The sequence below is a fragment of the Lissotriton vulgaris genome, chromosome 3_1 (assembly GCF_964263255.1).
Source record: "Lissotriton vulgaris chromosome 3_1, aLisVul1.2, whole genome shotgun sequence".
NCBI lineage: Eukaryota > Metazoa > Chordata > Amphibia > Caudata > Salamandridae > Lissotriton > Lissotriton vulgaris.
The window spans coordinates 147910015-147982103 of record NC_141689.1 but is presented as its reverse complement, the minus strand read 5'-3'; the positions used below and the strand labels follow the sequence as shown (position 1 = coordinate 147982103).

The following is a 72089-nucleotide window of genomic DNA, read 5'->3' as shown; positions in this document are numbered from 1 at the left end:
CTCTCTAACCATGGGTCCCACACTGCAACTCTGGGCAATAGCTTGCTTAATCTCCACAACGGCCCCCTTGCTGCCGGGGATGTCTGGCTTCACCTTGGGGATGCCCAATAGGGACCATCTCACAGGGAAAGACAGGGCGGGTTCCGCAGGGGTACACAGCGCCAAGAAACCCCAGGGTGAATGTGCGCTCTACAAATTCATACTAACATAACATAACATAACAGAGGACCCTGATTCCGGATCAGATGTAGTTATGAAACAAGCGTTCCGCACCATCTACCAGAGCCTATCCAAAATCGACAGCAAAATTGATGCGCTGTTGTTTCGAATGGATAGGATGACCGAAAAACTGGACAAGCATGGAGGCAGACTTGATGCGGCAGAACAGCGCATATCGGATGTGGAGGATGTCGCCAGAGCAGATGCGGAGACTGATAAGGAGAGACACAAGATCATGCATACCCTGCAAGTGAAGACTGAAAATCTCGAAGTAAGATCTCGACATAATAACATCCGTATTTTGGGGGGTACCAGAGTCATCCAATGTTGGCAACATGACGCAATACATAGAAAATCTTCTTGGGTCAACACACCTTCTCTGAGATACTAGTGGTAGAGCGTGTGCATCGATCCCTGTCGCCTAAGCCGGTGCCAGGCCCAGGTCCCCGGCCTATCATAGCAAGACTTCTAAATTATAGGGACTGCGATGCAGCCTTGGGTGGCCCGAGAACTGGGTGCTCTTCGGCATGAGGATATGGAAATAACTTTGTTCCCCGACTTCACGATGCTGGTACAGGATGCACAACGACTCTTCCTCCCAGAGAAAATGAAACTTCGAGATCTTAACTTGGAGTTCAGTATGCTGTGTCCTGCTAAGGTTCAAAATTGAGGGCAAAGTGCACTTTTTCACTGATCCTAAGGTAGTCCTACGATTCATTAAAGAGAAAGCACAGCGTCTGAGACGTCAGGGTTCCCCAAGCTCCTCTTCTTTGCAATCGGAGAGCTCTTCAAATGTGTGGGAAGATCAAGACACAGAAGAGCGACCAGCCGAGCAGTTCCAAGAATAGACGACGTATGGTAACTTTGAGAGGCCATAGAGAATGTACTGTGCATATTACAATACATGTCAAGTGGATACCAGCTGTAGCTTTCGAAGTGCCAGAGTACAGACTGAACATGTATAAGAAGTCTTGTTGGTGCCCAGAGGTGTCCTGACCGAGTCAATTGCGGGCACATAAGGTGCATTGATTGTATCTTGTTCTACCTCGGAGAGACAGTTGTTTAAGAGACTCATGCTGTTATGAGTACTATCAGAGTGGTGGTGGGAGTTTGACAAGATGGCAACATCTGCCACCCAGTGTATCACAGTATCACAACTTTCATTCTGTTTGTTTTGAGGTCGGTATTTGTTATTCAAGATTGGGGAGGGGAGGAGGGAGATCAGATAGCCATGAAAGTTGGGGATTTTCACGGTGTGGGAGGGAATGGTTGTTTTACTAAGCTATATGAGTGCATTGTATTAAATATGCAGCTGAGGTCACATATAGCATATATCATTGGCAAGGGACATGGTCCAAGGCATAAATCATCTAAGCCGAATGGCTACGGCGGGTAGGAGCACACAGATCCTTCAGCTCATGACCTGGAATGTCCGTGGTGTCAATGACAACAGAAAGATCAGAATGGTGTGCGCCTATCTAACATGGCATTCTGTGGGTATTCCTATTTTACAAAAGACACATCTTGCTCTGGAGCGTAGTGAGGCAGTGCATCGCAAACTAAAGGGGGTATGCTACTCTGCAGATTTTACCCACATGCTAGAGGGGTCCTGTTCTGGGTAGATAAAAATGCGGGGGTAGAAACGACGGGCATAGTAAAGGATCCACAAGGTAGATTTGTTGTAGCCATATGCAAACAAGGGGACTTGAAATTTCTCCTAGTAGGTATCTACGGCCCCAACTATGACAATCCACATATTTATACTTCCTTAGCAACCAAATTGGTAGAATGGAAAGGGATTCCACAGGTGTGAGGGGAAGGGGGGTTTTTAATTGTATATTAAATCCAAGTATTTTTTTTCTTAAATAACTTTTTTATTGGCATTTATATATAGAACAAGATTATAGTCAACACAATTACAGAACCATATTAAGAGTGCCATACAGCTTATTATATTCATCCGGTTGTTATCTGTGTGTGGGACACAAATCCTCAGTGTCCGCTTTGTGTCCTGTCCATAACAAATTGTCTCCAGGATGATTCCTCCTTCCGGATACAATGCAACAATAAGATAATCTCTCAATATGGTATTATAGTCAATAGGGAGAGATCAGGCCAAGTATCAACATTGTACTTATTGTCAAGAAGCATATTTTTGCCATGTAATAGATTATTCAGTAATTGCATAGAAGAAAGTAATAGCCAAATAAAGAAGAAGTAAAACACAACAAGAGAACATACTCCGTGTCATTGTAAAACGAACATACAACTACAACTAGTGATAAACTACCAGGGGTCCTAAGTCTGTACAAGCATCTGCGACCTAATAATCAACACTACTTTGAGGTCGGGGTTACGGGGGGGGGGGGGGTGGCAGTGGAAAGAAAGAGCCAAGAAAGCCCCAGTTAACAGGTGCAACGCCCAGTGCCTAACCCGTTCTAGCTTACATAGTGGTTGTGGCCCCCACCAGAGAACCAACCCCCCTCCACTCCTCAGGAGCTCTAATGTTCCTGCCCATTCCGCAACAGCCAGTCATCTCTAAAAGTGTGAGCGCTTGTGTCTCTCACAATTCTTCAGAGTCGGTCGAATTTGTATGTGTGGACTGTTCAGGTGTATGTCTTGTATCTCATGCCCTCGCTATGTCTGCCCACAGCTCTGCTAGTGTCTTACGCCGCTTTGTGATTTTATCTTCTTTAATCAAAGCCTTTTCCTCTGCTCTAGCCCAGTGGGAGACATTGTCTTCCCAGTTGATCACTAAAGGAGTCTGCTTCGCCTTCCACCTGAGAGCTATTCTCCTCTCAGGGGCGGCCTTAGGCATGTGCAAGCTGTGCACCTGCACAGGGCCACCAAACCCCAGGGGCCACCACGCCAATATATATCCTTAATATATTTATCCTCTGAGGATGGATACACATTTGTGTGGCGGCCCCTGGCAGGGATTTGGCGGCCTCCGGCTCAGTTCCACTTCTAAACACTCTGACACCCCCCCCCACCCCCCCTCTTTAATGGCCTCCGTGCTCTGCCCCACCCGGACCCCCTCGTCCGGGGCCCCCTACCTACGCTCCCTGCTCAGGTCCATCATGACCCTAGAGCCGCCCCTGCTCCTCTTATCCCAAAGAAAAGCCAGGTCTAAAAATCTATGACCCAGTCGTTTAGATTTTGGTCTCGGGAATAGGCCTAGGAGGCAAACCTCCGGAGTACATGCCAGATTCCAAGAAAACACCCTGGGAGAGATATGTGTTTGTGCGTGTGAGAGGAGAGAGAGAGACAAAGGGAAAGAAGGAAAGAAGGAGAGTGAAAGGAGCTGATGATAAAGAAAAAGAGCTAGGGAAATAGAGGTAGCCATAAAAGGCTGTGATATTTAGAGAGGTCAAAGAAAGGCAACAGAGGTAGAATGAGAGAAAGAGGAGGCTGCTATGTTGATGGTGAGGTATAGTGAAAGGTTAGGTAGGGTGAGAGAGATTGCAATAGAGTATAGAGAGATGAGATAGGGAGGGAGATGTGAGCTAGAGAGCAAAATGAGATAGAGAAGCGAGGCTGATTGGTGAGGTAGAGTAAGGATTGAGAGAGAGGTAAAGTAGCAGAGACAGAGAGAGAAAGATAACATGAGTTTGGGTGAGAAGTGAAATAAATGGAGGAGAGATGCGGGGAGGTCAGGTGGAAAAAGTGCAGTGAGCTAGATGGAACGGGATGAGGTAGAGAGAGTAGAGACAGACATGGGATTGAGGGTGATAGATAGCGTTCTAGGCACTGGGAGACAGAGACAAGAGCAAGGTCATTTGGGTATAATGAAAGAGAGATGTGAGGTAGACAAAAGTGAGGTAGAGAGAACGGAAGTAGAGAGAGGATGATGGCATATAGAGAGTGTAAATAGAAAGGTTAAGAGACAATGTTAAGGAAGAGATGGTGAGGTGAAGAGAGAAATTACAAGGAAAGCCTTTTCAAAGGCACCAACTGGCTGAGAGTGCGAGGCTTAAGACTAACCAGGTCCAAACTGCACGCAAAGAGGCAGATTTCATTTTTGCGCAACTCAGGACAGCTGAGTTGTGCAAGGGGCAGAAAGTATCACAGAGGTATGTTATTAAAATGATGACCTGCTGCTGACTACCCCAATGCTGGTGCAGAATCATTGCATCATGTTGCAGAGTGGTGCATGTGCTGTGAAGCATAGCATTTGTACTAGAAGCATGCCCTTCCAGTAGACAGCCTATGCAAATTCTTAAATATGCCACATATTGTATGTGTGCTGCATTTTCAAAAATTAAAAAAATGTCTCCCTTTTATCACCTGCTTCAAGCAAAGCCCTGACTGGCTATTTTTGTACATCAGGCATGCATCAAAATAAAACAAAGAGGGGTAGATGTGATAACCCACTCAAGTAAGCCGCATTGACACAAAGTGAACAAAATAGAGCAAAGCACTATTGGTCCTGAGAAAGGGCACCTTTCCAGCTCAAATAACGTTGGCGCTGGAATGTATATATTCTTCCAAGAGTTTGTGCTGCTTTGCGTCATGTTGCAGGACTTTTCCCTGGCGCAAATCCTTTGTAAATGTGAACCTAAGATTCAGTTAAACATGCTCAGGTGCAACATTTAAATATAAGCTGTTCTTTATGAGTAAAGTTATTATGGCAGGAATTTGGGCTGTCCACTCGCTTTATCATAGCGCTGCTTGGGCAATTGGAGCCATGGGCAATTGCCCACTTTTCCCAGGCCTTAAAATGTCTCTGTGCCTGTTGGAATTTTCCCTTCCCCCAAGTAGTATGTAGATATGTATATAAAGGATCTCTAAAAAAAACAAAGGTTACAGGGACACTATAGTGAGGCTTAGATTAAAATTGTACAAAACCAGTGAAATTCAGTAGTATAGTTACCTTAGCTAACTATAACTTACGACTACAGCAATGCACTGCTTATGACCTCACATATTACATCACTCATGAAATGGCCAGTGACATCACTGATTCACAAATTAGCCACGATCTCAGCTAAATAAATTAGGATTTCTTAAAATTTCTTAACAACTACTGAAAAGATTTACACCAAATAACAAAAAGCGTACCTTTCTGCCAATTTTAATATAATTCCATCCAGCGTTTCGGGCTGCATGCGTGGCTAAAGAGTCTATGGAACTTAACATCGGAAACACACTTTTTTTAACCCCTCCCTTTTTCTCGCCCCTGCTTGACGGATGGCCTCGAAGCTTTCCATGCGCAACAAGAATCGCGTACTTTTAATGGAAAATGTTGTGAAGATAGGTCAACCGGCGCCAAAGATATAAGCAAGTCATCAAATGCTTTTCCTATGGAAATATGATCCTAACTGTAACTACTTACTGGCAACAGCATTATATGCATAATTTTATTTGTTCTACAGGTGTAATTAAGCAACCACATTTGCTTTTCAATTAACTTGAAATGAGGTCTGGCTTACTGCCTCCATTCCATGACTGTCACACTTTACATCAGGGGTGTAGCTACCAAAATTGCAGCAGGTGCCTTGGCACCGGGGCCGAGTGGCCTTCGGGACTCACTGAACCCTATTAGCTGTTCAGCAGTAAGGGGGCCCGTTGTCCTTGCTTACACCGAGGCCTATGGCACCGTTGCTACATTTGCTTCACATAGAGGACCAGATTCACGAAGGTTTAGCATCGGTCAGCGTTACTCTTTTAGCGCACACCCAACTCTCAACCTGGGTACCTTCCTGCACAAAAACAATCCTGGCAGGCTTTTTCTTCTTTCTATGTGTGCTGCAGAATGCAGCACACATGAAAAGAGGAATAACCGCAGAGTAATAAAACTATTTCTCCTCGTTATGCTTCATCTTGGGAGGCATAAGGGTTTGGTGCATCCCCAGGTTTCATGGCTTTGTAAATCTGGGGAAGGTTCAAAACCCATGTGAGTTGCGTGGGAACACCCACTGCAACGTCCATGGAATGCCTCCAGGGTGCTGAGTAAGGCAACTAAGTGCCTTGCCTTACTCCATATCTATGAGGCCTCTCAAAGTCATGCAAAGTGGCTTTACGTGAGCTCATAAAAATGATTTTGCAGTTTGCACCGCTAGAGCATCACAAAAGTGACAATAAGGCGGTTCAGGGGGGTCATAGATATGCCCGCAAGTGTAGCAATGAGCCAGGTTCATTCAGCAGGAGAGTGGTAAGGGAAGTCATAAGCCAGTAGTGCAATTTGGAGAACATTCTCTCAAATATAGCACTAAAGCAGGGTGAGGTAGAACTCTGTTATTTCAGACATCACATTTCCCATTGAAATAGCTATTAAATTTGTCCAGACATGAACTTTTTTTTAAATAAAAGTATGTGGTACATGAACAATAATGTGTGAAAATCTATTTAAGAGAATATTTATTTGCACTTCACCAAGTAGTGTCTTGTGTTTGGTTGCTATTAGAATCTTTATTTCCATCACACTTCAGAGTTTGGCAAAAAAAACATGCTTCATTTGTGCTTTCCTAACTGCTGATATATTGTAAAAATATTTGTCCACTTCAAGTAAATTTAGTTGTGTGTTAAACATATTGACATCCCACAGCCTTTATTTTTACACTCCATATGTCCCAGAAAAATTGCTACATAGTTCACTTAAAAAGAATTCTCGATTTGAAATGAGAGAAAGAAAAGTAAACACTTGACTCCTTGCTAAAAGAATAAGCAGCACTTAGTCAGAAGACATAAACTTACATTTCACCTCTACGTATCTGTGAACGCACAGCAAATGTGAGAAAACCATAACAAAATGTAAAGGTACATTTATCACTGATTCACCTTCAGCCTGGTTATTTAGGGACAGCTGCAGCTCCCTCTGTATCCCCACTTCCAGTGCCAGTACCTAAGTTTCTTGTTGGTGAGGGAGCCTTGCACAGCTGATGCTACCGGCCCTGTTCCTCTTTGTGTTATGGGTGCTGGCCCTGCACCTGTCTAAACTGTACGTGTCTGTGGATTGTTAGTGAAACTTGATAAAAATCTTTCAATACTCGCATGTCAGAAGCTTTAGTGTGGCCAGGGGCCAAATCTGCTGGGGGCGTTTTTAGGGCTTCTTACCCAGGAAGCAGTTTCCAATTAGGGAGACATGGATTTGAGGGAAAGTGCAAACCCAGTATTTGGTGCCATCTAGTGTTCTTACTTGTTAGCTGCATTGAGATGGAGCGAGTCATTTCCCCATTTTTATTACAAACAGATTCAATAGGAGAGAGGAGCCCCAAAGGTGCAGCGCACAGAGACAAAGAGGCCCAGCTGTTCTTGCCTTTGGGAGGCCTTGGGTGGTCATGCATTGCCAATGCTTGTCTTTCAGGTCTTAAATACCTTTCTGACTTTAGTGCAATGCTGTTACTATTGAAGGAATGTGGCACAGCAAACTCTGGACTGTAGGTAGGCGTGTCAGTGCTGCACACAGATCTAGGGTTGCCACCTGGCAGCTTTTTTACCGGAATGCACCAGTATTTGAATGTCCTGGACAGTGCAAAAAGTTTGAAATTCACCTAAGGTTGGTAATTTTTCCTCTTATATAAGTGCATACTAAAAACAGCAAATATAAGCAGAATGCACTGTAGAATGTGTTCTAGAGCTGCCTAGTTAGTTAACACAAGAGAAAAGCCATGTTAAAAAATGAAGAGGGTGTGTTTTATAGAGTTCTATTTAGGCACTGTAAGAAAATGGATTATAATTTGGAGTGAGTGACAACTTTTTTCAGGGTGAACCCTCAGTCACAAAATTAACCTTAACTCAACCCTGTGGTAGCGAGGGCACCCAGCAGACTGACATAACGCAGGGCAATGTAAAGTATTTACGCAGAACTAAAACTTTAGTAAAAAAAAAATCTGAATTATGAAAACAAACTAAAATTTAATCATAAAAGGACACCAAAAGAACAAAAATCCAGCGAGGGGAACCAGAGACACGAACATTAAAAGAACTAAGGGAAATTAGCAGCAAAAAGCACAAAGCACCAATGGTAGTCAGTGGTTTGGTAGGCTGGGGTCGAGGTGCAATTTCAGGCCGACCACAATGGAGCGCAGGTCGGATTCACTGATCAAGTTCAATTCGCCCCGGCCGGATGTCTCACCTTGGTACTCAGGGCAGCGGCGGTGCCTCCAGGAGAGTGGAGGAGTGCCGGGTCTCCGCTGGAAAGCTGGCAACATTAAAAAACATGGTAATGAAATAGGTGTATTACCATTTTATTCTTCTGTGCTGGTAGCAGCCAAATTTGAGGGCGAGGCAGGAGCCGGAAGCAATATTGTGCATTTCAGTTTAATGTGCACATGTCACTTTGGCCGGTCAGGGTAATAAGCAGCCCCCTCCTCTGTGTTCACTCCAAACCAGATCTGGGTCAGCTTCCACAATGGATTTGGTGCCAATCACACTAGAAGGACAAAAGCTAGGGCCTTTCCACGTGTCATCTAACATTTGCTTTTGACAGGGAAGGTTCTTCTGAAGTAAATTAGGTTCCTAGGACTACCCCAGCTTTGCTTCCCTCTGGGAATGCAAAACCACTCCCCACATAGGGTCCAGACAATGGCAAAATATCTGGTGTGGCCATGCAGAAAAGGCTAACAGCCTGATTCATGTACGGGCCGTTTTGCGTGGCCCTAATAGCGAATCATAGCGACTCGCTATTGAGGACACGCAAAACGGCATTCATGTAGGAATTGCTAATAAAATAGCGATTCCTACATGTTCTTTATTTGCGAGTAGCAATTTGCTACTCGCAAATGAGATAGCGACTGAAAGGGTGCCAGGGGTGTCCAAAGGACGCCCTGTAGCACCCCTAAAATGCACATTTGGACAGGTGTTGCGCACACACATGTCCAAAGGACATGTGTGTGTTCAACATGCAACTTAGAAAAATGCTTTTAAAAGCATTTTTCTGAGTTTCTGCTATTTACCGACAGGTCTGACCTCTCGGTAAATAGCGGCCCCAAAAGTGCTAAATCGCAATTTCAGGATGTGTCATGAATAGCATTTGAGGAATCTCTAATAGAGATTCCTTAAATGCTATTCCTCGCATATTTGCGACTTCTTAAATAGCGATTTTTGCATTTGGTATCATGAATACCAAATGCAAAAATCGCACTCGCAAAGGGCCAGATTCTCAGAATCTGGCCCTTTTGCGAGCGCTATTGCCTACATGAATCAGGCTGTTTGATTTCTGCTAACGTTTCCCATTTGCATGTGTGCTGCACTGCACAGCACACATTCAAAGAGGGCAACCTTTTCAGTTTCTCCAGGCCTTCAATCTTGCCTTGGGAGGGGACTCTTTCAATGCAAAAGCTATGCTAGACTCAGGCAGACACCTTTGATCGATGGTGTGAAGGTGCGAGAGCAGAGCTTGGCATCCCGAGTGTGCCCCAGCACTAGGGAGAGGGCAGGATAGTGCGATATCATGATGGATGGGCCCCTTTCCAGGTCTCTTCCTCGGATCCAGTGCAGTACAACACCACACTGCATCAGAGAGCTGCATTGTGGGACAGTTTAGTAAATCTGAACACCTGCCTGGACATTTGCAAAATCTTAAAACATGAACACATGGCTGGCCTTTTTCTCTGGGAAAGGTGGCAGCACCACACTGATGCTACATGTTAGAACCCCTTGTTGAGCCTCAGCTGAACAGCCTTCCTTCCGGGTGAAGAGGCAGAAAGACTGATGCGACCTGACGTGAAAGGCGGCGACCATTATTGCACAGAGATCCGGCCACTGCCTTTGTTTACATGGAACAATCTATGACCCCGAGCCTTGGACAATGAAGGGATTAAGCCGACCGGGGGCTTTTTGTGAACACCTCTGCCTCTGTGAAGAGTATAATCAACAGATGCGGCAGGGCAGAGGGACAGTGGTGAGCAAAACAAGGATGGGGGGAGGTTGGGATCTGAAAGCAGTCAGTGGGCCGGGCATTTGGGCAAAGAGGGGTACAAACCTCTCCCCGCTGCGAGCAGGGTCCACTCTCGGGCAGCCGCCGGAAGAAAGGTGAGTGCAGGAATGGGCGCTTTAAACTTGGTGAATAGAGGCCTGTTTAGTATTTATGTATCTTGTGTCCACAGCGGCCTATTCACAAACTGCATTTTATAGTATGTTTAGTACTACAAAGTGGTCTACTCAAACCAGCTTGACTAAATCTACACCTTCACCTCTCCTATCTTTTCTACAGAGAGATGTACTTAGTAGTAAATGTGGAAGTGCCCAGGGAGAGTGCTTAAAAATGGAGTGTACTTACTACAAAATAGGTGGGGTTTAGGGAAGAGTAAAAGGGCTCAAGGGAGGGTTGAAAAAGACGTTACGGAAGGAACGACACCCACTCAGTAACAAGTAAGCTCACTGCTATTCACAAACTGCATTTCTAAATAAAGTACAGATAAAGAGGTCCCACATCAGTAGTAAATGTACTCCAGCTCGGATCTGGAGTCATTCTAGCACAGCACGTGCCCCCAACAGGTACTGCAACACCTTTCCATACAGAGTAATGAAAGCAGGAACTTAAACTTAATCAAGATACCAAGGTTGCGATTTCAAAGTATACATGGATATACGCTTCCTATATTATATTCCACTGATTTGTGTGGCACATATTATGAATCACATATACCACAACCCACTATATTGCAAGCATTCTGGCAAGCCTTCTTTAAGTCTCAACTAATATGAACTTTAGCCATGTTTGAATAAGTTAAATGACTCATTTTTTAATCATATATAAGACATTGTTATTTTGGTGATAAACAGCCTAATAGGGTGCACAATCTCTATATTCAGCAGGTATCTTACATCTATTTTTCTGTACTTGTCTCTATAAAATTTTATACAAATGTCATGAACTTATAACATTTAAAATGAAACCCCGTGGATATTTAGGACATGATGCTAAATAAATTCGATATTTAGCTTAGAATTCAAACAATTCGAAATAATGTTAAACATGTATTTATTAACTTTTTAATTTAAAAAATATGTTTCATTTTTTATATTAAATAAATAGAATTATTTCTTATTGTTCTAGTATACAGAATTATTAAACTTTTTTGACATACTAAATCAATGTAAATGTTTTACTGTAGGTGGCTTGTTTTGAGAATAATTCTCAAAGTATAATTTAAATTAATTAAATATATCAAAACTAATTATCTATTTAATCTACAATTAAGCTGAACTACTATAACTTTACCTGGTATGTACTATGTTTAGAGTAAATATATACATTTGTTTTAAATTAATATTTAACATAAAATTATTTTTAATATATATTTTGACCTTTAATAAACTTTTTAACTTTTCCCTATGTTCACCAAAGGGAGAGCTTCAGCTTGGGTGGTGATCTCGGCCCACAGGCCAGGATCTCTGCCCCATTAATGAAGAATGCACCAAATGTGTGTGAAAACATAAAATGCAGTTGTAAAGTTCCTACTGGGAGCTTTACATTCGTAAAATAGGCTCAACACCATTTTTCTGGGGGTAGGACATGTAAGTCTACACTTTTGAGACCATTTACACTCAGAAATGGTCTATAATGAAAGTAGACAATTTAATATGAACTACAAGCATAAATTTACACATGCAGATCTACTCTCGTGTAAGTTTATCCTTGTGAACTGGCCCTATAGTGTTCATTCTTGATCGTGTATATGCTGTAGAGCATGGAATGATTCTCAGTTCAAACACACGTAATATCAGAAATCGCAGTTGCTGCTGTAGTAAATCACGCTGAGTGTCTTAGGAGGGTGGGTGGAGAACAAGACTAAGGGGCTCATTAATGAGAGGCTTGGGCCGCTGGAGCTTCACTTTTTTATCTTCTGGCAGTGCAAGCCTCTCAATCATATCTATGACGCAACGCAGGGCCATCCTGAGCGACTTTCCATGGGTGCACAGATATGGAGTAAGACAAAGCAGCGTACGTCGCTGTTTTGCCTTATTCTGTGCCAGGGAGGAGATCCATGGGTGTTGCAGTGGGCTTTCCATGCAACATACATTGGGCCTCATTTATGAGAAATGACGCATCTCTGCGTGAAAACAGCGATGCGTCACTTCTCAGTGCACACTCCTTGCGACATTCCTGGTGCGTCATATTTAATGTATGACGCATCATGTCGCAAGGACTTACAGATACGTCAGTATTTCTGACGTATCTGTAAGCGCAAAAGTGACGCATTGCTGGAGTGTGTCACAAAAGTGACGCAACTCCAGCAATGCGTCCTTTCACATGGGGCGAGCCCCATGTGAAAGAGAAAGAGCCTGCGTCAGTCTTACGCCTGCTGTGAGGCAGGCGCAAGATTTTGACGCAACGGCGTCCTAAAAGCGACGCCGTGAAATCTTATAGATTTCACTGCGTCACTTCTACGACCCTTCCTTGCGTCAATACGCCCCCCTTGCATACATTATACCTGGCGCAGGTATAATGTGGCGCAGGGGTTTACTAAGTGACGCATCTACCTAGATGCGTCACTTTGTAAATATGGTGCAACAAGGCGCATTTTTTACGCCACTGGTGCGTCACAAAAAGTGACGCACCGGCGGTGTAAAAGTAATGAGGCCCATGGATTTTAATGCTGCCCCATATTTACTGAATCACATAGACCTGAGCCAGCGCCAAAAACTTATGCCTCCCCAGAGGTGGTGTAACGAGGAGAAATATATTTTTCCTGTATGCTATATCCTGCAGCGCGCATAGAAATAGGAAAAAGCCTCTCTGGATTGTTTTTGCGCATGAAGGTACCCCTTTCTGCACAAAAACAATCATGCTTACAGCGTAGGTACCCTTGCACCACAGTGAAATTTGTGCGCCAGCAAAGGGGGAAAGTACAGGACTGTACCGTATTTCATAAATAGGTGCATTCCTGTCCTTTCACATTGGCGTGGTCCAGCACAACAAGAAGACTTGCGGCGCTGACCTACGCAAATTCCTCAGGAATGAGGCCCTAGGACACTAATACATTGTGGCATGGATATATTTTTCAACAACATATTTATTCAGTCGCGATGGCTCTCCGTAGTAGGATGCAGCTTCGGATGGAGTCTTTATAGATCCTTGTGCACCCTACATTTCAGCCTTTCTTCAGTGGAGGCGTCGCTGTCCGGTTCACTCCTAGTGGGTGAAATCAGCTGCATCAATTTACGAAGGATTGTATTAGCTCACCACTGGCAGAGCCAGGCACTGTGTCCTGTGACATGGGGTTCACTTCTCTATATGTAGGCAAGTTCCCCATCAGCCTCTAAGTGGTAATGGATACCAATGGTATTTACACCACCCGCGGGGGTCTATTTGGCTTCAGTGTTGTATCTTGTCACAGAGATGGCAGGATGTCTTTCATGTGCCAAGTAGTGAGCTTTGACAGGGATTATGCAATTCTCTAAAAAGGGGTATAAACACTTTATTTATTTTATTTTAAAGGTTTTTATATAGCGCTGGCTGGACCCAAGGGTATCAGAGCGCTTTACAAGGGTCACATGTGTAGATATGAAAATAGCAAAAAATACAATGAGGTAGCATTCAAGTCCAAATAAAACAATAGATAACAGCTCAATGTATACGATGTGGTTACAACAAATTACGATATTCAACAGCAAGTCAAGAGAAGAGAGGTTGTTGTGGAGAAGGGGGGATAGAGAAGAGGGGGGAAGATGTAAGAATGGTGAGAGGCTGTAGGGGGGGCTAAGGAAATATCAAGTATGTCATGCAGGGCCTATGAAAGGGATTAGTGAGATAGAAGGAGAAGAAAAGTAAGAAGTGGAAAAGGGGGTGGAGAAAGGGCGTCAAGAAGGGGGGGATCCTAAACAGTAGGGAACCGGGTTGGGATATGAGCCCGGAGAAGGGTTTAAGGACCCCAGTATTGGTCAATAAGGTGTAGTTTGAGGTCTTTTTTGAAGCTGAAGTAGGAGGGGTTGCAACAGAATTCTTAGAGACTGCATTCCAGATGGTAGGCACATTTACGAGGAAGGAGCTTAATTGAGTGGATTTCTTGTTTAACAGAGGAGGGACAAGAACCAGTGAGTTTGAGCTCCTCAGTGTTCGAGAGCATCCCGCTTTGAGGAGTTTATCTGCGAGGTACAGCGGGGCGTGTTGATGCAGGGCTTTGTGCGTAATGCAAGCGGTCTTGTAAGTAGATCTGCCTTCAATGAGAAGCCAATTGAGGGCTTTAAGGGTAGGGGAGATGTGATCGAACCATTTGAGGCCGGTAATGAGCCTAGCGGAGAGGTTAAGAACAGATTTGATTGGGGCTAAGTGGACTTTAGGTGTTCCAGAGAGAATGGTGTTACCATAGTCGATTTTAGACAGGACCAGTGATTGGACAGCCGATCTAAAGTAATCAGCAGGAATTAAGGATTGTAATCTCTTGAGGTGATAGAGAGTGAAGAGAGGGCTTTTGGCCGAGTTTTTTATGTGGGAGATAAGAGAGAGGTTCTGGTCAATGTTAATTCCGAAGAATTTAACTGAGTTGGATAAGGTGAGAGAGCAGTTGAGAGCTGTAAGGTCCGAGATCCAGGACTGGATGGGGAGCGAGCTGTTTTTAGGGGAGAAAAGAAAGATTTCAGGTTTTTTTGGGTTGAGTTTGAGGTGGTTGTAGTGGGCCCAGGATTGAATCTTAGTCAAGACGTCATTGAAGTGTAGTACGTCAGAGCAGGATTGAATCTTATGATAAAGCTGAGTGTCATCGGAGTAGAGGTGATACTTGATTCCCGCATGCTTAGTAGCAAGAGAAAGGGGTTCCATAAAGAGGTTGAAAAGAAAGGGAGAGAGAATAGAGCCCTGGGGGACACCCAGCGAGACAGGCCCTGGTTTGGAAAGGCAGTTGTGAATTTTAATTTGCTGTGCTCTGTGTTGGAAAAAGGAGGAGAACCATTTGAGAACTGAACCGTTGAGGCCAAAACAATCTTTAAGAGTGTTAAGTAAAGTAGAGTGGTTCACAGTATCGAAAGCAGAAGAGAGATCAAGGAGAATGAAAAGGCAGGCCTCGCCCTTGTCGAGGGAGTGTTGGATGTCATCAAATATATTGAGCATGGCCGTTTCCGCACTACAGCCCTTTTGAAACCTGATTGCAAAGAGTCCAACAGATTGAATGTGTCTGTGTGTGTCTAATTGGTGCAGGGCACATTTTTCAAGGGCTTTAGAGAGAAGAGGAAGGTTAGAGATAGGCCGAAGATTATTTAGGTCATTAGGTTCGGCAGCAGTATTTTTGTGGATGGGAGAGATTTGTCCAAGTTGGAGAGAAACAGGGACACAACCCATGGAAAAGGAGGAGTTGATGATAGAGGTCCAGAAAGGGGCAATGCTGTGTTTTAAATCTTGGACAAGGTTGGCAGGGAGAGGGCATCTGGAGTGAGAGGATGGTTTAAGTCTGGCAATGACATTGAGGACATCGAGCTCAGTAACTGGATGGAAGTGATGCCAGGAAGCATTATTTTTTTTCTCAAGTTTGGTGGGGTCAGATTCAAGAAGAGAAATGACTCGAGGCAGTTATGAAAGGTTGTGAGGAAGTGTTAAGAGGGCCAAGGAATTGGAGGAAAAGTCTTGGGGGTAGTGGGCAATGTGGAAGGGTAGTTAAGACGAAGGAATGATCGATTTTGGAGATTTTTTCTGAGAAATAGTTAGCAATTTCTTCACATTTCTCAATATAGTGGTCATCACCTTGGGGGGGGGAGGGGTGGCAGAGGTGGTTTGGTTGGTTTTTAATAATGCTGAATAGTTCCCTGGGTCTATTCTTGTCCCAGTACAGTAGTAAGTGGAAGAAGGGAGCCTTAGTATTAAGGATATGCTTTTTGTAATTGAACCTGGTGGATCTGAGGAGGGCAAGATTTGGGGGGGGGGGGTGGGTTTTGTCTCCAGATGCGTTCAGTCGACCTGAGGGCGTGACTCTCATTGTTGAGATCCTTTTTAAACCAGGATTTGTAGGAGGTGTTTTTCTGAAGTTTAAGTTTGGCTGGAGCAATTTGGTTAAGGGCAACTGTGATGGATTTATTAAAGTGCTCAGTGAGGTCATTAGCATTTTGGGAAGGAGGAGGAAGTTGAAGTTGTGCTTTGACTTTAGTCTCAAGTTCGCCCGGGGGTATAAGATGGTAAATTCTAGTCAATTTCTTCTGTTGGATGATTTTTGGGGGAGGGGGTAGCATTGTGTTAGAGATCGTGAACAGGATGAGGTGATGGTCAGACCAGTCAATGGGTACGATGGAGGAAATGGGGGCCAAATCAGTGCTTGTAATGATAGCACCCCGAGTGGCTCCTTTTGTGTGAGTAGGCGAAAGGCAGAGTTGTTTCAGGTCAATAATATTAAGTAGATCCGTAAGGAGGTTAACCATAGGATCATCCTTTTTGTTCCAATGGAGGTTAAAGTCCCATAGGAAAAGGTGTTTAGAATTTGAAAGCAAGGATTGAGAAAGAAGGTCGGACTATTCTTCTACAAAGTGAGTCACTAGGGGCTGGTAGATATTGTGAAGGCAAATTGGCAGGGCACCATGCACTCGAAGTTCCGCTCCGAGGTATTCTAAAGTAGAATGATCGGAGCTCTGCACAAGTGAGAGTTGGAGTTCGTTTTTATCGATCATGGCAAACCACCTCCAATTCTGCCAGGTATATCTTTCCTGAGGATGAAGTAGCCGGGGGGGGGAGAGCAGGTCAAGAATGGAAGAAGAGTGATCATTGAGCCAAGTTTCAGATAGAAAGGCGATGTCAATGGTTTCACTAAGGATAGTTTCGGATATTTCAATCGCATGACAAGCAGCAGAGCAGCAGTTAACCAGCATGCAGGGGAGGTTTGGGATTGGTTTTGGGAGGGGGGATAGAATGGATAGTGGTAAGGTGCAGAGGCAGCCTGGGAAAAGCAGGGGAGGTTAGCCTTCTGTTAGTTCCAAGGATCAAAGGGACGCATGGGGGACAAGAGGGTCTGTAATCAGAGAGTTATGGGGGAAAGAGTGACCAAGGACACAGAGATCAGGAGAGGGGAGATGGCTAGAGGCGTGGGATGTACTATCTGTATCATTGCAGAGGGGGGGTAGTTTTCCATTGATGGTGGAATGAGGTGTTGGTTTGGACAGAGCCCAAGGAAATAGAATGGTTGGGGCGGTTAAGTGCGAAGAGGGAATTGACGTCTTTCCTGAGTGTTGTGAGTTCAAATGACAAGTTAGTGAGATGAGTTCAATGTTAAAAAGTGTCTGTTTTATAAGAGAGATAGGGACGGGGCAGGCAGGCCTGGGGGATAGGAGCATGTTCCGAGATAGTCTGGACGGGAGGTCTGGGGAGAGGGCAGGGTGGGAGCCCAAGTGGGCGGTGGAGAGTGTTCTGGTAGATGGATGAAGGGAGGGGAGGGAGAAGAGAAAGCAGATTCACTGGAGCCTGTTGAGAGTCAAGGGGAGGTAAGAGTACGTGGAGAGAGTGAGGAGGGCAGACATCCTGGTTAAGGGGGGAGGGTTGTTAGGAGAGGGAGGAATTGGAGTCAGTAGTTGGGCTGAAGGGAGATCAAATGTAGGGAGCTGAGAGGAAGGAGACAATGAAAGGGGAGAATTAAAGTAAGGAGGTAACAAATCATGAGGTGGTTTGGGAGTTTGAGTGGCAGAGGGGGCTGTAGGAGACACGGAAGGAGGGACAGTAGTTGATGTGGGAGGAAAATTGTACCTCTGGCCTTAGGAGACATCTGAGGAGGTTGAAGTATCAGTGAGAGGAGGGATGGAAGTAGGGAAGAGAGAGAAAGGGAGGGAGGTCCACCTGTGATTGGGAGGCTGGAGTGTTAGAGGGAGATTTCGATAGAAGGCAAAATAAGCCATGCAGAGAAGGGTGGGATTAAAGGGTAGGGTAACACCTTGGCTAGGGCACGTTCAGTCCATGGGTTCTTGTCATGGTGCACCAGAACTAAGACCTTTGGGGTTAAAGACCAAGGGTGACCTCTATTCTGGAGTCTGCAGATTTCTCTTCCTGTTCAGGCCTTTCAGGTGATGTCTTTTTTGGGGCTAGGACTTCTAGAGCAGAGTCCCTGGGTGACATTATTCCCAGGTTAAGGGGTCTGTCCTTGTCAACTTTAATCAGGCTTCATGGGACAATGTGTTTCTAAAGGGGAGTGTGGGTAACGGGGAGTCTTGTACGTCATATGGAGGTGCGTTGTCACTTCCGGATCAGGAATTGTGTGAATGTCACTTTGCAAAGCAGGCCTCCTCGGAGAGCTGATTTGCACTTTTAGTTGCTGTTCCGGTGTGATAGCACTTCTGAGCCATGAGCCCTGAAGTAGCATCACTTCCAGTGGATGCCACTTCTCGTTCAGGGGGTCCGTGATTGTGAGTTCCGAGTCAGGTCTCATGAATTATGTCATTTCCTGGGGTGAGATATTCGGACCTGTTGTATAGTAGTGATGTCGTTCTCGGTTGAAGAAGTCTGAGCCGGTCACTTCCTGATCAGACCTCATGGGTGACATAATTTCCAGGAGAAGGATTTCTGGGCCAGGCAAAAGGGTGCCATCCCGTTTAGGTCGTAGGCCCTGTAGTGACATCACTTCTTGGCAGGTATTCCAGAGCGTGGAACCTCTCATATTATGTAATCAAAGGCGCTTTCGAGTTTGACGGAAGGTGACCCTTTATAGGCACTTTCGAGTTTGATGGAAGGTGACCCTTTTTACTCCCCGCGTATCTGATGCGATGAATGGCTCGGCTGAACTGATCAACGTGATGTTAAGATTTTAAATGTGTTCACTTGAAATAAATCTGCTCTTAACACCTTCGGTGCTCATGACGAGCTCAGCTCGTCATGAGGCACAGTGGCGCTGTGCTCATGACGAGCTCAGCTCGTCATGACCGCCGCGGCACTCCCACGCAGAGATAATTCCCCTGCTGTGCTAAGCGTTCTAAAGAAACGGGTGGGGTCATGAAGAGCTCAGCTCATCATGAGCACAGCGCCAACGTGCCGAGCCGAGCTCGTCACAAGCACCGCGGTGCCGCGTGCGGCCCCCCGCCCCCGCACACCGGGGGAATTAGCCCTGCGGCGAAGGGGTTAAAAGTTAGACTTCCTGAATTTTTAGATTTCTTTGATACATTTGTGATACAAATGACCAGTCTATGTTTCACTGAAGCTAACACGTTTTTCTGATTGCTTTAGCGTTGATGCATGTTACTGAATAGAAGTACCATTTTTCAGTGCAGTACAGAATCTGGGCTTATTTGTCAGAGGCTTGCGTCACCGGAGCATCAGTATTTTTGACAGTGGCACAAAACTCTCAATCATATCGATGAGACAATGCAAAGCCACCCTGCATGGCTGTGCATGGCCTCATAGATATGGAGTACGGCAAGGTAGCACAACTCGCTGTGTCAAGGAGGCGTTCCATGGGCTTTGCGGTGGGTTTTCACGTGCACCACCCATGGATTTTAACGCTGCCCCAGATTTACTTAATCATGTAACCCTGGGACAGGGCAAAAACCTAAAGTCTCCCCAGAGCAGGTGTAACTAGGAGAAACATCTTTATTTCTGCAAATTTTTTCCTCTTGGAAAGAGGAAAACGCCTCTATGGAATGTTTTCTTATTTTTTTTTATTTAATGCGATTTTATATAGCGCGAACTTTACCCGAAGGTGTCAGAGCGCTTTACATAAGAACCAGTTGCAAAACATAAGGACTTAGGATTACATGTGTTCCATAAAAGATACACACAGAAAAAAAAATGCAAATGTACAAGATGTAAAGTCACACAAAGAAGAGACTGGTGATTATAGTTATTTCTATATACATAGGGAAGGGATAAGAATGGATATACTCTAAGAGTCACATAGGAATGGTAGAGAGTACAAAGGTCTACCCCATATACTAGTGATTAGAGTTATCTCTATATACATAGGGAAGGGATACAGATGGATATACTCTAAGAGTCACATAGGAATGGAAGAGAGTACAAAGGTCTACCCCATATACTAGTGATTAGAGTTATCTCTATATACATAGGGAAGGGATACAGATGGATATACTCTAAGAGTCACATAGGAATGGTAGATAGTACAATGGTCTGCTGCATATACTAGTGATTAGAGTTATCACTATTTACATAGGGAAGGGATACGAATGGATGTTCTCTAAGAGTCACATAGGAATGGTAGAGAGTACAAAGGTCTACCCCATATACTAGTGATTAGAGTTATTTCTATATACATAGGGAAGGGATATGTATGGATATACTCAAAGAGTCACATAGGAATAGTAGAGTACAAAAGGTCTACTGCATATACAAGTGATTAGAGTTATCTCTATATACATAGGGAAGGGATATGAATAGATATACTCTAAGAGTCACATAGGAATTGTAGAGAGTACAAAGGTCTACCACATATACAAGTGATTAGAGTTATCTCTATATACAGAAAAGCAGAGTTCCATTGAGTGGGGTCGGAGGGGGGAATGCAGTCGGAGGGGGGATGCAGTCACAGCACCAAGGGAGGGACGGAGAAGGGCAGGAAAGTGAGACAAACGAGAGAGGGAAGCAGATAGTAATGAGTAAGACAGTGAGGAGTGTGTCTGAGGTAACAGGTGTCCCTGCACAACAGCAATACTGCCTGCAACAGAGGCACCCTTGCAATATGGTGCAAGGGTGTATGTGTTGGCGCTCGGCTGCCGTAACAGCTCCTGCACGGGGAAAGGACAGGAATGCACTGTATTTCATAAATACGGTGCATTCCTGTACTGCCATATTGGCATAGGGCAGCACTGCAAGAAGGCTTGCGATGCTGCCCTATGCCACCTCCTCATCAATGAGGCCCTTGCGCAGGTGAAGAAAAGCTGGTGTTGTCTACCTCCGAATTGCCAAAGCGGTTGAACCGAACAAGATGAGGTTCATTGAAAAGAACTGGTGCATTGGTATCGGCACAGAATGTGTTCTCTTTTTGGTAACTCTTTTCTACAATGTCTAAGTCAATGCTTGTTTTCTCCTGTCATCTCTTGTTACTCACATTATAATCACGTCAAGTGCAAATATCATAGTAGTCCCTCAGGATTCTATGTCTTATAATTTCTTCTCTTTGCTTCTAGCGAGAAGAGGTGGCCCACGCCGACCTCAAGGTGGCCAGCATGGTGCTCCTTCCATGGCTTCTGGTCACGTTGGGCGGTCTCGTGCTGGCAGGTGCTGAAGTGTTTTTCGACGCATTCACAAACACCGGTTGTACCAGATTTTTCTACAAGGGAGCGGAACCCAGCAATGGTCTAGTGCCTCAGAGTGCAGCGTGGATTTGCCAACGCTATGGAAACCAGTACCACTTTGCCACCTTGTTTGACAACAAGAACCGTATTCCGGTCTACTCAGCCTACATCTATCAGCCAGGGCCGGGGCCCCGAGCAAACTGGTTTATAGAGCCACAGGTAGGGCCTTTCTGCTACCCCCTATATCTAAAGGGCCGGACAGGGAGATAGCCCAGTGCATTAAGTATTTGTTGCAGACTGCAGTATATTTAATGGCCCTCACTTTCCACTGCAATGTGTTAACTCTATCACTTATAGTGCTTATAAAATTAGTGCTGGGGCGCTACTCCTGCTTTAGTGCATATTCAATGACCAGAAAAGTGATTAGAATATGTACGATGCTGGCTCTCTATATGGTGTACTAAAATGAAGTACACTGTGCAGAGTCCAGCAGATGCCCAATAGGTGTGTAGAGGTAAAAGCAGATCATTATAATGCTCTTTTTTGTGGTAGTGCGGGCAAGCAATTAGGCTTATGGGTGAATATTGTTAAGCATTTGTTATCACAAACAGAAGCAATAAATGAGACACACACTCAAGAATAAACCCAAGTTCAATTAGGAAAAATAAAATCTATTTTTATATATATGTGTAGAAACCAAGAATGTTGTTCAACAATTAATAAATGCTGTGTATGTTGATTTTTAACCAAATGCAGTTCAAGACACAAATGCTTACAGATTTTTAAGCAGCTGCAGTCAATACTGTCAGGCACAGACCGTCGCGGTCAAAGGGAAGAAAAGCATTGGGTTAGATAGTGAAGTACCGCCAACACATTTGCCCGTGCGATCGATGGAAATAACACTCTGCAACAGAGTCTTGGGGAGATAACGGTCACCCAGAGTTCAGGGGAAGTTCTACTCCAGGGGAGTCAGAGTTTTGGAAGTCCCAGGGCTCGAGCACAGCAGGCAGTTCTGGGTTACCTGGATCAGAGGTGCAGCAGATTTTGGAATGCAGAATTGGTTCTTCACTGACAGCGTTCAGCTACTGGTGCAGTGAGGGCAGCCCCCTTGTTTTATCCCTGTTGAGCTGAGCTCGGTTGGTGATATCTTCTAGCATAAAAGTCTGGGGTGCATATTTATGGCCAAGTGACGCAGTGCAGTGCAGCAAGTGGTGCATTCCTAGGTCTACTACTTCTGGTCAACCTGGGAATGCATTAGAATCAATGGATATGAACACCCACGCAACACCCATGGAAACCCCCCCCCCCCCCCCCCCGGGCAGAGTAAATGTGCTGCAATGCTTTACTCCAGGGGCCATAATATGGAATGGGGTGCATTTTCCTAGTTAGCGCTGGGCTCACCATTCAACAGGTACGCTCAGCACTAACAAGAAAAGTGCTCTGTATTAGATTGAATGTGCTGACAGAAGGCAGTCGCAAACTAGTGCTGCCCTGGGGCAGCGCATTCAAGTAAAATACAGAGCGGACTTTATGCAACCGCTTTGTGTATCACTGTGCAGGCGGCACCCACCTGCACTTTTAAGGGGGATTAGAGGTTGCTTGCAGGCAGGTGCAGTGAGTGACTACACCTTGCTGCAAAGGTATCTCTGAGGAGTCCATCAGACCCCCTTTCCCTCTTCAAGAGGGCTGCCACCAGGAGGAGCTATGACAGTACAACACCCTTTAGGTGGCACACTGTCAATGCACCTCCTGACATCTTCTTTGCCTCTGTACCTACATCTATAATATGGCACTTGCACCGATGCAACGAGATTCCCTCATTTGCATCGGGTCATGCCCCCATGCAAATGAAACTCTGGTGATAGCGCTGACCCTATATGTGCACCAGCACTATCTGTATTACGGAAAAGGCCGCTAAAGCATCTGTGGCACTTCCTGTAATATCAAAGTGCCCCGGGAGGTGTGTAAAGTGGGCGCACATACCGATTGTGCCACCGGGGCACTTTCTATAATGTGGATTTATGCAGCCACTCAGGATCATGCAAGCTGGCCTTGTGTGTCTTCATAAATCTAATTTTGGGATTGCATCACTCTTGCACCATGTTGCACGGTACAAGAGCGAAGAAACACAGCTGATAAATATGCTCCTGGGTGACTATTCTTATGTGCGGGGGATTTCTTATGGGTAGGATGTGGGTGCCTATCCTTGTCGACAAGGCGGGCGAAGGGATGGAGTCCATGTTTATGAGTGTGAATGGTGCAGCAGCTGTCAAGGCAAAAGATTACTTGAACAGGGAGGTTTGTAGCTCTTTCAGAATCAATGATGGGTCATTTTATGCTGCAGGTTTAGGTCAGCATGGTCTATAGCTTTACACTGATTTCTTTTGTTCTGCTTCCCTCATGATTGTTCTGTCTTGTCCTTGATGTTGAGTGATGGTGGTTCCATTCCATTTTAAGATGATCTTATCATGCTAAGTTGTTGAGAAAGATGGGTCATTTCTTTAAGAGGACTTAACGATGGTAGAATGAATTATAAATTTAATCACTGCTGTAATACATTGGAGAGCCTCCGCTTGGCAGTGACCTGATCCTGCTTCTGAAAATTGAAGCACAGCCTGGGCCACTCTTCCCGGATCACATGGCAAGGTCAGTAAATGTTCCTTTGACAGTCCAACATTCTGTTGAGTGCAGTTTTCTAAATATTGACCCAGATACAGAGCTGGGAAGTTTAAGTGGTGATCCACTCCCTTTACCAGAGCATGGAACAGGGTAGAAGGAGACCTTGGCACTTTGAGGCTAAGATTGTTAGCACAGCACCGGTCTCTGTGTAGCCACCGATGGAAAAGTCAAGTCTTCCATCGGCACCAAAGTAAAGGTGGTTGTCAAAAATTTTAATGAAACACGGGAAATCATTCCACAGATTTGAATGATTCCCCATCATGGCGTCAGTTTTGACATATAAATAACATTGTCCATCGGTTATCGACAAGTGTAAGGATAACAGAGCCTCCATTGCAAAGGATGTCTAATGTAAGAACCTAAGAACTCTTGTGCTGTAGGTGGGCTGATGACATGTAGAATCCTTCTAGATCATGTACACAGGAGGAGCAGGGATAGGAGACTACAGGGCATTCTGCAGCTAGGAGCATCTAAAAATTATAGGGGCATATTCTCAAAGAACTAACGCTGAGTTTCCGGCACTTTATCGCAGCCAAGGATGTGATGAATTTATCTCCCCATTCACAAGCTGGTGCTAACAGCCCATATCACCAGTTAAGCTGCGATAGCAGCCTCAAAAAACATCGCCACAGGTGATCCCAGCAACTATAGCTAATGAGATGCAGAGTAGGCGTTCCCCTGCCAAAAGCCGCAACAACACCACTCTTCAACATTCTCAATGACCCTCCAGATTAGCGAAAAGATCACAAAAAATGAGATAAGGTGCGTTAGAAGCAGGAAATCAACACCTGCTCTGACCTGGTGTAAAGTCGGACAGCAGCCTGCACCAGAAAAGGGTATATTTACAACAAGGGATGGTGAGGGACAGAGTCTCTGAATTAAGCAGAAAGCTCTCACCCAGTCAAGAGATCAGGGCTAGATCCAACACCGTTTTTTAGCTCACTGCACCATCCCAGTTTCAGAACCTGGCTGTATGCAAATTAGTCTGTTCCTGTCCCAGTGCATGATGGGAACAGGGCAAACCAAACTACAAAAGCCAATTCTTACACTGGGAAGGAAACAAGCTCCCGGGGACCGGTTTCTGGCATTACAGCCGTCTTCGGCCCAGTTTGCTTGAATCCTGATGGTGCAATGAGCAAGGGTCTCACATCTGAGAATACCCTTCCACGCTTAGGGTGGACAAAAATATTTACAACAAGGGGTGGTGAGGGACAGAGTCTCTGAATTAAGCAGAAAGCTCTCACCCAGTCAAGAGATCAGGGCTAGATCCAACACCGTTTTTTAGCTCACTGCACCATCCCAGTTTCAGAACCTGGCTGTATGCAAATTAGTCTGTTCCTGTCCCAGTGCATGATGGGAACAGGGCAAACCAAACTACAAAAGCCAATTCTTACACTGGGAAGGAAACAAGCTCCCGGGGACCAGTTTCTGGCATTACAGCCGTCTTCGGCCCGGTTTGCTTGAATCCTGATGGTGCAATGAGCAAGGGTCTCACATCTGAGAATACCCTTCCACGCTTAGGGTGGACAAAAATATTTACAACAAGGGGTGGTGAGGGACAGAGTCTCTGAATTAAGCAGAAAGCTCTCACCCAGTCAAGAGATCAGGGCTAGATCCAACACCGTTTTTTAGCTCACTGCACCATCCCAGTTTCAGAACCTGGCTGTATGCAAATTAGTCTGTTCCTGTCCCAGTGCATGATGGGAACAGGGCAAACCAAACTACAAAAGCCAATTCTTACACTGGGAAGGAAACAAGCTCCCGGGGACCGGTTTCTGGCATTACAGCCGTCTTCGGCCCGGTTTGCTTGAATCCTGATGGTGCAATGAGCAAGGGTCTCACATCTGAGAATACCCTTCCACGCTTAGGGTGGACAAAAATATTTACAACAAGGGGTGGTGAGGGACAGAGTCTCTGAATTAAGCAGAAAGCTCTCACCCAGTCAAGAGATCAGGGCTAGATCCAACACCGTTTTTTAGCTCACTGCACCATCCCAGTTTCAGAACCTGGCTGTATGCAAATTAGTCTGTTCCTGTCCCAGTGCATGATGGGAACAGGGCAAACCAAACTACAAAAGCCAATTCTTACACTGGGAAGGAAACAAGCTCCCGGGGACCGGTTTCTGGCATTACAGCCGTCTTCGGCCCGGTTTGCTTGAATCCTGATGGTGCAATGAGCAAGGGTCTCACATCTGAGAATACCCTTCCACGCTTAGGGTGGACAAAAATATTTACAACAAGGGGTGGTGAGGGACAGAGTCTCTGAATTAAGCAGAAAGCTCTCACCCAGTCAAGAGATCAGGGCTAGATCCAACACCGTTTTTTAGCTCACTGCACCATCCCAGTTTCAGAACCTGGCTGTATGCAAATTAGTCTGTTCCTGTCCCAGTGCATGATGGGAACAGGGCAAACCAAACTACAAAAGCCAATTCTTACACTGGGAAGGAAACAAGCTCCCGGGGACCGGTTTCTGGCATTACAGCCGTCTTCGGCCCGGTTTGCTTGAATCCTGATGGTGCAATGAGCAAGGGTCTCACATCTGAGAATACCCTTCCACGCTTAGGGTGGTCCCCGGTAGCTTGTCTCCTTTCTGGTGAAGAATTGGCTTGGTAGTTTAGTCTGCCCTGTTCCCATGATGCACTGGGCCAGGGACAGACTGATTTGCATATAGCCAGGTTCTTAGCTGGGATGGTGCAGTGAGATAAATAACGGTGATGGATCAAGCCCTGATCTTTGGACTGGGTAAGAGTGGTCTGCTTAATTCAGACACTCTGTTCATCACCACCCCCTTTTCTGAATCGTCTTTGGCCACTATAGGTGTGGCAGGGTATACTCAGACATGAGTCCCTTTCTCACTGCACCATCAGGATTCAAGCAAGCCGGGCCGAAGACGGCTGAAATGCCAGAAACCGGTCCCCGGTAGCTTGTCTCCTTTCTGGTGAAGAATTGGCTTGGTAGTTTAGTCTGCCCTGTTCCCATGATGCACTGGGCCAGGGACAGACTGATTTGCATATAGCCAGGTTCTGAGCTGGGATGGTGCAGTGAGATAAATAACGGTGATGGATCAAGCCCTGATCTTTGGACTGGGTAAGAGTGGTCTGCTTAATTCAGACACTCTGTTCATCACCACCCCCTTTTCTGAATCGTTTTTGGCCACTATAGGTGTGGCAGGGTATACTCAGACATGAGTCCCTTTCTCACTGCACCATCAGGATTCAAGCAAGCCGGGCCGAAGACGGCTGAAATGCCAGAAACCGGTCCCCGGTAGCTTGTCTCCTTTCTGGTGAAGAATTGGCTTGGTAGTTTAGTCTGCCCTGTTCCCATGATGCACTGGGCCAGGGACAGACTGATTTGCATATAGCCAGGTTCTGAGCTGGGATGGTGCAGTGAGATAAATAACGGTGATGGATCAAGCCCTGATCTTTGGACTGGGTAAGAGTGGTCTGCTTAATTCAGACACTCTGTTCATCACCACCCCCTTTTCTGAATCGTTTTTGGCCACTATAGGTGTGGCAGGGTATACTCAGACATGAGTCCCTTTCTCACTGCACCATCAGGATTCAAGCAAGCCGGGCCGAAGACGGCTGAAATGCCAGAAACCGGTCCCCGGTAGCTTGTCTCCTTTCTGGTGAAGAATTGGCTTGGTAGTTTAGTCTGCCCTGTTCCCATGATGCACTGGGCCAGGGACAGACTGATTTGCATATAGCCAGGTTCTGAGCTGGGATGGTGCAGTGAGATAAATAACGGTGATGGATCAAGCCCTGATCTTTGCACTGGGTAAGAGTGGTCTGCTTAATTCAGACACTCTGTTCATCACCACCCCCTTTTCTGAATCGTTTTTGGCCACTATAGGTGTGGCAGGGTATACTCAGACATGAGTCCCTTTCTCACTGCACCATCAGGATTCAAGCAAGCCGGGCCGAAGACGGCTGAAATGCCAGAAACCGGTCCCCGGTAGCTTGTCTCCTTTCTGGTGAAGAATTGGCTTGGTATTTTAGTCTGCCCTGTTCCCATGATGCACTGGGCCAGGGACAGACTGATTTGCATATAGCCAGGTTCTGAGCTGGGTTGGTGCAGTGAGATAAATAACGGTGATGGATCAAGCCCTGATCTTTGGACTGGGTAAGAGTGGTCTGCTTAATTCAGACACTCTGTTCATCACCACCCCCTTTTCTGAATCGTTTTTGGCCACTATAGGTGTGGCAGGGTATACTCAGACATGAGTCCCTTTCTCACTGCACCATCAGGATTCAAGCAAGCCGGGCCGAAGACGGCTGAAATGCCAGAAACCGGTCCCCGGTAGCTTGTCTCCTTTCTGGTGAAGAATTGGCTTGGTAGTTTAGTCTGCCCTGTTCCCATGATGCACTGGGCCAGGGACAGACTGATTTGCATATAGCCAGGTTCTGAGCTGGGATGGTGCAGTGAGATAAATAACGGTGATGGATCAAGCCCTGATCTTTGGACTGGGTAAGAGTGGTCTGCTTAATTCAGACACTCTGTTCATCACCACCCCCTTTTCTGAATCGTTTTTGGCCACTATAGGTGTGGCAGGGTATACTCAGACATGAGTCCCTTTCTCACTGCACCATCAGGATTCAAGCAAGCCGGGCCGAAGACGGCTGAAATGCCAGAAACCGGTCCCCGGTAGCTTGTCTCCTTTCTGGTGAAGAATTGGCTTGGTAGTTTAGTCTGCCCTGTTCCCATGATGCACTGGGCCAGGGACAGACTGATTTGCATATAGCCAGGTTCTGAGCTGGGATGGTGCAGTGAGATAAATAACGGTGATGGATCAAGCCCTGATCTTTGGACTGGGTAAGAGTGGTCTGCTTAATTCAGACACTCTGTTCATCACCACCCCCTTTTCTGAATCGTTTTTGGCCACTATAGGTGTGGCAGGGTATACTCAGACATGAGTCCCTTTCTCACTGCACCATCAGGATTCAAGCAAGCCGGGCCGAAGACGGCTGAAATGCCAGAAACCGGTCCCCGGTAGCTTGTCTCCTTTCTGGTGAAGAATTGGCTTGGTAGTTTAGTCTGCCCTGTTCCCATGATGCACTGGGCCAGGGACAGACTGATTTGCATATAGCCAGGTTCTGAGCTGGGATGGTGCAGTGAGATAAATAACGGTGATGGATCAAGCCCTGATCTTTGGACTGGGTAAGAGTGGTCTGCTTAATTCAGACACTCTGTTCATCACCACCCCCTTTTCTGAATCGTTTTTGGCCACTATAGGTGTGGCAGGGTATACTCAGACATGAGTCCCTTTCTCACTGCACCATCAGGATTCAAGCAAGCCGGGCCGAAGACGGCTGAAATGCCAGAAACCGGTCCCCGGTAGCTTGTCTCCTTTCTGGTGAAGAATTGGCTTGGTAGTTTAGTCTGCCCTGTTCCCATGATGCACTGGGCCAGGGACAGACTGATTTGCATATAGCCAGGTTCTGAGCTGGGATGGTGCAGTGAGATAAATAACGGTGATGGATCAAGCCCTGATCTTTGGACTGGGTAAGAGTGGTCTGCTTAATTCAGACACTCTGTTCATCACCACCCCCTTTTCTGAATCGTTTTTGGCCACTATAGATGTGGCAGGGTATACTCAGACATGAGTCCCTTTCTCACTGCACCATCAGGATTCAAGCAAGCCGGGCCGAAGACGGCTGAAATGCCAGAAACCGGTCCCCGGTAGCTTGTCTCCTTTCTGGTGAAGAATTGGCTTGGTAGTTTAGTCTGCCCTGTTCCCATGATGCACTGGGCCAGGGACAGACTGATTTGCATATAGCCAGGTTCTGAGCTGGGATGGTGCAGTGAGATAAATAACGGTGATGGATCAAGCCCTGATCTTTGGACTGGGTAAGAGTGGTCTGCTTAATTCAGACACTCTGTTCATCACCACCCCCTTTTCTGAATCGTTTTTGGCCACTATAGGTGTGGCAGGGTATACTCAGACATGAGTCCCTTTCTCACTGCACCATCAGGATTCAAGCAAGCCGGGCCGAAGACGGCTGAAATGCCAGAAACCGGTCCCCGGTAGCTTGTCTCCTTTCTGGTGAAGAATTGGCTTGGTAGTTTAGTCTGCCCTGTTCCCATGATGCACTGGGCCAGGGACAGACTGATTTGCATATAGCCAGGTTCTGAGCTGGGATGGTGCAGTGAGATAAATAACGGTGATGGATCAAGCCCTGATCTTTGGACTGGGTAAGAGTGGCCTGCTTAATTCAGACACTCTGTTCATCACCACCCCCTTTTCTGAATCGTTTTTGGCCACTATAGGTGTGGCAGGGTATACTCAGACATGAGTCCCTTTCTCACTGCACCATCAGGATTCAAGCAAGCCGGGCCGAAGACGGCTGAAATGCCAGAAACCGGTCCCCGGTAGCTTGTCTCCTTTCTGGTGAAGAATTGGCTTGGTAGTTTAGTCTGCCCTGTTCCCATGATGCACTGGGCCAGGGACAGACTGATTTGCATATAGCCAGGTTCTGAGCTGGGATGGTGCAGTGAGATAAATAACGGTGATGGATCAAGCCCTGATCTTTGGACTGGGTAAGAGTGGTCTGCTTAATTCAGACACTCTGTTCATCACCACCCCCTTTTCTGAATCGTTTTTGGCCACTATAGGTGTGGCAGGGTATACTCAGACATGAGTCCCTTTCTCACTGCACCATCAGGATTCAAGCAAGCCGGGCCGAAGACGGCTGAAATGCCAGAAACCGGTCCCCGGTAGCTTGTCTCCTTTCTGGTGAAGAATTGGCTTGGTAGTTTAGTCTGCCCTGTTCCCATGATGCACTGGGCCAGGGACAGACTGATTTGCATATAGCCAGGTTCTGAGCTGGGATGGTGCAGTGAGATAAATAACGGTGATGGATCAAGCCCTGATCTTTGGACTGGGTAAGAGTGGTCTGCTTAATTCAGACACTCTGTTCATCACCACCCCCTTTTCTGAATCATGCACCAGAAAAGGGAGCCCAGCCCAGAGCCACACCAGAAGGGCAACAGATGCTATGGAGCCACTGATCATGCAGGCTGGACATCCAAGAGGGCCACAACACCCACCGCCCTTCCCCCGGGCCCTACCACGGGCACACCCCCCACCTCACCCGGACCAAGACATTCCACATCAACATCACAAAACATGAACAAAAGCATTTGCTTGATGTTGCACCTTTACAAAAATCAACATACATGTGAGTACGGAAAATCTGATTTATTCATTCACCATTGAAAGTCCAAACAAAATATCACATTCAAATCTGTCTCCAAACAACTATTCTGAAGAGTCATGGCGGGGCATCCCTGGACAATCTGTGAGTCCCAGCCTGCAAGACAATATCCAAGATAAGAAGGTGTGTCAGGCACTCATCAAAGGACAGAGCGAGGGAGAGAGAGAAAGAGAGAGACTGAACAAGGAGCGCAAGGCCAATTGGGCACTTGGCTCATTAATACATGCTAACTGCTGCGTGTGTTTCGCAATTGGTGCACCCCAAATCTAAGGCCTGGCATCAAAGTTGGCGCAAAGGCCACATCACATTTAAGAAATGCAAGCAGTAGTCAGACTAAAATTAAGTATGAACGCTCCTTTGTCTCAATACACAAGGTGAAGGACAACTGGACCTCCGACCTTGGTCCTGAACGCGACTGGCACACCCTGTGTGAGATACCATACCAGCGTCCGACGACTTCCACACCACGACCTGTGCTAATGAAAGACAAACGTGTCCACACCTCACACACACTTGTCCCTGCTCTAGCTATACATGCAAGGGATGCCCTTGACACATTGGTTAAAAACAACCCATACGTCCAAACGTTGCACACACATACGACTCATTGCACTGAGCTGTGGCATATCGTCCACAGAACTGCCGCCGGTCTGAGGATTGCCTGTTATACGAGACCAACAAACGCAATGGCAGCCCATCTCGGGCTCACACACACATCCTGTCATGTGGAACTGTACCGTGTACAAATGCTGCATCTGTTGGGATCACTGCCAATGGCAGTGTCGCAAATCAGTTTTCGTCTTGCCTATGTCACCTGCTTCCAGCCCTGGTCCCGCTGTCGATCATGCAAATTTGAGTGGCCCATGTAGGTCTGCCTATCCAACGCAACAGTAGCAGAATTGGATTATGACTTGACAGTGCGCCCCCTGTTCGTCCACAAACAGGAGTGTCACCGGGATACCCGTACATGGGATGCCTTGATATTTTGCGCATGTGCTGGCAGTTGTGCATGGGAGATTGCATAACTTGTGTGCAGTGACCACATCGAGGTGCCCCCCTATTGGTCTGTGTTGCGGATTGGTGAAATGGTGTGGACTGAGCACAACTGCCTAGACCAGTTACCGGATTGGCTCTCCCTGGTGTTGCTTGCACTCGACAATGACGTACTCTTGGAACAGATTGCACATGAAGCTGTACCCGCATTCATGGACGAGTAACTACCTTCTGCAGCCGGATGTATGGCGTTACAACGCATGCTTTTACCACGCATGCTGTTACAACGCAAGTATTACAACGCAAACCTTTACAACGCATTACACTTGGGGTTGCTGGATAGTGAATAGTTTAATTTACTATTCCAACTCCAGTCCCCGTGGACACTAGGGAAGGTGTTGGATAGTAAATTAAAACTATTCCCTATCCTAGAGCGCCCCCCAGTGTAATGCGTTGTAAAGGTTTTCGTTGTAATACTTGCATTGTAACAGCACTGTGTGGTAAAAGTTTCGTTGTAAAGGATGTGTTCCTCTGCAGCCACATCTGATTGTCACCCACAGCACAGGTCCCCACTCCTTGTTGCATCTCATATCCCACCACAACAGTGGACATGTCTGCCTTCGCCTGGACTCAGAATGCATGTGTGTGGACCTATGTGTGTGTACACACACCTGTGCAAGGTGATGCAGTCCCATGTGCGGAGCAGCACAGCGTCGTTTGGCAACGTTCCCAATACGGACATACTGCTGGAGGGAGAGTACACACATGGCAATGTAGTACGAAATGTGACCTTGTAGGACCCTTTCACCTGCTCCCTGTCAGCAGAGCAGACAGTCGGCGCAGTCCGGTGGGACAGCACTATGCTGATCCCATCAATGTGCATTGTCCGTCACAGATAGGGACTGACTGACACATGTACAATGGGGGGGGTCCCTTTTGACTGCTCCACCTCTGTGAGCCAGACATTGTGTTTGGGATAGTTGCTGGTAGACCTGTGCACTTACGTGTCTTCAGCAATGAGTATGGTGTCCAACTTCTGGCCATGTGGAGCAATGTTATACATCAAAACTGATTGTGTCCACACAGATGTGTGAGTAGGTATGCAAAGTGATGTTCTGTTGTCACTTCTACACACATCCCTATTTAATACACGGATGTGTGCCGACGCTGGGGGGTTGCTAGTTTGTTGTTCAAGTGCAATGAGGCCACAACTAGTTCACGCATGCACAGTCATCAAATTGGCCATGTGGCTCAGGGTCAAACATGCCCATTGATGTCATTTACCAGGGTGTACCTTCTTGTGCAATCAATGTCCCTACATCCATCCATGCTTTCATACTTGAGTGAACATAGACATGACACATCTGTGTGATTTTGAATGTTTTATTCACATTTTGGTGAATGCCGGAGCTGGAGCTGTACATGTCCATGCCAAGCCCACATCACATGGTGGTCCAGTGGTGAGCCAATCAGAGTCCTCTGTTGAATGAAAAGTGAATTGGAAGAGGGAGTGTCTGCAGCCGGATAGCTGTGGAATTGGTAACCAGCGAGGATATAGCAGTCCATGTCGGGGTCCTGGTGTATGCCACAGAGTGTTCCAGGGGACAGTGGGAGGTGTTGTCTCAGGGCATAATACAAAGGGCTGAACCAGGCAGGGACAAGCCATATGGCAGGGATGGATGCTACTACCTCCTTCATCACACAGTCATTACCATCCGCATATTACTCCTCTGATATGTCTTCTGTATATAGGGGAATAGGGTGGGAAGTAATTTAAATATAATTAATTAAATATGTTAATTTATTTATTGGTATTTATTTAGAATTAATTGTTAATTAATTATTAATTGGTAATTAATTAAAATATAATTGGTCAATAGTTTTAATTAATTGATTAATTGAATATTATGTTAATTTTATTAATTTCTTTTCAGTAGTGGGTTGTGCGTTTATAGGGGAATAGTGTGGGAAGTAATTGAATTATAAATAATTAAATTTTTAAATTTATTTGCTTATTTTTGTTGTAATATTTAATTTTTATTTAGTGTTAATTGGTAAATAATTTGTATTAGTAGGCAATTTTTTAATAATTTAATTTCATTTGTGTTTTTAATTGATTAATTAATATATTATATAAAATTGTTAATTATTTTATATTATTTGTAATTGGTATTAATATTTAATTTAATTTAATTCATATGTGAAGTATTTACTTTCCCTACTGTTGCACTCACTGGAGTGGGAATAGTAATTTCTACCCCTACGCTATCCAACGCTTTCTCTACTGTTGCACTCTCTGGAGTGGGAATAGTAATTTGTACCTCTACGCTATCCAACGCTTTCCCTACTGTTGCACTCCCTGGAGTGGGAATAGTAATTTTTGCCATCCCGCTATCCAACGCTTTCCCTACTGTTGCTCTCACAGGAGTGGGACTAGTAATGTTTCCCCCTACGCTATCCAACGCTGTCCCTACTGTTGCACTCTCTGGAGTGGGAATAGTAATTTTAACTCTCCCGCTATCCAATGCTTTCCCTACTTTTGCACTCATTGGAGTGGGAATAGTAATTGTTACCCTCCCGCTAGCCAACGCTTTCCCTTCTGTTGCACTTACTGGAGTGGGAATATTAATTTTTACCCCTACGCTATCCAACGCTTTCCCTACTGTTGCACTCTCTGGAGTGGGAATAGTAATTTTTACCCCTACGCTATCCAACGCTTTCCCTACTGTTGCACTCTCTGGAGTGGGAAGAGTAATTTTTACTCTCCCGCTATCCAATGCTTTCTCTACTGTTGCACTCATTGGAGTAGGAATAGTAATTTTTACCCTCCCGCTATCCAACGCTTTCCCTACTGTTGCACTTACTGGAGTGGGAATAGTAATTTTTACCCCTAGGCTATCCAACGCTTTCCTTACTGTTGCACTCTCTGGAGTGGGAATAGTAATTTTTACACCTACGCTATCCAACGCTTTCTCTACTGTTGCACTCTCTGGAGTTGGAATAGTAATTTTTACCTCTACGCTATCCAATGCTTTTCCTACTGTTGCACTCTCTGGAGTTGGAATTGTAATTTTTACCCTCCCGCTATCCAATGCTTTCCCTACTGTTGCACTCACTGGAGTGAGAATAGTAAATTTCATGTCTACGCTATTCAACGCTTTCCCTACTGTTGCACTCTCTGGAGTGGGAATAGTAATTTTTACCCCCACGCTATCCAATGCTTTCCCTACTGTTGCACTCACTGGAGTGGGAATAGTAATTTTTAATCTCCCGCTATCCAACGCTTCCCTACTGGTGCACTCACTGGAGTGGGAATAGTAATTGTTACCCCTACGCTATCCAATGCTTTCCCTACTGTTGCACTCTCTGGAGTGGGAATAGTAATTTTTACCTCTACGCTATCCAATGCTTTCCCTACTGTTGCACTCCCTGGAGTGGGAATAGTAATTTTTACCCCTACGCTATCCAATGTTTTCTCTACTGTTGCACTCACTGGAGTGGTAATAGTAAATGTAACCCTCTCGCTATCCTACATTGAAAATATTGTATATGTTATGTAAATAATATGTATATATATATTTATAGGCAAAGAACACAATACATTAGGATATCAGTCCGAATGCGGATAGAGGAATAAAAATTCCATACAATAAGGTGTACAAATCATATATGGGGATGGAAGCAGGGGAGAGACGAGTTCAAAACCGATTATATGTATTACATTTCGAGGAATGGCAGGTCAGGGAGAAAGTTGAACTTCAGGGACATCCGTAAGAGGAGAAGTGCAAATAGCTCCACTGTAAGTGTTCCAATGACCCCATATCTTACCCCATTTCCTGGGTCGCCCCCGTGCCACATAGACCGTTTTCTCCCTAAACATGCACCAATCCATGTTTTCCATCCAAGCCTCAACCATAGGTGGCCTCTGGGAACCCCACAACTGCGCTATGTCTCTTTTAGCCACCATATTTCCCAGGGTTGCCCACTGCGTATATGCAACATTATAGTCAGTTCGTTCCCAAACATTCAGGAGACAACGTCTAGCCTCGGGCAGCAGATCAAAGCCAGTGTCCTCCTTCATCTTATTGTGTATCCCGATCCAAAAAGCAGCAACCGCAGGACACTCCCAAATTATATGTAGAAACGTCCTGAGCAGCCCACAACCACGCTTACAAAGACCATCTTCTGAATAACCCATTCTAAACAAGCGTGGGCCAGTCACATAGACTCCATGCCAGATTTTAAGTTGCACAAACCGGAGACGGGCCGGAATCGCGACCTCCTTGGGAGAAGAGATCGCAGCCTGCCAATCCTCATCGTCTAATTCAAGACCGTCTTGGGTCCATACCTCCCTGAGGAGCACCAACAGGTCAGTCCTACCATTGATCAGCTTTTTATAGATCAAAGAGCTAGTACTATCTGGCACATAACCATCCAGTATTCTATCCTCAAGCGGAGAGGACTCCGGGATCTTTGCTCTCTTAGTAAAAACCGAATGCAAGGCATGGCGGACCTGAGCATATCGAAAATATTCCATGTCACTAAGGTTGAACTCAGCCTTCAATTCCTCAAAGGTTTTAAACCTGCCTTTTACCCTGAGATCCCCTACCTTGCTGATACCGATCATATCCCATTTCTCAAATCCTTTCGTTTTCCACAAGTTACCCAGCTTCTCGGAGGCAAAAAGCAGGGTCGCTCGGGTCAGTCGATCCTTCCATCGGATAGCAATGTTTGCGCAGTGCCAAACCCGAACAGCAATCTTTGCGGGCCTGGAGAGCTTCCCTCTATCTAATCTAGAATAAAGCGCTCTATAGTAATCGCCCCCCGGCAACAGCCACCTGTCCATGGCAAACGCAGGGTTCAATCTGGGACCATACATGCCATGATTAATGGCCCCCAATTGAGACGCCCAGTAATACCGTTTGATGTCAGGGAGAGCAATACCACCGTCATACCATGGAAGCGTCAACTTGGCAAGGGCGATACGCGAACGCCCATCCCAGATCAACCTCCTCTGGAGACCCTCAATAGTCCGAAAATAGCTTGCGGGAATTACATCAAAGGTGTTCTGAAGAGCATACAGAAAGCGTGGCAACAACATCATCTTAAAGAGCGCCGCTCGGCCGAGAGGCGAAAGCGGCAGCTTGCGCCAGCGCACCACATCCAGCTTCAGCCGGGTTAGCGGCGGGAGCAAATTCTGTTCATATCGGGCAGCCGAGTTCATCGATACATAAACCCCGAGATACTTAAAACCGGTCTGTGTAACCTGGATGGGGCAATCACGCGGCAAAAGAGGGACATCTCCCGAGAGGACGTATAAGTAGGACTTAGTCCAGTTAATGACTAGACCTGGGTTCCTACCAAAGGAGGTGAGGACGTCAAACAAAACAATTAACGTCTTCAGGGGCGAAGTCAGGTACAACAATATATCGTCTGCGTATAGCTAAATACGATCTTCAAGGTCTGGGGCCCACTGAATACCACTCATCGACGGTTTCCATCTAATCCAGGCAGCAAGGGGCTCAAGAGCAAGAGCAAATAAGAGCGGAGATAATGGACAACCCTGTCTTGTGCCCCTTCCGAGAATGAAGGGCTCAGAGACCCGACCATTCACCACAACCTGCGCCAACGGGTCTTCATAGAGGAGCCTGACCCAGCTAATGAAGCCAGGACCAAAACCAAACTTGGCAAGTACAGCCCACAAATACGGCCACTCCACCGTATCAAAAGCCATCGTGGCATCCAAAGAGGCCAAGATGGCTGGCTCACGCAATGACGAAGTCCTCGCGAGAACACCATGCAAACGTCGCAGATTCATGGCCGTATTCCGATGTGGGATGAAACCGGACTGGTCTGGATGAATCAAGTCACTAATCACCTTCACTACACGATTGGCTCACAACTTAGCAAGAATCTTGGGTTCTGCATTAAGGAGTGATATAGGCCTGTAAGAGGTCTCTTGGCTTTCCTTCCTTATGAATCACCACTATGGTCGCATGACGCTGATCACGGGGAAGGGAGCCACTATTTTGCGCTTTCAAGAACAGGTCACGAAGATAGGGCGCAACTTTATCGGGGCGCAGTTTATAAAGTTCAATGGGGAGACCATTAGGGCCCATCGCCTTCCCTGAACGAATAGAGCAAATAGCGAGTGCCACCTCGTCCGCGGTTATTACGGCATCTAACAACTCTCTATCAGAATCAGATAAGCTGGACAATGCAATGTCGCGCAACAATAAATGGGAGTCTTCCTCCGGCCTATCAGATATGGGGGAATACACTTCCCGGAGATGTTCTGCAAAACTCTGGACGATCTCCTCTGGTTCAGTCACACGCGTACCAGTCACTCTCTCAATCACAGGAACCACACGACTAGCCCTCTCTTTTTTATCTAACCATGCTATCAGTTTGCCAGCTTTATCTCCGACATCATACAATCGACCCTGCTGCTCCCTGCCCATAACTTTCGTGGCATCTGTAACCAATGCCCTGTAGTCAAGCTGTTTAAGACGCATAACATGCATCTTCTCACGGGTGACACCCAATTCCAGATCACGCTCCAGCTCGGTGATCTCTGTCTCAAATCTAACTACCTCCTCGTTTCTACTCTTCTTCGCACCAGCAATCAATAACAACGCTTGACCTCGGATGACCGTCTTAAAGGCCTCCCAGAGCAATACTGCAGAAGACACCGATCAAAGATTCTCAACAAAATACTGGTCAAGAGATTTGACCAACGCCGCGCGGGTCTTAGGGTTATGGAGATACCACGGATTAATTGGGGCTACCCGCCCCTCTGAACCTACACGCGAGTCTATCCGAAGCCACAGTGGAGAGTGGTCGTATATTCCCCGTGCTAGATGTCGAGCCTCAGTTACGGAGGGGGCTTGTGCAGCTGGCATCAAAATGTAATCAATCCTGGAAAGACTACCGTGTGCACCCGAGTGGAAAGTGTATGACTGTTTTTTTCCCCGTTTTTTTCCTGTATTATTGCCTGCTTTGCTGTGACGCTTTTCTCTTCGTGTTCCATTGCGCCTGCCTCCTTCCTCCTTGCCCGCCTACCTCGCCGCTCTCCCTCCCCGCTCCCGCTTCCCGCCACCGCCATTAGCCCCGCCCCTTTTTCTTCTGTACCCTCCCCGCTCCCGCCTCCCAGCTGCTCCGCCCACCCGCGCACTTGGCCTTAAATGGCGACCGTGCGAACGCGCAGCGGTCACGCGCAGCGGGCGCGCCGATTGTGCGCCGAAGGCGACCGGATCGCGACCAGCGCCAGGACCCCTGGCCCACGAAGACCCCGACCGACCCGCCTGACGTACTCCGCCGCCACCCTCATCGCTCTCAACCCCGGCCGACTCCCTGAATGCCATCAAGCCACACCACGACACACCCACGGACCTTTCAGCTGCCACGCCTGCAAGTTCTCCTGCATCCGGACCTGCCTCGCACCAGCACCCGCCAAGTCGAACTCCAGCAGCACCCACCTCAAGTGCATCCTGCTCAACACCCGCTCCGTCCACAGACACACCATCGAACTCTGGAACCTCCTAGACGCCACAGCCCCTGACGTTGCCTTCCTCACGGAGACCTGGATGAACGCCTCTTCAGCTCCCGACATCGCCATCGCTATCCCGGAGGGCTACAAGATCGTCCGGAGGGACCGAAACGCCAACCAGATGGGAGGAGGCATCGCCATCATCCACAGGAACACCATCCGTCTCACGACCAGCACCGACAACACCCTGACCAGCGCCGAACACCTGCATTTCCAGATCCACACCAACCCGAACACCACCCTCAGAGGCACCCTGATCTACCGACCCCCTGGACCACGCACGCAATTCAGCGAGGACATCGCCGACTTCGTCAGCCCGCATGCCCTCCCCTCCGCTGACTACATCCTCCTGGGGGACCTGAACTTCCACCTGGAGAACAACAACGACCACAACACCAGCACCCTGCTCGACAACCTCGCCAACCTGGGACTCAAGCAACTGGTGTCCACCCCCACCCACCTCGCCGGACACACACTCGACGCCGTCTTCTCATCCAGCACAGACATCAACTTCAGCCACGCCACAGAGCTTCAATGGACGGACCACAGCTGCGTCCACTTCACCTTCAAGAGAACGACGACCCACCAACACCAGCAACACACCGCCCGCAGAAGCTGGAACAAGATCACAGCAGACCAGCTCGCCACCTCCCTGAGCCAACACCCTCCTGCCAGCTCAGCGAACCCCAGCCAGGCCGCCGATAACATCACGAAGTGGATCAGCAACTGCGCGGACGAACTCGCCCCGCTGAGGACCCCGCCCAGCAGACCCGGCAGCAAGAAGGCCCCATGGTTCACCGACGAACTCAAGAGCTCCAAGAAGAACTGCCGAGCCCTCGAGAAAGTCTGGAAAAGGGACCCGACACCGGACAACAGGACCTCCTACAAACTGGCCACCCGGAAACACCACCAGCTGATCCGCGCCGCCAAGAGAACAGCATTCAAGGACCGGTTGGACAACAACGCACACAACAGCAAGGAACTCTTCAACATCGTGAAAGAGCTTTCCAACCCCAGCGCAGGAAACAACGACATCACCCCATCGCAAGACCTCTGCAACTCCCTCGCCTCATACTTCCACAACAAGATCACGGACATACACAGCAGTTTCAACAACCAACCAACGCACACCACGACCGACCTGCCACCCCCCCCCACCACCACCCTCCACGCCTGGACCCCGATCAGCACAGAAGACACCATCCGCACGATGAACTCCATCCACTCCGGATCACCAACCGACCCCTGCCCTCACCACGTCTTCAACAAGGCCGACGCTGTCATCGCACCCCACCTGCGAGACATCATCAACACATCCTTCGACACCGCCATCTTCCCCGAAAGCTGGAAACACGCCGAACTCAGCGCTCTACTCAAGAAACCAACAGCGGACCCCACCGACCTCAAGAACTACCGCCCCATCTCGCTTCTCCCGTTTCCAGCCAAAGTCATCGAGAAGACCGTCAACAAGCAGATGGCCGCCTTCCTCGAGACGAACGGATCCCTCGACCCCGCACAGTCCGGCTTCCGAGCCAACCACAGCACCGAGACCGCCCTCATCGCCGCCACCGATGACATCCGAGCCCTGATGGACAAAGGAGAAACAGCGGCCCTCATCCTCCTAGACCTCTCCGCGGCATTCGACACGGTCTGCCACCGCACCCTAATACGGCGCCTCAGCAACATCGGAATCCAGGACAAGGCGCTGGAATGGATCATCTCCTTCCTCGACGGAAGAACACAGCGAGTCCGCCTACCACCGTACAAGTCAGAGGCCTCCGAAGTCATCTGCGGCGTCCCCCAAGGATCATCACTGAGCCCCACCCTCTTCAACGTCTACATGAGCCCCCTCGCGGCCATCGTACGCAAACACCACCTCAACATCATCTCATACGCCGACGACACCCAGCTGATCCTCTCCCTGACCAACAACCCCGCCGCCGCCAGAGCCAACCTGCACGAAGGGATGAAAGAGGTAGCCGAGTGGATGACGACCAGCCGCCTGAAACTGAACTCGGACAAGACGGAGGTCCTCATCCTGGGCTCTTCACCCTCCGCCTGGGACGACTCCTGGTGGCCTTCCGCCCTGGGCACCGCACCCAAACCGACAGACCATGCACGAAACCTGGGCTTCATCCTGGACTCCTCCCTCTCCATGACCAGGCAAGTCAACAGCGTCTCCTCGGCGTGCTTCAACATCCTACGCATGCTACGGAAGATCTTCTGGTGGATCCCCTCAGAGACCAGGAAGACCGTCACCCAGGCCCTCGTCACCAGCCGGCTGGACTACGGCAACGCCCTCTACGCCGGGACCACCGCCAAGCTCCAGAAGAGACTCCAGCGGATCCAAAACGCCTCAGCCAGACTCATCCTCGACATCCCACGATCCAGCCACATCTCCGGACATCTGAGAGACCTTCACTGGCTTCCCATCAACAAGAGAATCACCTTCCGCCTCCTCACCCACGCACACAAAGCCCTACACGACCAAGGCCCGAGCTACCTCAACAGCCGAGTCAACTTCTACGCTCCCAAACGCCACCTCCGATCAGCCAACCACGCCCTCGCCGCCGTCCCCCGCATCCGAAGAGCGACTACAGGAGGAAGGTCCTTCTCCTACCTGGCCGCCAAGACCTGGAACTCCCTCCCGTCCGACCTGCGCCTGACCCAAGACCACCTCTCCTTCAGGAAGAAGCTGAAGACCTGGCTGTTCGAGCAGTAGCGGCACCCCCCCTCCCCAGCGCCTTGAGACCCTACGGGTATGTAGCGCGCTTTATAAGTGTCACTGATTGATTGATTGATTGATTCTGGGCTGGGTGTAGCAGCCTCCAACAGTCCACCAACCCCATTGTGTCTATAAAGCCACTAATCCAATTCTGTGACCCTGTAAGGTCTCTGGGTGGGTGCCGATCCTCCCTGCCAGAGACATCCGAGTTAAAATCTCCGCCATCTCTGGACGATCAAAAAAATATGTTCGTTCCTTGAATTCAACAGGCAGCCTGGCTGGAAATAGCATTGCGTATTTCAGTTCCATCTCCCTCAGTCGTCGTTTTATGCCCAGAAATCCAAGCCTTTGCTTTTGGACTGCCTGTGTAAAGTCTGGGTAGAAACTTACAGTGGTATTTTCATACTTCGTGGGTCCACTCATCCGTGAGGCCTGCAGGATAGCCTCTCTATCCCGGAAGTTAAAGATTCTGACGATGAGAGGTCTTGGCGGGGCACCCAACTTCGGTTTACCACCCGGTACTCTGGTCTTGTTCAACTGCGAAGAACTTGCTCAGACCCTTAGGAGCAAGGTGTTTGGTGATAAGATCTTCCACGAACAGATCAGCTGCTGGATCCTCTGACTTTTCCGGGACCCCAACAATGCGTACGTTGTTACGCCAGGCCCTTCCTTCAAAGTCCTCCAACCGGCGCACAAAAAGATAATTCGAGGTCCGCAGGTTGCGGACCTCTGTCTGCAAGTCGGATACATCACCCGTTAGGCTGGAAGTTTTCAGATCTAAAGATTTGAACTTTTCATTGGTTTTCGACAAATCCGTACGGATCAAATTAACATCGATCGAAACAGTGTCCAGCTTGTGGGTGAGAGTCTCAAATTGTTGGCCGATGGATGCCTTCATCCCATCAAGGGCGCCCATGACGTCTTGTAAAGTCAATTCTGCCAATGAGGCCGGGCCCTCCTTAATACCATCCAGTGATCTGCTCGGTCCACCAGGGGATCCTTTAGATTGGGCATATCGATCCATATTGTTTGCTTGGGTGAAGCCACCTCACCGAGTGGTCTTGGATTTTTGCTTGTCGCCATCAGGTTTGGTCGCCATCACAGACGGGGAGGCCTTCCAAAGTGGCGTATCTCGAGAGAAAGTGGCCGCACCGGGAGCTGCGATCAAAGCATCAGCAGCGACCAGAGGGCACAGTCAGTCCGGGCCCAGTATACGCAGTTAGGATATCACCTTATGCTTGCTAAGCCATCAAATAGCTTCTGCTAGTGGCAGGCTCTCTCTCAGATAGAATCAGCCTGGAGCCTCGAAAACGAAAGTGAAAGTGCAAGTCAGTGTCTCCTCAGGCCGCTGTTGTTCAACTACTGCCCGGGCACCATACCAACTCGAGCTCCGGGCATCACCGAGGGGCAGGCCGCAATATTCATATCGTCGTTATGCCAGTTCCCGAAGTCCGATTCAAATTTGGACAACGGTGTCCGCCTCAGCTATGGCTCGTCTTCAATAACCCGTCAATGTAATCAGGATATTCTTCAGGATAGATGCGGGAGTTTGCGAGGGTCTCGGGAGCCCTGTGCTCACGCGGCCATCTTGGTTGCGCGCGAAGCTCTTCCCTATTTAAGTATTTTAAGTATGTTTAAATTAATTATATTTGTTATTATATTAATTTTAAATTACTTTTAAGACATTTAAAAAATTTGATGTTTTGACTGTCTATATTTTTTACAACGATATTTTGGAGTCAATATTTTTGTACTTACCTGTTTGAAGATAGGAATTCGATATTCTGGCATTCTATATTTTCTCCACGATATTTTGGCAGGTCGATATTTTGCTCCTCGATATTCTGTCAGTAATCCAGTCAGTATGGCTTACGGAGCAGCTGCTTTTCTGGATTCTGCACATGTGCATGGGTGGGTTGTGGCATTGGTGATATGGAGGGGGCCCATTTGTGCACATTGTGGACGGGGCAATACTTGGTGTTTCTATGTGTGCTGCAGTGTGCCTCTGGTATCAGGGACATGTTCGACTATCATTGTGCGTGTGCAGTGTGTTACACATGTTTGTGCATGTGTGCCATTGTGCCCATCTCCCCTCATTACCCAGTCCCTGGTCATTGCTCACCCTGTTGCTGTTGGGTCAGGACATATTGAGCTGTGTCCAGACCCCAACTCCTTGCACCGTCTCCACACTGGTGACTGTGACCACCATTTCCTCCAGCTCATCCAGCTCCTCCTGTGGTACAGCACTCCCCACCTCCAGGCGCCTTTGCTGCCTTCTTGTTGGCAGCGAGTTTCTGTTTGGTCTGGCTTTGCATGTCATGCCAGTGCCTCTTGACCTCCTCCATTGACCTCCTTGACACTCCGACTACATTGACGTTGTTGACAATGGACTGCCATATTTCCATTTGTGTTGCCAATGACGCAGTGGAGGTGACGAAGAATTGTTGGTAGTGTTCCGTCACCTCGGTGACGATGATCCGGTCTTTCTGCGGACTGAACCCCGTCTTCCTCTTCTCCTTGCCCTTCCCCAGACATGGGGTTCCTTGCTGGTCCTCCTTGGGGCTTGTGGGGTTCGGGTTATCCTCTGCACTCGGTCCGGGTGGATCCTTGGTACTACGCACTTTGCTTTGGTTCTGTTGATTTTATAGTGCATTTTCCTGCATGATGCGTGGGAATTGCAAGCCTGTCGCTGGTCGTCGCTGATTTTTGTATTGTAATTTGGGGCATCGCAACTTTTTGGATGTTTGTGTTTCGCATTTTTTGGGTGTTGCATTGATTTTTACGTGCTCATTTGGCAAGTTATCTTGCTGCTATCACCTGGTGCCGCCGGGTTGGGAATTGAACGTTAAAATTATGTTATTTTCCTGTGATATGAAAAGTTGCGTTAAGCTAAATTTGCGGTACTTATCACACGTTCTTGAGAATATCCCCCATAATATAGAGAAGTCATCTAACTAGTATTAATATGCAAATTAGGACTCCTACTGCTTATCAAAGTAGATTTGGCCGAGGTAGCTCTGTGTCTTTTGAAGTCGTGACTTCCACCAATTTTATGTACCCATTTATGAATATCAACCCTCTCTTAGGTTCATGCCCAATGAATTAATTAAAAAAAAGCATGGCACCTTACTCATAAGTAATGTGCACGTTCTGAAAGCACAAACCTTACACAAAGGCCAACCAATTAAATGAGAGGATAGGTGGCCAATATGCCCTTCTCGACTCAGTTGCAACAGACAGTTTGCTGCAGCTTTGTGAATTATTAATATTATTTATTATATTATATAAAGGTTTTATATAGCTCTAGATAGAACGAGGGGTTTCAGAGAATCAAGAGCAAGGCAATAATCAGTGGAACAATGGTTACATACAAAGTAACTATAAGGGAAGTGAATGTCTACACAAAATCCCGAGCAAGGCAATAATCATAGGATCAATGGTTACATATGGTTAAAAATAAGGGAAGTGAAAGAGTAACAGAGGAACACACATTAATATATACAAAGAAATATTTGTAGGAACATGAAGGATGGGATTACTGAAATGAGGTCCAAACAATTAACAATTTAGGGTACATAAAGTGCTGGCAAGGCTAGAGCCAGTGGTAACAGCTTTGTAAAGAAAAATTACAGAAATTAGGTTAGAACAAAAACGAGGGACCATGAAGAGCAAGGCAACTGGAACAATAAGGTGAACACAAAGAAAAAAAAGGCCAGCTGAACAGCAGAGGAATGACCTGATCACAGGAGCCTAATAGAAATTAAGTTCAGTTTGATTCATGGGCTCCAGTATTTATTTAGGGGATGGCGTTTCAGGTCTCTTTTGAAGCCTGGGTTGGAGGTGTTGCAGCGAAGGTCCCTCGGGAGGGTGTTTCAGATGCTGGGAGCATTACCAGAAAAAGAGCGGGTCTGGGTAGATTTCTTTTTTAGTAAAGGGGGACAAGGAGAAGAAAGGTGGAACTTCTCATAGGTCTGGCACTTCCTGCTCTTGTGAGTTTGTTGTTTCAGTAGTCAGGAGATTGAAGTGCTTTGTGGGTGATGAAGGTGGTCTGGTAGATGCGTCTTTCATCAATGGGGAGCTAGTTAAGGGACTTGAGGGCAAGCGTGATGTGTTCATACCGTTTGCAGTCTGTTATAAGCCGGGCTGCCATGTTGAGTACTGATCTGAGGGGGGTAGGTGAGTTTTTTAGGTCCCGGTGAGCATAGTGTTCCCGTAGTCAAGTTTAGAAAGGAGTAGCGATTGAATGACCCATTTGAAGTCATCAGATGGTATGAAAGGTTTCATTTTTTTTAGGTGTTTAAGTGTGTAAAGTGCTCCTTTGGCTGAGTTGTTGATATGGTCTTTCAGTGACAGATCTTTGTCCAGGGTGAAGCCTAGGGATTTAGCCGAGTTGGATAGAGTGAGAGGACAGTTTATGGCTTTGAGGTCAGTGACGCAGCCTTGGATTGGGAGGTGGTTACTTTTGAGGGAGAATAGAATGATTTCCGTGTTCAATTTTAGATGGTTAGAGTAAAACCAGGATTGAATCTTTCTCAATGTGAAGTTAAGATGAAGGATGTCGCTGCGTGATTTGATTTTGTAGTAGAGTTCTGTGTCATTGCCTGAAGGTGATAATGGATCCCAACTTGTTTCAAAATGATAGTAAGGGGTTCAATAAAATGGTTGATGAGAGAGGGGGAGATACTGAACCAGGGGGACACCAAGAGAGACAGGAGTAGGATTTGAGAGGCACGAGTTGATTTGAATTTGTTGTGTTCGGTGTTGAAGGTAGGAAGTGAACCAATTTAGGACTGTGCCATTAAGGCCAGAATGTGTCTTCAGAGATTGCAGTAAGGATGAGTGGTTGACTGTATCGAAAGCCACTGAGAGGCCCAGTAGGATAAGAAGGCAGCCATCTCTATTCTCTAAGCGGTTTCTGTGCTGCAGCCATTCCTGAAACTAGATTGGAAAGAGTCCAGTAGGTTGTATTTGCCTATGTGTCTGTTGAGTTGTTGTAAGATGCATTTCTCCATGGTTTTAGCTAGAAGCTGGAGGTTAGTGATGGGACAGAGGTTGTTGGGATCATTAGGGTCAGCCTTGTGTTTTTTAAGTATGGGTGGGATGATTTGCCCAAGTTGAAGGGAATCTGGTACGCACCCAGAGGCAAGGGAGGCATTAATGATTTTAGTCCAGCATGGGGCAATAATATGGTTTAGGTTGTGTACTAGTTTTACAGTGAGAGGGTCTTTAGTGTGTGTGGTCAGCTTTAATTTTGCAATGATATTAAAGACTCCTAGCACCCTCATTGGTTTGAAATGTGTCCAATTGGCGTTGTTTTTCAATTGGGCGTTGAAAAGATTGTCTTCAGTTCCAATTGAAGTTGATTGATTATTTAAAGGCTCAGGCGGTCGGGTTGCCATGGAGAAAAGGGAGATGTTAAGAGAGATTGGCAGAGTAGGAAAGGCCGTGACTTGAGGGAAGGATTGATCAATTTTAGCAATTTTGTCTGTGAAGAAGCTAGCAATTTCCTCACATCTTTCTTTGGAGGCAGTTAGGTCAGGTGGGGCAGATGAGGTTTGTCTTCTGACAATGTTAAAGAGTTATCTGGGCCTCTTTTTAGCACGGTCAAGTTGGGTACGGAAGAAAGATGCTTTTTCTCTGAAATTGTGCTTCTTGTAAGCTAACCTTGCAGGTCTAAGGAGAGCTAGATGTAATGACGAGGGGTTTTGTCTCCAAGTCATTTCAGCTAGTCTAAGTTGTCTTCTTTAATTATTGAGATTAGGGTTAAACCAAGATTTAGATTGGATTGCTCTTTGTTGGTCTGGTACAAAGTCTAAAGAGGTAACACAAAAGTTGGTCCCCAAAAAGAAATGCCAGTGAGCCCCATTTGCAACTACCAGCTCAAATTAAGCACTTAGGTGATATGATCCTGCTAGAATTTAAAAGAGATCTTATTGACTAACCCGGACAAACAGTAATGGTGACCTCTGAGGCCCACTAAGTTTTAAGGACTTTATTCACAAAAACACTGTAAAAGTACTGGCAGAGAGCAGCACTTTAATGTACTTTTTCTTATTAAATAACATTCAAAGAACAGGTTTCCTGGAATATTCTTGTGAATATCATGTGATTCCTGCTGGACCTTATTCCCACTGTCCTACAACCTGCATAACATCCCCTGTGCAAATGCAGACTATTTGATTTAATTTCATTATTTTTCCCTATGAGGAAAGTGCTTCCCTTACACCCACAGCAAATCTTGGGGTGATCCGTTCCCCTTCCAGCCTGGAAGTGGCCCTAGGCAAATCTTCGACCATTTACAGGGTGGAAAGAAGTGGGATCAAAATTTAGAACCTACATGCATATGTGTGCGTGTTCCCAAACTTCCAAGGCATAGCACACCTTGGAACACACACTTCACATCCCTTGTGTAGCATTCACTACTTCAGGTTTCTCTGCACTCCTGGTGGAGAAATGTACGACTGTAAATTAATTTATAACTGCCAGGAATAACTTTGTGAGTTTCTGGCACCTGTAAATAAGGTATGTTCTGCTGTTATCCTAAACTTGCAGCCTAAAAATTCCCCTGTGGATTGGACCCAATGAGTTTTGGGATTTAATGAGAGGAGGTAAAAGGCCTTGTTTAAAATTGGGTTGTAACAGAATATCCATCAAGCATTGATGGTTGTCCCGTCTGCCCAACTTTCACAATCTTCCTTGCCTTCTTTTATATTTTATGGGAACTGTTGAGTTCTGGATGTGAGAATCTTAGCAGGCTCTCTCCTTAGAAACACAGTGACACATGGAGAAAGGCCAGCCCACATGGCATTGGGTGGGCCATCCTGTTTAGAGTCGACCTTCCAACACCATGTTCACCCCTGCTTGTGGTTGCTGCTTGTTGTCAGAACATCAGCAATATTATTTTTAGTATGTAAAAACAAACCATAAGTTTGTAGGTTTTATACTTTTGAAAAACAACAGCCTGCCTTTAGCAGGCATAGTTGGCATTTTGAAGTTTTGCAAAATGAGCTTCCACACTGTCTCTAGAGTCATTTTTGGTGACAATTTTCCATCCACCAGGTGGAACTCTAAATTGGTTGGGCCTCAAGGGCAGTGTCACGCCCATCGATCTTAAAATAAAGCTCAGTGTCTGACCTTTTGTTTACTCTCAAAAACTAAACCCCAGTTATGTGACTTTGCATTTTGAAAAAAGTGCCTATTGGCCCACCTTTTTGCCATGGCATGGAAAGCCTGTAGCCATTTTGAGGTTTTGACAAAATCTCCCCAACGACCAGGCAGTGATCTCAAAATTGTGTGGAGTGCTTCAACTTTGCTAGCTGCTCGACAACCAGCCAGCCCGACTCAACTGAACATGAATCTCTCAGTCTGACCTATTGACCAATGGCCAGAAAGAAGAGCTTCTGGTCTAATGCATCGTCTTGTTTACCATATTGTAATAAAACAGTGCTTCACTTAGGTAATTAGTCAAAGAAGCATAGACAACAAGGTCTAAATTCATCTTAAGACCGGAAAATTATTAGTTAACCAGGACAAACATAGAGCAGGCGGATAAACGTTGTTATAAAACAATTAATGTATTCATTGCAAGTTTATTGAAGCATTTCATATCCTTTTGTAGTGTAAGATGAGATCCAGCGCTCACACAGTTTTTGTACAATACGGTTTAATACCCTAGATTCTCTGAAATTTGTGGGGTCTCCCTTGTTTTAAAATATTTGTCCTGTTTTCCATCTTGATGCAAACAGTGCAATAGGACAGTGTACGAATGTGCCTCTTTTGACACTTTTTGCCTGATGTAATTTCGAATTGTAAGTGCGCTGGGTCCCTACTAACTCTGGGGCATATTATCAAGGGGGTTTATCTCCTCTTTTTTGGCTTTAAAAGCCAAGAAAGCGGAGATAACATTATCTCCCTATTACCTAGCTGTCGCTAACACCAGTTAGCGACAGCTAGTAGGAGATAACGACCATCTTAAGCAAGGCCACGCCCACCTGAGGCCACGCCCACCCCCCTCAGCATATATACGCGACCAGCAGCGTGAAATGGGCAGAACCTGAAAAAACTCCTGAGGCGGAAGCCGGGAGAACGCTGAAATTCTTCTTTTAAAAACCATCACCATTGTATTTTGTGTCACTTACTAAAATTGTATCTTTTAAAAGCGCACTCACCCGGCAAACAGTCAGAGCGGGCTAGAGTCACGCTGAAACAGCGACTCCTTCGCTGCAACGAGCAAACCCTTGAAAAACAATTTCCCGCCGCCATTTACGGCGAGGAAGCAAGGCCACGCCCACCTGAGGCCACGCCCACCCCCCTCAGCATATATACGCGACCAGCAGCGTGAAATTGGCAGAACCTGAAAAAACTCCTGAGGCGGAAGCCGGGAGAACGCTGAAATTCTTCTTTTAAAAACCATCACCATTGTATTTTGTGTCACTTACTAAAATTGTATCTTTTAAAAGCGCACTCACCCGGCAAACAGTCAGAGCGGGCTAGAGTCACGCTGAAACAGCGACTCCTTCGCTGCAACGAGCAAACCCTTGAAAAACAATTTCCCGCCGCCATTTACGGCGAGGAAGCAAGGCCACGCCCACCTGAGGCCACGCCCACCCCCCTCAGCATATATACGCGACCAGCAGCGTGAAATTGGCAGAACCTGAAAAAACTCCTGAGGCGGAAGCCGGGAGAACGCTGAAATTCTTCTTTTAAAAACCATCACCATTGTATTTTGTGTCACTTACTAAAATTGTATCTTTTAAAAGCGCACTCACCCGGCAAACAGTCAGAGCGGGCTAGAGTCACGCTGAAACAGCGACTCCTTCGCTGCAACGAGCAAACCCTTGAAAAACAATTTCCCGCCGCCATTTACGGTGAGGAAGCAAGGCCACGCCCACCTGAGGCCACGCCCACCCCCCTCCTTAACCTCATAAAATAATGTGCAATTACCGGACGCGCAGCGGACGGGCGCAGCGGGCGCGCCGTCAGCGCGCCGAAGGCGCGCCAAAGGCAAGCCCGTCTGGGCCCGTCCGGACCCGGACGGCCCTTGGCCCCGTTACTCTGCAAGGTGACCCTCAGGAGCGAGTGATGTATACAGCTGACACACTACGAGCCCTACGTCCGAAAACCACCCTGACCTGTTACCACACGGTTACGGAAGGTAAGGTCTTCTCGGGCTGCCCACATTGTAACCCGACTCCCCCCCCTATAATCACCACATCGGCTCTGAAAGCTGGACTCCTCAACTGCCGCTCCCTCCCGAAACACGCCACCGAAGTAAATCTCCTAATCCAAAATCAGGATTACGACCTAATGTTCCTAACAGAGACATGGCTTTCTGACTGCACCGATCCAGATATCGTCACAGCCCTCCCCACAGGCTATCTTTGCCAAACGCTAAATAGACCTAAAGGGAGGGGAGGTGGGGTAGCCATAATCCACAGAGAACGATACGTCTGTAGGATGACCAACGCTGATATCGAGGATTGTGAGTGTGGCCAGTTCTCCATCCAAATCACTCCAGCCCTCACTGTAGCGGGGCTTTTGACCTATCGTCCCCCTGGAGCCCCAGGCAATTTTTCCAACTCCATAGTTGAATCCATTTCCCAACTAGCCTCCTCCACCTCCAACGTCCTGCTATTAGGTGATCTCAATCTCCACTTCCTTGACCCTACGGATCGGGTTGCCGCGGACATCAGACATGACCTCAAAGCTCTAGAGGTATGTCTGGTGAACAACGAGCCCACCCACGAGAAGGGCCATTTATTGGATCCCATCTTTACCAATATTCCAACGATGACCACCAACCCTCCGGTGACCCTTCCATGGACTGACCATTTTTTGGTTCCGTTCTTTTGGAAAACTCCCATATCTAATCACTTTACTCCTAAAACCCAGGTTACCGACCGCCAATGGCACAAACTGTCATCTGACATATGGGCCCGTTCTCTTACAGATTCCACTCCCGAGCTTTCCTCGGACCCCAATGCGGCCGATAAACAATTCAGTGACTGGATTACGTCGTCTCTCGACGCTCTGCTTCCAAAAATCACTACTTTTAAACAGCTTAAAAAGATACACCCTGCTCCATGGTACACTCCAGAGCTCAAAGCCCTACGGCAAGAATGTAAAAAGACTGAACGCTCATGGAGACGTGATAAAACAGGAGTAAATAAAAATATCTACTCCATCTCTCTTCTCAATTATAAAACCGCTATCCGGAAAACCAAAAGCGTGTTTTTTCAGGAGAGAATAGAAAGAGCGGGCGGCTCCGGGAAGGAAGCTTTTGCTATCCTCAAAGAACTCTCAAAACCACCAGAGCAAGAACGGGGACCCCCATCCGACCCTAAAGCTGATCAAGAGAAATGCCAACAATTGGCTAACTTTTTTCAGGACAAAATCCGATTAATCCTGGATTCAATTCCTCCCCAGAGCCCGAGGGAAGAAACCGTTCTCTCATATCCGACTTCTCCCACTGGCCTGTCCACATGGGGCCAGGTCACCTCTGACGAAGTACGGACGACGCTCAATTCCATGAAGAGCGGTTCCCCCAGAGATCCTGCCCCTCTTCGTATCCTTAAAGAGGTAGCCCCTTCTATCATCTCCTCCCTCACTCAGTTGATTAATACGTCACTTCAACAGGGAGTTGTACCCCTGAGCTGGAAGAAGGCGGTGGTAAAGGCCTTATTGAAGAAACCCACTCTGGACCCTGAAAACCTGGCGAATTACCGGCCCATTTCCTTACTCCCAGGAGTAAGTAAAATTGCGGAAAAACTCATCAACAAAAAACTTTCGCAGTACCTAGAGGCTAACAACAAATTGAAAAACTCCCAGACGGGCTTCCGACCAGGGCAGGGCACGGACATCGCCCTCCTGGCGGCGGTAGAGGAAGCCAGAACGCTGCTGGACGGAGGAGGATCAGTGGCAGTGATCCTCCTCGACCTTAGTGCAGCGTTCGACACCGTTGACCATCAACTCCTCATCGAAAGGCTGGCAAGAGTTGGTCTGGAAGGTACAGCCTTATCCTGGCTCACATCCTTCCTGACACAACGATCTTATCAGATCTGGGAGAAGAACGCCCGCTCGTCCGAAATGCCCCTCCAATGTGGTGTGCCTCAGGGCTCCTCCCTGAGCCCTACATTATTTAATATCTACATGTCCACATTGGAGGAGGTTATCACCCCTTTCGGAGTGAGTGTCATCAGCTATGCTGACGACACACAATTAGTGGTGTCTTTGTCCCACCCTAAACAACAGAAAGCTGATCTCCTCAACTGCCTCACTCAAGTCCATCATTGGATGAATAGATCAGCGCTAAAATTAAACGGGACAAAAACCGAGGTCCTTGTACTCGGCTCAAAAGGAACTTCATTTCCTCTGAACATGTGGCCAACATGTCTAGGTCCCCCCCCAGACCCAAAGACAGAGGTGAAAAGTCTGGGTGTTTGGATCGACTCGGAACTCTCATTCGCCCCGCAAGCAAAGAAAGTCGTAGGGACCTGTTTCGGTCTGCTAAAATCATTGAGGAAAGTCCTGCCCCTTCTTCCTCCGAAATCGCAAAAACTATTAGTCCAGGGTCTTATTATTTCAAGACTGGACTATAGTAATGCGATCTATCTGGGTGCACCGGAAGCAACACTGAACAAACTGCAAAGGATTCAGAATACTGCTGCCCGGATCATTACCAACACCCCGGCCAGATCATCGGCCAAACCTGCCCTCAAACTCCTGCATTGGCTCCCCATAAGGGAGAGAATTAAATTTAAAGCCTTGTGTTTGGTGCATAAAACTTTCAACAACCTAGGTCCTCCAATTCTCCGCAACCTCATCACCCCTTACATAGCCACGAGATCCCTTCGTTCCAACACAGAAAATCTCATCAATGCCCCAAGGTTTAGGAAAGCACGTTCAGGAGGAAGACGGTTTTCGGTCCATGCGGCCCGTCTTTGGAACTCCCTTCCTCGAGATCTTCGTTTGGAACCCCGATACCTCCGTTTTAGGAAACTGCTAAAGACACATCTTTTCCCCTAGCTCCCATGTCCCCCTCGTGAACTCAGCCTCAGTCCTCAGTTTTTACTGTTTTAGGGTTCCTCAGCGCTGGGATACCTCCGGGTGACTATGCGCTTTATAAAAATAAATAATAATAATAATAATAATAATCTTGGGCCCCACTTTGCATGTCAGTGATATTTATCACTAATGACATGCAAAGTGGGCGTGCCAAGATGTTAGCGACTGGAAACAGTCGCTAACATCGCTATCTCCTATTACCAACTTTTGGAGATATTCGCGCTAAGCGCGAATATCTCTAAAAGCTAACACCTGCCCTGAGCAGTTCTTAGCCATGTTATCCAATGGGAGGTGGATAACATGGCTAAGAGCATTAGCTCGTTAATGCCTGAATATCGCTGACTTTTCAGCGATATTCATGCATTTCGGCCGATTTTTATCGCTTAGGAGATAAGCCTTGATAATAGCAAGGTTCCTAAGCGATAAAAATCGCCGCAGCTCGGCGATAAAAATATCACCGCTAAATCAACATAGAGATAATTATCGCTAGTTGTTGGTAATATGCCCCTCTATTCCCAGTTCCAGATCTCTTTCCCAAAAACTGTACCATGATTGGCACCATTTTAGTTACCTCTGTAAGCCCCTAATATCTGGTACCCCTGATACCAAGGGCATAGGTCGTGCAGAGGGTCTACTGGGGATGCAGAACTGATTGTGCCACCCCAGGGCTTCTCACCAAGGCTATGCACTCTGCCATTGCAGGCGGCGTGTCTTGGTGCACAGAAATCTACATGGCACTCAGCCCTGTGTGCAATGCCTCTCATACACTCCATGAGATATAGGTAAGTCACCCCTACTGCTGGACTTTAGCCCTAAGGCATGGTGCACTGTATCCAATGTGTAAGCATATCAGCATGAGCAGATGTGCCCCTACAATGTCCAGTCTATTCTGAGATGCTGTAAGTGCACAGGGAAGCCATAAAAGGTACATGGGCTGGACACTTGTCAACACAGGTTTTCCTAGCTTCATGATGGCTTCATTGATTTATAAGGTGCTTCTTACCAAACATCCTCACTGATGCCAGTGTTGGATTTATTCATGCATTCACACTGGAGACCCTTTTAGAGGGTCCCCTAAAAATCTACCAAGCACGATGTACCATGTTACAACGCATACCATTACGACTACCTACTGTTACAACGCTACCATTACAACGCATACCATTACAACGCATAGCGCTTTGAGGTGCTGGATAGTGGTAAGTATAATTTACTATTCTAACTCCAGTCCCCGTGGACACTAGGGAAGGTGTTGGATAGTAAATTATACTTATTCCCTATCCTAGAGCGCCCCCCAGCGCAATGCGTTGTAATGGTATGCGTTGTAAAAGTTGCGTTGTAACAGTAGGTAGTTGTAAAAGTTGCGTTGTAACAGGTGTATACCACCAAGCACTGGTGTGGTTCCTGCTTTGTTTTTGCCATCCTGTCACTACCAGACATGTTTCTGACCTCATGGGATGAGAGCCAGCGCTCTCAGAAGACAGAGACAAAGCCTGCTGTGGGCAGAGGTGCTCCACACTTCCTCCAGTACAGGATGACCTTCCAGGGCAAAAAGCTTCAAAGGCAATGACTCTTTTGAAATCCAACTCAGGAACCTCCAGATAGTGGGGGAGGCCAGGCCCCCTTCTCTGTTCGACTTTTGGAGGGAAGAAAGGTGGGAAAATTGGTTAGATTAGGAGGAGGGACCCTACTTAGCCTACACAACATTTACATTTACATTTACATACACAACCCCTAGGGTAGGGCAGTTGAGGTTACCCCTCTCCTAAAATTCCACCCTCTTGGAATGATGAGAAAACATCCTATCAGGACTAGGGTAGTGCCTCTTCCCACAGTAAGTGGCCACGAGAGGTTGTAGACACCCTAACGGTTAGTAGCCCATTGGCTCCTACCTGTCTCCCCTTGTAACACCCCTAAATCAGTACTTATGTAGCACTCCGAGACCTGATTCAATGGACAAGAGAAGCCCAGGACAAAGAAGACCGACTGTTTGAGACCTGAAGCCATGCTCCAGAAGGAGAAGGTGCCAAACCCTGCCTGCTGCTCCCAGAACACGAAGATCGCTGATACTGTGCCATCCTGAGAACTGAAAGGACTCCAAGAACCCTGGAGCACCTCCAGCCTTCAATAAATAACCACAAAGCTTCCTTGGAGTGAAGGTATCACTCCCCTGCACACTGCAGGTAACAATCCTTTGAAGTCCAGTTTGATGACTTGCTGCTCCCCGACGACCGCGATGCAGCACCAAAGCAAGAAAAGGTACAGTAGCTCTAGAGGATCAGATCTGCCTCACCACTGTACAGTACAAAGGCGCGCCTAAGGCAAGCCCGTCTGTGCCTGTCAGCATCCCGGAAGCAGCCAGGGCCAGCCATGCTGTCTGTCAGGTTCCCCTTTCAGAGGGTAGGTTGGGCTATACCAGCGAGCATTTGCAGACACTCCTCCCCCAACCATGCTCCCATCATAGTAACTGGGATGTGCTTACTTGCCAGGAGGCCATCTGCCCAATGTGTGATTTTAGATTGGGTTGAGGCCTGGTTAATTCATCCCAATCCAGTGTCACTTCCAGTTGTCCCACTCAATTACCCCCAATTCTTGCTGCTATAATTAATGCACGATCACTCAAAAAACACCATCTTGATGTCTTTGACCTTCTTTCGGATAAACCAGTGGACCTCCTGTTTATCACGGAGACCTGGCTAGATGCCACGTCTGATCCTATTGTTGCACTGGCCATTCCGGGTGACTGTAGGATCTCTAGAGGGGACCGCCCAGAGTGTAGGGGGTGGGGTGGCAATTATATATAAGAATAAGTCGGACCTTCACAGGGGTGATGCCAGCTCCTGGGGGGACTGCGAAGCCCTGGATTTTATCATTCACTTCTCAGCTCATTTTACGTTGGGAGGCTCCTTGATCTATAGGCCTCACAGTCCGGATAGGGCCTTTCTTAGTGCATGGGGTGACACTGTTGTCCCCCGAGCTCTTCGCTTCTCCCACTACATGGTTCTAGGTGATCTTAACATCCACCTTGACCTTGCTGATTGTGGGGACACATTGGATTTTTTGGACATTTTACATCTTGCCCAGCTCACTCAGTGGATTAGCCTCCCTACTCACCAAGGGGGTCATACCCTCGATCCAATGTGCTCTAATTTTCCCATCTTGGCAAAAGATCCCTTCCCGGTCCCCTGGTCTGACCACTTTTTAACTTATTTCTCCTGGGTGGTAACCAACGCTGACCCCCAACATGATGCGACAGCAAACCGGCTTTCCACAAAATTGACCCGATGGGGCTTAGTCAGGCCCTGGAGGTCTCTAGGCCCATTCTTCCTGGGGATCTTGAGGGGGGACTCACTGGGTTCACAAGTTGGATTTCAAACACTACGATCACGTTATCCTCGCCCCCCCCCCCTTAGGCTTTCTAGGGAGTCACCCTCCAAACCATGATTCACGCCCGACTTGAAAGCGCTAAAACATGAGTGCAAGATATTAGAGCGGGATTGGAGGCGCAGTGAACACTGCCCTTTGGCTAAGCATAAGCTTAGACAAAAAAAAAACCTACTACTTTGCCATACCCCAGGCTAAAAGTCTATACTATTAAGGACATTTTTGCTATCGTCCAGAGCTTCATGGCTCCCACAGCCCAAGTGAGTGCGTCTCCATCCCCAGAGGCCTGGTGTGATGAGCTCTCTAGCTTCTTCATGGACAAAATCTGCACTATTCAGGTGGTTTATACCTCCGGCAGTGGGGTTACAGATGGTTCCCTGCCACTGGTGCTTCCACCTATCCTACTCGCTCACTGCCTTCCTTTATTCCCATTGATCCCAGCTCTCTTAAAAACCTAAAGGGCTTGAAATCAGGCTCTCCATAGGACTCCTGTGCAGCCAGATTGCTGGCAGCTGTGGCAGAGACTATCAACTTTGAAGTCAATAGTATCATTAATATGTATGTCCCTCCAGGAGGCCTGTGTCCCAGAAGTCTGGAAGCAGGCCACGATTCTTCCCCTATTAAAAAGCCTTCTCTTGATCCTCTCAGCCCTGGGAACTACCGTCCCATTTCCCTTCTGCCTAGTCTGGCTAAGGTGTGCGAAAATGTGGTGACCAAACAACTCACAGAGTTCATCGAAAGCTCGGGCCTCCTGCATCCATCCCAATCAGGGTTTAGGGCTTCTTATAGCACTGAGTCAGCCCTGGTGGAAATCTCAGAACCTATTCTGGAGTGTCTGGATGCTGGCAGGAGGGCAGCATTGGTTCTACTTGACCTGTTGGTGGCTTTCCACACTCACTGCTGCTCACTCGACTTGTCAAGATTGGTGTTTCAGGCACTGCTTTGGGCTGGCTTAGGTCCTTTCTGGAAGGGCGGATGCAACAGGTCTGGCTTCTGCCATCCTCTTCATCCCCTCAGACAGTGGCCACAGGCATCCTCTAGGGATCTTCCCTTAGCCCCCTTCTTTTAATATCTAGGTTACCCCATTTGTCCAACTAGCTGAGGGCTTGGGGGCTAAAATCATATAATACACTAAGGGGGGCATGAATGGGAAATATTTAATGACCTGGCATTGTTACAGTCCCTATAACTACATAACAAACAAAGTGTAACAATGGGTCAGTCAGAATATCTTTATTCGACTTAATCAAAGTCATACAAAGAGAAAAAAGACAATAAAAAACATCACATAAAGTATGCAGAGAAAAAACATCAAAACTCGGTACGCATTATAAATACTATTTACACAATTTAAAAAATAGATTTATATTACGTTTAGTAGTTTTTTAGGGCGGGGGTTGGCCAGCGGCTTTCGCCCTGGCTGCCGCGACTAAAAAATTTGCCAGGCTAAATGCTGTGCGTGGATTGGTCATAAGCTGTAGATAGAGCAGTGCAGGGCGCACCTGTATGAAGCCCGCGTTTTTTAGTAAGGGGAGCAGGTATTTTTCCCTCTGCTCTTGAAATAAACTACAAAACATGACGAAGTGCATTGTGTCCTGCACGGAAAAGTGGTCGCAGCTGCAAGGGGCGGCTAATTCAGGCTTCTGCCAACCCTTAAAAGAACCTAGGTAAAAATGGATAAGATTGAACCTTAATTTAGTTAATAAAAACCTGTGGTAAGGGATTGTTACAAACCGGAGGTAAGGAGCCAAATGAGGATCGCTGACTAGTAGAAGGTGAGCCTTTACTGCAGGTTTCTGCAGTTCGGCTGCCTCGCGACTTGCTTCCTTCCTTTCTCTAAAGGCCTTTTTTGTTTGAGCTATGTCATGAGCCGTGATTTTCTCTGGGCAGCGGAAAAGTTCTGGGCGACCCAGCTCTAAAAAAGATTTACTTAAGTAGGCCAGCCAAGGGATTTTACTGTGATTATCCAGTGATAAGGCATCCCTCAGAATTTTATGATTCAGAGGTAAGTCAGCATTTAGCCATATTTTCAGCCATAAGATCAAGGGTGCAACACTTAGTAGGTCCGACAAATATGGCAACCCAACTTCCTTATGAATGGAATAAGTTGGGGTTGATTGGGGGACAGAGAGAAGGGATCTTATGAATCTATTTTCTGCTCTCTGAATGGGGTCGAGGTTTACATAACCCCACAGAGAAGATCCATATAATGCGATGGCAACAGGCTTACTATTGTATATCTTCAGCATCGCTTCCATAGGCCTAGCTCCCAATTTGCCTGCAAAACCCAGGAGTGCGGTGGCAGATCTAGTTACTGCCAGCCTTTTAGCGTTTATTTGTGGGCCCCAGGTACATTTTTGGTCGAACAACACTCCCAAATAGGGAAATGTGGTTACCTCGGACACTGGCGTCCCGCTGCAGAAGAATGATTTATGTCTTCTCTTTGCTCCCTCTAGGCCCATGACCATGGTGTGAGATTTGGATGCATTAACCTTTAAATCCAGATTTTCCATGAAGGAACCAAAGGCGTCAAGGAGAACCTGCAGACCAACACCCGTGCGGGCAATCAACACGGCATCGTCCGCGTACAAGAGTGCCGGAATATGGGTATCTCCTGCGCGCGGGACGTCCGTGCCCATGCCCCTCAGGTGCGCCCCCAAGCCGTTAATATAGATGGTGAAAAGCGTAGGGGCCAAAATGCATCCTTGGCGCACCCCCTTAAGGGATTTAAATGGGGAGGTACACCTGCCGTTGTTGGACACTCGGACGGCTGCAAAGAGCTCCTGGTGCAACGAGGCCATATACGTGACCAGGGCTTCATCGATCCCCAAGTCCAACAAAATCACCCATAATTTGGACCTGTTAACGAGGTCGAAGGCCGACGAAAGGTCCATAAAGGCCAAATAAACTGAGCCCTCCTTAGCCATTGTGTACTTAGAGATGAGTAGATACAAGTTAATGCATTGCTCAATCGTACCTTTCCTCTCTCTAAAGCCATATTGTAGATCACACAATCCGCCACATCCCTCGACATTCTCCCTCAGCCTTAATAAAAGAACTCTCCCCAGGATTTTTACAGTTGAGTCCAGCAGGGATATAGGCCTATAAAATGCTGGGTCGTCCCGCTGACCTTTGTTTTTATAAATGGGAACGATAATGGAAGTAGCCCACGAGGTAGGTGCTGCGTTGAAATTAACTGCATTAAACACATTGGACAACACTCTCGACCACATTTTAGGAGAATACATAAAGAAATCGGCCGGAACTCCGTCCGGGCCAGGTGCCTTGTGTTTGGTGGTATCCATGAGCGCCTTTTCTACTTCTTGGGGATTGAAGGAAATAGGGTTTGCAGTCCCGCTAGGAGGTAAGCGTCTATTAATGTCCTCATCAACTGTATTGCCCCCGTACACATTTTTAAAAAAGGACAGCCATTTTTCCTCCGTGATCACACAGTCCATTGGTAGATTATTATCTTCCGAGAAAAGCGGCTGCTTAATAATTTCCCAGAATCTTCTGCTGTCCTTCAGCACCGCCGCTGAGAGAAGATCCTCCCATGTTTCACGCTTAATAGAATCTTTGCGGCTCTTAACAGCGGACTTATAAATTTTCCTTAGCCTCGCAATTTCCTCTTTTACTCTAGGGACGATTTTTAGAGCCGCCAACAGGTCTCTGTGGGCCTTCGAGCATGCAGAGTCAAACCATCGCTTGTGGCCTTGAGTTCCATGAAGAGGTTTGACTATAAGATCTTTTGAAACTTGTGCACATATTTCCTCGTAGGCAGATACCATTAAACTCCCTTGAGTATCAGAGTTCTGACATAGCTCAGTCTGGGTTTTAATCTTAGGGAAGCATTTTATATAAAAGTTTTCTGGAATCACCTTCGCCCATTTTACTCTTCTGTCTTGATCTGTAGTTTTCAAAGAGAGTGCTCGATTTACTCCTGATGGAGCTGGGCCCATCTGGCTACCCCACGCCACTTCAAGTAACACTGGATTATGGTCACTGAGGTGGGTTACTACCGAGCTATATGCCATGGTAAGAGATAGAATGCCAAGAGAAACAAAAATGTAGTCTATCACAGATCCGTTCTGGCCGCCGGTGAAGGTTGGCATTCTTGGGCCAAAATTGGGTTCGTAGAGATTAAAATTAGCCAGTAGATCCTCAAGCTCCTGGCCCTCCGCGGAATGTTCGAAGTGGGGCGCGACTAAGGCGGCGTCAACATCGTCACATAGAACTCTTCCCTTGCAGGCTAAATTACATGTATGTATGTTAAAATCACCTAGTAAAATTGACTCGGATGCAAATGAGATATTCTGTAAGACTGAGTTTAAAATGCTATCTAAATTAGCAATATTGCGACCAGCGTAGGCACAGTTACCTGAATTATAGAAGTTAACATATAAGGTCATGCTGGCTTTATTGATAGTCCTTTCAACAATCAATATATTGTCAGAATCGGACCTAATCTGATTATAACTTCCTTTTAAGTCCACGGAGAATAAGAGCGCCAGACCACCTTTAGCTCTTCCCATTCTACTAGGGACAGCGGGACTTATAAAGCTGGTGAACCCGTCCCACCAGATATTATTAGAGGTGTCCCACGTTTCTTGCAACGCGATGATGTGGTATTTTGAGATAAAGCTGCACCAGACTGGGTCCTGGCGTTTAGTATTTAGGCCTGCCACATTCCAGCTTATGATCCTACATGGCTCCCTAATGGTCGTGGGCTCACTGCCGCTCTCAGAGTCACCTTCCACTGGTACTTGTGCTAATGGGGCCCAGGTGGAATTCGCGTGACAGCGCTGCTCTGACGTCACTCTAGTCGTGCGCGTATTAGGGCCAACGTCTGTTCCGAATGAAAGAGATTGCTGACCTCGAATAATGGGTATATGGAGCTCTATAGCTACATTAGACCTGTAAAAGCTTTGGAGGCCATTGGAATTATTGGAGTTATGACCCTCTTTATGTGAATTCAAGTTAATTGGACCAGAAATGTTTGGGTCAGTACTTGATGCAAGTCAATCACACGTATTGAGGTCCGATAGAGGGCCAAACCTGTTGCCTGTGGTGAAGCCCCAAGCAGATGGGGTGGCTAAATGGGTCTGACCAGTATGAACTAGATTCCACTGGGGATGTGGGGTAATTGGGTGGACCAAAGCCGGATCCATTCTCTGCCACCATGATGGCCTAGTACCCCGTGCACTATGATCATACCCTGGTGCGCCATTCCCCCACCCATTTGATCCCAGGACCTGCGGGTAAGCCGGGAGAGTGTTCCGCTCATACGGGTAGATAGGTCTTCCTGACGCATGCTGCGGTACAGGCAGAAACCGATCATTTACATATCGGGATCCCGTGGCCCCTCCCCAGCTGCTATTATTCCTGTGCTTGAATTGCCTATAAGTGTTTTTTAAGGTACCAGATTGAGACTCATTGTTGAAAAATCTAAGAGTTAGCGGAACTATGGAGCCATTACGCCTCTGAGGTGGAAAGACATTGTTCAGGATTTCAGGAAGGACCTCTGCTTTAGTAAAATTTATGATGACGCAATCGCCTTGGAACTTTTTCGGCTTGCTGCCAATCCAGGGTACCCTTCTGGTCGAAACTATGTCACCTGCCAGTTTATCGAACCCTTCTTGCGCCATATGGATGTTGTTTGACAACCAATGTAAGGCTTTGTCCTTGAGATCCTGATTTGACTCTGATTTATCTTGGGACAGAACAGGAACGTTGGCCAATACCAAGACTAGCGGGGAGGCTTCCTCTATAAATTGAACCGGGCTAGCCTCTTGATTACATGCCACTGTTACATCAGAGGTGATGGCGTGAGGGACCCCAGTTGCAGTGTTCTGAATCGGGGCTGTTGATGTTGAGGATAGGGGTAGATGTGGCAAACCTGGTTGGGTGGACTGCACGTTACTGTCAGTAGAAGGAACGTCCTCTTCCGTGGATATTAAATCTGCAACGAGGGAAGATAGGTTCTCTAGCTCCTTGGCCAGGTTGCTGTGAACCCCTCCCAGCTTCCTAACTTCGGCAGTTAATTTATCCACTTTCCCGATCAGGTGCTTTATGATAGTTTTGATTTTAATATCCATCATGTCTTGAATCCTGTTGAAAAGCTCATCATCGGATATACGTTTAGACTCGAGTTCTACCTCATAGTCTGTGGATTTGCCATGCCTTCTTGGGGGGGGGGTGGCAGGCTTCTTCCTCCCTAGTTGTTTCCCCCCTCCCTTTGCTGCTGTTTTCCTGCATGCTCTCACAGCACGATTGAGTGGAGACTGGAGCTGAGGGACCTCATCAATATCATCTAACTGAATACTTGTCTCAGTAGAGGCGTCATCAGCTAAGTCAATGAGATCAGCTCTGTCCTTGACTGAGGCAGATTCTTCGATGTTTTCCATATGGTTGATTGAGGAGTTAGGGCCGGAATCTACAGGGATGGACTGTGCATTTCCTGTCAGGGAGTCCGACATAGCTGTACTTGCATTGCTTGTAGACGGGCTATCTGCAAGCAATACCGGTGATTGGCTTAGGCCCAAAGATTGTCTTCTCTTACTGTTGATGCTAGTTACCACTTGAACTAGGTATGAGTCGAGAGTGTTCACTGCCTCGGTGGGTGGGGGAGCCTGTTTTTTCACCATGTTTTGAAATAAACGTTTGATTCGGTCACGGAGCCCACACTATCTTCTAGGCTTGAGCCGGGTATTTGACTTATAGTGCCCAGTGATGCTATAAATGATGGCCGGCTCAGAAGTATTAGTTGTTAACTATTTTAATGAGGTACCTAACAGTCGTACCTCAATCCCACTCAGTCGTCTTCATGGGGGTGGCCTAGCCTGGCCTATTCGTGCCTCTGAGGGCCACAGAGGGCCCGCCCTTTGCCCGGGCTTCGCCCCGGGCGTCCCGCTCGCGTCCCGCGACGCTGAGGGCTTCCACCTATGTAGCGCCCCTCCCGGCGCTTTTGCGGCGTCGGGGAACGCGCCGCCGCTATACCCGATGGGAAGTGTAGTCCCTAGGCGGCGGCGCGACTGGTGGCGGGATCCGGTGACTGTGGCTGGCTGCACGATCCTCTGCTCCGCTTCCTGACGAGCTCACCGAGCGCTGTCCTCACTCTGCGCTTCCAGGTAGGGCTCTGTTCCTGTTTGCAGGTCTGTTTACGCCTCACCCCCGCTCCACCGAGGGCTTCCACCTATGTAGCGCCCCTCCCGGCGCTTTTTTCCCGGGTATCTGATGGGAACATATTTTTTCACCAAGAATACTTTGGATTCAGGGATTGTGTTCCTTTATCACACACACAGTCATCTAGATAGCTGTACTATTTTTCTGTTGACCCATTGTTACACTTTGTTTGTTATGTGGCTAAAATCATAGCCTACACTAACGACACCCAGCTCCTTTTCACATGGGGTAAAAGTGGGGACTCTGTCTTCTCTGCAAAAAACTGTTTGACCTCTGTATTTAAGTGGCTAGCCGTTGCTCAACTTAAGTGCAACAAAGAGGAGTCTGAGATACTCCTTTACGGAATATTCCCTCCTACCTTTAGAGATATGATCTGGCCATTCAAGTTCTCCATGCCCTCTTCAAAAGGGAAACCTGCTAAGAACCTGGGAGTTTGGTTTGAGGGGACCTATCTTTTTCCACTCAGGTCAAGAATCTTGCAGGTAACTGGTTTGGGCTACTCAAAACCCTCAGGAAATTTCTTCCCCTCCTTCCTAGGGCTACGTAAGAAATGGTTACCCGTGCTCTTATCCTATCCAGGCTAGACAATGCCAATATGCTGTATGTTGGCATCCCTGGCTACTTGTTGAATAAGCTGCAGGAGGCCAAAATGCGGCAGCCAGGCTTCTTCTTGACATCCCTATTAGAAGCAGTGTGAGACAACACCTTCGCTCCCTGCATTGGCTTCCAGTGGCGAACTGGTCACATTTAAATCCCTAGTCGTTACCCATCGGGCCCTCCATTGCCTAGGCCCTACCTATCTACAGAAGCGGTTCTCCTTCTATGCCCCTATGAGACATCTGCGCTCCACATCTCAACTTCTAGCCAGGTTGCCCACTTCAAACGACAACGGCTAGGTGGCAGCTCTCTTGCCTTAAAAGCTGCCCTGGCCTGGAACTCACTGCCTTTTGCGTTACGCAGCATTCAAGACCCTAGGGCTTTCAAGAAAAACCTGAAAACTTTTCTCTTTGCCTAGTGCATCCTTATCTACCCCTCTTGACTAGCACAGGGACACTCATTGGAGTATCTGTGTGCGCTATAAAACAAAATACCATAACATAACAAAAAAGACATAACATAACTGTGTTTGAAGGCACCAGGAACTCTGGAGCCACTGCGTGCCAATACCCAAAGTATCAGACTTCAAACAGCAAACACCAATAAGAAGAGTCCACTCTGGACTTATGAAGCACCAGAAGCAGCATCCTTTGAAGTACATCGAGACACCTGAGATACAATTCCTGAGCGTCCCAGCTGTCTCAAGATCACCTCTCCAAGTTGCCTTTTCCTGACCGCAAGGACCTCAAGATGCACGATGCTCAGCTGGCTTGTTCGCTGAGCACCTGGCCCCACGGGCTTTAACACTGAACAACCTGCCCTGCTCCTGTGGTCCCCAAGCCCTCACAACTTTCTCCTTCTGAGGACACCGACCAGACTTACCTGTAAGTCCCTTTGCCCAGCTTCCAAGACCTCCGTTACTAATTGCGCACAGAAGTGATAAATTTATCGAACTTTGAAAAATCGTGCCTCCAAAAAGTACTTACCTTAGAATAGTGTTTAGGGTCTTAAAAATGATTTTAAAAAACAATATTATTTTTTTTAATTGGTCTGGGATTTATTCTTGAGTGTGTGCCTGCTTTATTGCATTTGTGAGTACAACAAATGCTTAACACTACCCACTGATAAGCCTAACTGCTCGCCCACACTACCACAAAAAGAGAGTTAATATTTTCTACTTTTACCTCTACCTGCCTTATGATGATTTCTCACATTCTCTACATAGTGTACTTCATTTTAGTACACTGTACAGGGAGGCGGTTTCCTATAGACTGGCTCTATATAAAATGATCACGACTCACGACATTCCTGAAGGTTGTAGCATCGGCTGCTTGGTCAACGCCGTAATAACCGCAAATTCGGGCCCCTGAAGCAGGCCAATGGAGGCCTGATATGAATCCAGGAGTGCATTGTACACACCAGCCGCTAAGAATGCACAGCTGCTCCCATGACGACACTCACAGGGAATAAGAGCTGAAAGAGTACGTTTGATGTATACTTGTCATCAGATGGATTTACTCTGCTGTGTCAGATTGTTGAACCTCTACTGGTATTAGCCTGCGGACACGAAGGGTCCGATTCACAGAACTAACTTAAGACAAAATCCTAAACGTACTACTTTTTGTATTCACAGAACGTACTTACTACTTTTGGTATTCACAGAATGCACTTACTACTGTTGGTAGTCACAGAATAGATTTACGACTACTAACTTTACGTCCGCACTCGGGCCGGAGATTGTGGCCCGGTGGTGGAGATTTTGGCTGTGTTTAAGTCTCCACCACCGGCTGGAATCTCCACCTCCAGACCGGAATCTCTACCTCCGGGCCGGAATCTCCACCTCCGGGCCAGAATCTCCGCCACCCGGCCGGAATCTCGGGCCCGAGTGCGGACGTAAAGTTAGTAGTCGTAAATCCATTCTGTGAATACCAAAAGTAGTAAGTGCATTCTGTGAATACCAAAAGTTGTAAGTACGTTCTGTGAATACCAAAAGTAGTAAGTTTAGGATTTTCTGTTAAGTTAGTTCTGTGAATCTGGCCCAGTATCTTCAGCAGTGGTGCAGCATTGGCGTTGCGGACCTTCATGCAAGCAAGGAAAGTTTGCCCCATAGTCAGAATTTGGCATTCAAATAAAACCATAATTGGGGTTTAGAGCGCCCCTCACACTCTTTGGCCTCAGTGCCACTGCTGCAGCATTGGTGGTTAAGCCCCTGATATCCTGGACTGGATGCAACATTACAGATGTGCCAGAGGGGCTTTACAAAAGGCGCAGTTTACCTTACTCTCCTGTGACAATTACTTGGGATAGATTCTCCAAATCTCCTTATATAATAGTGTATCTGAATTGTGTCTATTTTAACAATAAATAAGTGAGAACTGCTAAAGGTGCAGCCTATTGTTTCATTATTGTGTGAAAAAGTCTCTTGATAACATTCCAAGATATTTTACAATTGTTTCTCTGTAAATGTTTTACCAATCTACCCTATTCACAGGGCCGACTTTAGCGCTGGTGGCACCTGGTTACAGCCTTTTTAGTGCCCTCCTCCCATGACCTCCTTTGCCATAAATTCCACCACTAGCACTCTCCAATAGTGCCCGTCACCGCTTCATTGCCCCTTTCTAAAGTGCGTTTCATTTTTTTAACCTCTTCGGCGCTCATGATGAGACCAGCTCGTCATGAGTCACTGTGGAGCTGTGCTCATGACAAACTGGTCTTGTTATAACGGCCGCGCTCCGCCCATGTGTGAGTAATTCCCCCTCCTGTGCGGGCGAATTAATCAGTGGGCGGAGTCGTGATGAGACCAGCTCGTCATGAGCACAGCTCCACTGTGACTCATGACGAGCTGGTCTCGTCACGAGCAACGCGGTGCCGTGCTCACACCCCACCCCACCCGCACCGTGAAACTATTACCTCCGCAGGGAAGGGGCTAAGCTCTTGAGCTCTGCTCATAGTTCGCTCACACTTGTGATCTGCATTGTACACGCTCTTTGCAGCAGGCACATTATCCCTCTGCGCTACTTTATGATGGATCAAAACTGCCACCCAACTAAATTACAACCCCTCACCAGCAGTAACATTAATCACCAGTTATCTTGACATTTTTATTGCTGCCTGACAAATGCACAAGGAATTTCATGTGTATTTAAACCCATAAGTTATTTTTAAACACAGCACACCCATCAAATTCAGCGGCAGGTGCAGTGGCACTGATCCCACCACCCTAAAGCCGGCCTTGCCTATTCATTCATGTTTGTAGATACATTCCAAGGGTCTCATTTCAAAATAAAAGCTACTTTTCTATTAGTCAGACACTGATCATGTTGAGGTGATTCTGTTGAGCAGAGGTAAATGAATTGCTTTTATATTTTGCAGCTGGTGGACATGTCCTACAACAAGAGTATGGAAACTGAATCTTCAACTAAGATTGATAGACAGAAGCTTGAAGACAGCCAGGCCGTCTCCACCGACTTCAAACAAACTTCTCAGACATATGACCGTGGTCACCTAAGCCCAAGCCTGCATCACAGCTTCCAGGCCAGCAAGACCTCCACATTCACTTTAACCAACATAGTGCCTCAACACAACAAGCTCAACCAGGGATCCTGGAACGCTTATGAAGCTAAGACTATGATGAACAAGACCGCAGGTTGTGATGTGACTTACTCCTTGGTGGGAGCTGTCTCGGGCAGCGAACACATATCCGAAGGGAGGGTCAACGTGCCCAGCCACATCTGGGCTGCTGCCTGCTGTATTCAGAGTGGTGGGCTGAAGGCCTGGGCTGCAATTGCAGAAAACAGTGCAAAAAATGAAGTGAAAGTTACTAGTGTAGGAGACTTAGAAAAAGAAATAAGCAAACTTCTGAACAGAAATGTCCAACTTTTCCATGAAGAATGTCCCCGGGCGTCTGACTTCGACTCATTCATCCTCAAAGAGGACAAGAAGCCCAGTAGTGATGCACAGACCTTAAGTTCTTATTTGAACATCATTCTTATTCTTGCAACCCTTACTGTTTCCCTCTCTTAAGTTGGGAGAGTATGAGGCTCCTAGCAATAGCTGGACTGCCTTCATCAGTAATTAAGTTTATCAAAATATTTGATTTCTGTGGGAGCCCAGCGCTCAGTGCTTAATTTGAGCCAGTGCTTTCCGGTGCTCGGCACTAACACCTAACTGTTCTACTTATGGTGTTGACAGTCTGCCACATGGTGGCGCTGATCATCTAATTTAAAGATGAGCAGAACAACAGTTGTTTATGAATACAATATACATTACAATAGTGCTAATGCCTGCCTCCCCAGCCATTCCTTTAGCTTTGGGGACCTGGAATTATCTGACTGGAGCATTTACATGCAAGAGAGATGGTTAGTAGTTGTTTTGGCAGCGATGACAAGGGCGATGTGTGGTGAAAGCTGCAGTGGCCTCCAGTTAAGAGCCCTGGCACTTACTATTTTACAAATTAAGCACTGCCAGCGCTGGTGATTGCCGGGTTTGCTTGACACCAATTCTACATAGTCCTGAGTTCATGTGATTCCACTTTCGTTAACCACCTGGACCGGTTTGGAGACCCCTGACCTACACTCCCTGCCTCTTGCTGATTCCTTTCCATCCCTGCTTTCTCCCTTAGTTCTTATTTTAATATATTTCTCTTCTCTTCCATCTGTTTCCCTTCTCTGTCCTTCCCTGTTATGCTCTGCTCTGGACCAAAGGCTGATGATAAAAGATATGTCCTGGTCCCTAAAGATGAGTGACCGTGCCCCCTACCTAACATCCTTCTTGAAACTGCAACCCTTTGAAGTGTGTCAATATTCCCTCCCATACTGAAGGATACATACTTGATTGTTTAATAAATGTGCATATGGGTCTTCTATAGCGCATACCTAGCCAATAGACATCAGAGCGTTTTAGAGGGTCAAAAACCAGCATAAGGATAATGAGTGACAAGAAATGTAGCTGGGCAGTGGAAGGTTGATGCAATATGTAGTGTTCTTCAAAGAGGCGAGTTTTCAACACTGTCCTAAATTGGTGCAGCATTTAAAGTGTTCATAATAGATATGGGCATGTTGTTCCAGATCCTGTGCAATAATGCAATAGGCCTGCTTTTCTCAAATGCCTGTTGACTTTACAAATATGTCAGGCCTACTGCCTTTGCCATAACTTTTCATTATAAGCAATCTGTCTTCTAACCTTTATCATTGACTTGCCATGACAATCAACTCAGACCTACGGATTGGTTTATAAGGCTTTGCACAAGGCAACCATCAGCACACTGTAATAAAATTACAATATATACAAATGCAGATGTCAAAGCAATGTAAGATCCCTATTAATAGAACCTGAAGGGCGTCACCACAGTGAAAATTATCTATCCCCATGGTTACTTCAGGTGGGTCACCAACACCAAGAGCTACAGGATTCCATGCAGCAAAACACCTGCCCACGGGTTTTAGCCCAGTGGAATAATAATCCACCTTTAAAAGCCTATTGCCTTTAACACGTTTTTCAATATAAGCATTTACGGTCTACTTGCTGTGTCATATGTTTTCATTATACACAGGTCACACCTAAGGAATCTGAGATAACTTTTCCTAGTGAACCAAGAAGGCCTCTAGCCTTTACCAATGGCTTCACACTATACACAACTCAGACCTCCTGAAGTGCGCCTAAGCTGGAAACCATCAGGCACACGTTTTTATAATCACAAATATGTACAAAATTACAGTCGGCGAAACAATATACAACCCCTCCCAATAGGGCCTAACAAGAATCTTCCCAGTGAAATTCTAATCACAGGGTTTGTCACAGTGGGTGATTAATACAGAAAACCTTGTCTACTAGGTAAACTGTGACATTACATGTAACAAAATACTTTTCTACAAGGTGTAACATAATGTGATAACAAACCACTGTTAACGGTCTACTGGCTTTGTCATATGATTTTCATAATAAATAAGCTATGCCTACTGCCTTTGTAATAATTCTTCATAATAAACAGGCAAGCCTGATGGCATTTGGCATAATATTTCCGTGCACACCAATCAAATCAAGCCTATGGCTCTTATAATTGGCTTTTCATCATAACCAACTCAGGCCGACTGTGCCGATAGCAGGGTTTTCTGCAAGGAAACCATTAAGCATACGGTCAAAAAATTGCTAATGTATACACAATTACAGCTGGTAACGGCAAATGCCAAATAGTGTGTCTCCTAACTAGGCCTTGGCGGTAGAGGAACTCTGCAAAGTGACCCAAAAACTCTGCCACGCTACGCGGAGTTATGCAAGAGGCGGAGTGCGTTTGGTCACACCTTTCATGTTGATGTTCAGCACCGGGTCTTTGTCCCTTGCTGTAAAATCAGCACAAACAACACAATGTACAGTGCAAAAGAGCACTGCTTCTT

At 46.9% G+C, this 72089-nt stretch overlaps 1 protein-coding gene across 1 annotated transcript; it reads left to right on the top strand.

The window, feature by feature from the left end:
* Positions 1 to 21227: 21227 nt before the first annotated feature.
* Positions 21228 to 69720, top strand: LOC147726123 (endonuclease domain-containing 1 protein-like). The gene is made up of 2 exons (XM_086963425.1): positions 21228 to 21531; positions 69070 to 69720. The coding sequence occupies exons 1-2, from the start codon at positions 21244 to 21246 to the stop codon at positions 69718 to 69720; spliced, it is 939 nt and encodes a 312-aa protein (XP_086819551.1). The 5' UTR covers positions 21228 to 21243.
* The last annotated feature ends 2369 nt before the right edge of the window (positions 69721 to 72089 follow it).

What these genes read in the sequence shown, in the direction of transcription:
- LOC147726123 (XM_086963425.1), top strand. Translation starts at nt 21,244, where the DNA reads ATGGTGCTCCTTCCATGGCTTCTGGTCACGTTGGGCGGTCTCGTGCTG. An exon ending in ACTGGTTTATAGAGCCACAG is followed by an intron (nt 21,532 to 69,069) that starts GTAGGGCCTTTC and finishes TATATTTTGCAG; the next exon opens with CTGGTGGACATGTCCTACAA.